At 40.6% G+C, this 72,089-nt stretch overlaps 1 protein-coding gene across 1 annotated transcript; it reads right to left on the bottom strand.

The window, feature by feature from the left end:
- Positions 1–20,676: 20,676 nt before the first annotated feature.
- Positions 20,677–64,897, bottom strand: LOC111146916 (importin 5). Its single transcript, XM_022502675.1, has 26 exons — positions 64,740–64,897; positions 58,657–58,737; positions 55,813–56,005; positions 53,027–53,129; positions 51,822–51,918; positions 51,497–51,601; positions 49,188–49,310; positions 48,977–49,097; positions 47,122–47,209; positions 44,586–44,692; positions 40,839–40,963; positions 40,658–40,747; positions 40,366–40,539; positions 37,818–38,036; positions 36,639–36,722; positions 35,107–35,239; positions 34,899–35,020; positions 32,101–32,197; positions 31,158–31,330; positions 29,834–29,945; positions 29,692–29,747; positions 28,587–28,709; positions 27,239–27,458; positions 26,215–26,443; positions 24,300–24,441; positions 20,677–23,224 (listed from the first exon to the last, which is right to left on the bottom strand). The coding sequence occupies exons 1-26, from the start codon at positions 64,827–64,829 to the stop codon at positions 23,138–23,140; spliced, it is 3,294 nt and encodes a 1,097-aa protein (XP_022358383.1). The 5' UTR covers positions 64,830–64,897; the 3' UTR covers positions 20,677–23,137.
- Between the last annotated feature and the right edge of the window lie 7,192 nt (positions 64,898–72,089).

Below are 72,089 nucleotides of genomic sequence, written 5' to 3'. Positions count from 1 at the left end.
AAACATATGTTTCCTGGCTCTGTTTGGAGGACTGAGAAGCAATGGCACCTCCATAATAATGAGAACACCTAGCACCCTGATCCTGGTTTCTAAATACCATCCTCCAACAAAAGGAACCAGGGATCCTTGGAGAAATGTTTAGTTCCAGGGCTGGGCAGGGAAAACACAAGATGATCTTGGAAGGGGCACCTGGGTGGCTCAGTGGGTTAAAGCCTCTGCCTTCAGCCCAGGTCATGATCCCAGGGTCCTGGGATCGAGCCCCACATCAGGCTCTCTGCTCGGGAGGGGAGCCTGCTTCCCTTCCTCTCTCTCTGCCTGCCTCTCTGCCTACTTGTGATCTCTGTCCATCAAATAAATAAATAAAATCTTAAAAAAAAAAAAAAGATGATGATCTTGGAAGATCTTGCAGTGCCAGGAGTAAGGGAGTGCTCACAAAAGAATGGGGGCTTGTTGGAAGATCACAGGACCCAATCTGAAAGAGAACCTAACAGCCAAAGCTGCAACAATTCAATATGGGAGGAAAGGAAGGAAGGAAGGAAGGGAGGAGAAAGAAAGAAAGAAAGAAAGAAAGAAAGAAAGAAAGAAAGAGGAAGGGAGGGAGGGAGGGAAGAAGGAAGGAAGGAAAAAAGAGGAGGGAGGGAGGGAGGGAGGAAGGAAGGAAGGAAGGAAAGAAGGAAGAACGAGGGAGGGAGAAGGAAGGAAGAAAGGAAGAAAGAAAGAAAGGAAAGAAAGAGGGAGGGAGGGAGGAAAGAAGGGAGGGAGGAAGGAAGAATGAAAGGAAGGAAGGAAAGAAGAAAAGAAGGAAGGAGGAAGAGGGGAGAAAAGCAAAGAAACAAAGTAAAAAATTGGATTTTAGCCCATAGAATAAAATAATATCCACTCTTCCATATTGATAGAAATAATCAAACAAATACATGGAGAGAATGGACAGCACTTCCTAACAGAAGAATTCCAACTGGTAAATGCAGAAGAAAAGGAGGAAGTAGAAAATCACCACTTGGCTAACACATGGTTGTTGCAGACAAGATCCACTGAACACAGATGAATGCTGAAATTGGTGGGAGAAAGTTTGAGGGGGAACAGGGTATTGGTTTAGTCTGAAAGTCTCTCCCTGGGAAAAAGATAGTAACTAGGGGCGCCTGGGTGGCTCAGTGGGTTAAAGCCTCTGCCTTCGGCTCAGGTCATGATCCCAGGGTCCTGGGATCGAGCCCCGCATCAGGCTCTCTGCTCAGCGGGGAGCCTGCTTCCCCCTCTCTCTCTGCCTGCCTCTCTGCCTACTTGTGATCTCTGTCAAATAAATAAATAAAATCTTAAAAATTAAAAAAAAGATAGTAACTTTACCATAGAGAAAGCTGGTGGACACCACCCGAACGAACCAAATGATCAAGGGTAACATCACCCATAAGAAGATGTTCTGACATCACACATCTTTGTGTCTACTACACTGAAGACACAAGAGCAGTAACATTCTAGTCACAAGAAAACATTAGACAAACCAAAACTGAGAGATATTCCACAAAATAGTTGGTCAGAACTCTTCAAATGTGTCAAGGTCATGAAAGACAAGGGAAGAACGAGGAAGTGTCACAGTCCAAAGGGGACTAGGAAGAAACAACCACTATTCATCTCGGGTTGTGATCTCAGGGTGGTGAGTTCGAGCCCCGGCGTCAGGCTTTGCGCTCAGTGGGGAGTCGGTCCAGATTCTCTCCCTCTGCTCCTTCCCCCACTCGTGCTTGTTTTCTCTCAAGTGAATAAATAAATCGTAAAAAAATAAATAAATAAAAGAAACAACCCCTCAATGTGCCATGTGGAGTCCTGCATAGGATGCTGGGACGGAAAAAGGTTGTTCATGGAAAAACTAGTGACATTTGTTCTCATTGAGTTAACAGTATTGTTCCAGTGTAAACTCACTGGGTTTGATTATTGCACTACAATTATGTAAAGATTATGTGAGGCTCTAGGGACGGAAAGTTGGGTGAGGGGTTTATGCGAACTCTGAACTATTTTTCCAACTTTTCTGCAAGTCTAAAATTCGTTCGGGGAGGATGGTTAAACAGGGAATGGGGACTCAGGAGGGTACTTCTGTGACCAGCTCTGCGTCGTAGGTAAGTGATGAGTCTCTAAATTCTCCATGTGAAATCCATGTTGTATATTAACTAACTAGAATTTAAATTTGATTTTGGGACAGTCTGGACTTTTTACTAAATAGCATCACTGATCATTATGAAACAATACTTAATTATCCATTTAACCAAAATGGCATTTAAAGCCATCACAGGCAAATACAGAAAGTTAACTAGTTAAGCGACTGAGGCTGGGGCAGCTGGGTGGCTCAGTGGGTTAAGCATCTGCCTTCAGCTCAGGTCATGATCCCAGGGTCTTGGGATCGAGCCCCGCATCGGGCTCTCTGCTCAGCAGGAAGCCTGCTTCCTCCTCCCTCTCTGCCTACTTGTGTCTGTCAAAAAAATAAATAAAAATTTAAAAAAATCTTAAAAAAATGTGCTCCTGTCATAAAAGAGACATAGTAAATAGACTTACTTGGCATGCTAAATCACACAGAAGCATCGTCAAATATGGGATGCTAAACCATCTGAGATCATATATTTTACAAATATCCATTATTAAAATAAGTGTTCTAGAAAGTATATGAAATAAATTGGTTCAAAATTAAAAGTTAAAAAATATATTTAAGAACTAGACGAGATAGAGGAACCATTTGGAGTTTTAAACAGTAAGAATGGAAAACTGTACGTTCAGGGATCCTTTCTATAGTCGGCCACTAGAGAAGTTTCTCTGAACCTTTAGAACATTATAAAAAACACAACAACCCAGAAGTCACAATGGAGAAATTGCAAAGGGTCAGGTCCGCGGGACCCCTCTGAGGAGGGGACAGAATATCTTTCAGAAGTTCCCACCTGAGTGCGGGAAAGCTGAGCACTTAGCCATTGGCTCTTGTCCCCCACGGAGACCAAGGGGAAATTCAGTCCCTCTGATCCCGGCTGTCCTGTGCCCCAGCGGGATTCTTCTCCACCCTTCACCTCCCCTGCAGTGAGAAAGACCCGGGGCAGGACGTGGACTCAACTACAAGGCGATTCTGACTTGAGAGAAAGACACCAGCACATTTCAAAACACATCGGAGGTGTTGAGGGCTGTGATGCCGGTTCCTCAGGCTTCAGTGGAAAGAGATGGAAATCTCCGCATGCAGAGTCACCACGGGAGGCAGAAATGACCCACCTGGCAAGGAGTTGCTCTCTGCCACCAACCCCGTGAGCCTGGAAGAGGCCCTTGAGTCTCAGATGAGACCCTCTGACTGCAGCCTCCTGAGACCCCGAACAGAGCACCTAGCCACACTGTGCCCAGACTCCTGCCTTCAAGAAACTGTGGGATAACAAATGGGTATGGTCTTCAAACTCTAAATTTGTGGTCATTTGTTATATGGCAGCAGAAGTGAAGACAACCTCATAGGAATGTGACTGGTCCTTCAAAACTTAAAACCAGCCACTGAAGTTAAACACACACTGGCCCGTTGATTCAGCAATTTCAAGACAAAAATGAGTGTGGCCACTAGAAGCCATGGATAAAGATGGGCGATGCATCACACTGGTCAGAGTGACGAGTGTCAAAAAGATTAGACAACCGTGTTGGCGAACATGGGGGGAAAAGGGAGCCTCATGTACTGTTGGGGGGAATGCGAATGGGTTCAGGTGCCATGGAAAACAGTATGGATGTTCCTCTAAAAATTAAAGATAGATCTACCATGCGAGCCAGCAATCCTACTTCTGGGTATATGTTTGAAGGAAAGGAAAGGGCCTTGAAGAGACATCTGCACCCGGCCCCTGGCCTGCATTGTTCACAGCAACATTACTCACAATCACCAGAAATGGAAACAACCCAAGGGTCCATCTATGGATAAATGAATGAAGCGAATGTGGTATGCATATATACCCATAGTGGAATATTACTTGGCCATAAAAAAGGAGGAAATCCTGGTATTTATGGGAACACAAATAGCATTTACTTAGCATTATGTTAAGTAAAACAAGGCAGACAGAGAAAGACATATACTGTACAATCTCACTTATGTGTGGAATTTTAAAAAATCCAAACTCATAGAAACGGAGTGGAATGGTGGTTGCCAGAGGCCAGGGAGTGGGGAAATGGGGAGATGTTGGTCAAGGAGGACAAATTTCCAGTTATAAAATGGTTTAAGTTCTGGGGATCTCATGTACACATGGTGACTGTAGTGAACAATTCTCTGTAGGATACCTGAAAGTCGCCAAGAAAGTAAATCTTAAATGTTCTCACCACACATACACAAACACCGTAAAGACGCGAGGTGTTGGATATGGAGGTGTTAAGTAAACCTACTGTGGTAATCAGTTTGCAATCGATCTTATATCAAACCATCACGTTGTACATATGAAACTTATGCCATGTCGTGTGTCAATTCTATCTCAATAAAACTGAGAAGAAGAAAGAAACCTAAAAGAAAAAAAAAAAAAGAATGCACAATGCAGCTTTCTTCTTTTTTCTCTTATAAAAGTTGTAGCAAGGGATGCCTGGGTGGTTCAGTTAGGTAAGCATCTGCCTTCAGCTCAGGTCATGATCCCAGGGTCCTGGGATTGAGACCCTTATCGGGCTCCCTGCTCAGATGGGAGCCTGCTTCTCTTTCTCCCTCTGCCTGACACTCCCCTGCTTGTGCTCTCTCTCTGTTAGATAAATAAATAAAATCTTAAAAATAAAATCTTAAGGGCGCCTGGGTGGCTCAGTGGGTTAGGCGGCTGCCTTCGGCTCAGGTCATGATCCCCGACTTCCGGGATCGAGTCCCGCTTCGGGCTCCCAGCTCCTTGAGGAGTCTGCTTCTCTCTCTGACCATCTCCTCTCTCATGCTCTCTCTCACTCATTCTCTCTCAAATAAATAAATAAAATCTTTTTTAAAAAATCTTAAATATATATATACAATGTGCTCAAACAGGTAGCTTCTCTTAAATCCCTCCTGTATTCACAAATTTTTTTTAAAAAGTCCATTATTTTCCAGGCTACACTGAATAAAGCCCTTCCCCATGACTGATGTAAAGTTTCCTAAGAGAAAAATGATGACCTTTGTGTTGATAGAAACGTATGGTTTTTATGACAGGAGAAGCAAATATTTTGCAGAAGGAAGCATGTAGTGTGTGGGATACTCTTTTAGCCCCCCGAAATTCTTAGTTCAATAGAAGTGTATTCTTGAGAACTAAAAGCCTTAAGACGTGAATGGCTTAGTTCAATCTCTTAAAGGCTGAGAAATTCTTTCTATCCTAGCACTTCATCAGCCTTGGCTGGGACATTAATAGTGATGTAAAATCTTTACATCACTATTAATGTAATGTGTAAAATTGTAATGTAGAGTGTAAAATTCTTTACAAGGTACCCATTCCTCTGTGGATCCCTTCTCTTTACTGGTAACTTTTTCCTTCTCTAGACACCAAATGGACTCAGAGCTTTCACTGACTGCTCTAGGCCCTGCCATCAGGAACCAGGCAGAACATACTCAGTCCCTATTGTAGATGATGGGGATCCCCTCCCAGGATCTTGAACTTACTACAAAGCTTTCCTCTGTGTGGCACAACCAGATTTTATGATTCTGGTGGAAGTGGGGCTCTATTTTCCCTAGAACTCGGTTCTTTACGAGCTGACTACATTCTTAGAACACCACCGTGTCCCAAAATGGCTCTTAAGAATCAGCTGCGGTAAGGGTGGGTAGGTGGTTGGGTGTATTCATGTCAAAATCCCAGAGAAAATACAAAGCCTTAATTCCAATTATGAGACAAAATGTTACCTCTTATTAAGGAAATATCGAGCTTCAACAGGCACAAGAATATGGCTTGTTTTTGTAGGGATGATGATGGAGAAGGAGAGGAGGTTGACCATTTGGGTACACAGAGCCTTCCTAATTTTTCTGGAATCATGGTCTTTCATACAGACCCATTATCTATGAGGTGGTCTTCCTGCTTCCCTAGCTCGGCATGGAGCCCTTTAGGGAAAACTTGGGTGTGTGGAGAAGGCCTTCTTCCAAGCAGGACCCATCTGTGTGGATAGATAATGAATATTGCTGAGGACCTAGTGAGTGCCGGGTTTCCAGCCCCACGCCAGTAAAATAACACTAAACCCTATGCACATAAGTTGTGGGCACGTTTCTTTCTTTCTTGGACTTTTCCAGAATGAAAATTACTTCACTGTTGTTTACGATAATAAAGAAAATACATACTAAAGAGAAAATTTAAAAAATACAAAGAAGGATTAAAAAAAATTGGTTACTTTTCTTGGCATCCTGAAAAAAATGGAGGTAAGACCAACCACCTCACAAGGAGAGACCACCTGTGAAAATGCCCACCACATAGTAGGTCCCAAAAGCGAGGGTGGAGGGGCGCCTGTGTATCTCCAACACCTAATTCCAGCTCAGGTCAGGAGCTTGGGGTTGTGAGATCGAGTCCCACATCAGGTTCCGCACTCAGTGGGGAGTCTGCTTGAGATTCTCTCTCTCCCTCTCCTAGTGCCCCTCTCCCCTGCTCGCTGTCTCTTTCTCTCTCAACCTCAAATAAATAAATAAATCTTAAAAAACAAAAACAAAACCAGGCAGGGGTGGTGGAGTTATATTACAACAAATGGAGCTTAAGCTTCAGGTTTCTGCAGTAGCATGAGCTCTGTTCGAGACCCCTAGCAATTTGTTCCCTCTGTCATCAATTTTTGTGAAAATGGTAACTGTGATTTACTTGTGTATTCTTTTTTCAAGGGTCACAAAATTCTGGAAGGGCTCCTGCTGGAAAACACTGTGGTCCTTTCCTTCCCTTGCTATGTAGTGGGAACTCGTTTTCCATCCACCAGGAAAGGCCCGTGGAGGCATCCGAGGCCGCCATGACTTGGCACCATTGCTCAGCCCCCGAGACAGAGCTCATTTTACCTTTCCCTTGAGGAGGAGAGACTTATGCTGTCTTCGTTAATGACGGCCACTCATTCGTTCTTCAGAGCAGTCAAAATGGCCGGCCCCTTCCTGGGGCGCAGAACATGGCGCGGGCAGCCTGCTGAGCCGTGCGTTTCATAAATTTAAGAAGAGCGTGTTGTGGGGTGCCTGGGTGGCTCAGTGGGTTAAGCCTCTGCCTTTGGCTCAGGTCATGATCTCAGGGTCCTGGGATCGAGCCCCGCATCAGGCTCCCTGCTCTGGGAGCCTGCTTCCCCCTCTCTCTCTGCCTGCCTCTCTGCCTACTTGTGATCTCTCTCCGTCAAATAAATAAATAAAATCTTAAGAAAAAAAAAAAAGAAAGAAAAAGAAGAGCGTGTTGCCTGCCTTCTCCTTTGCCCGCAGACAACAAGTGAAAACAGCCTCAGCTGCCAGCAAGTCAAATAAACAAAATAAGGATTATTTCTGCCTTTTTACCACCTGTGTGACTAACCTCTGAAACCAACAGCTCTTATTATTAAATCTTATTGTGGAGGAAGCTGAGAAAAAATGACTGCGTTTCAGCGCAGAACAACAATCTGAGCTGGTCTTGTTAGCTTCAGAAGATTGTTTGGGTCATTAAGGACCCAGGAGAGGAGAGAGTCTGACTGCACAGCTAATTATCTCCAGCCGCCGGCTGCCTCTGTGGCTCCAATCAGGCAGTAATGAGGCTGAGGTCTTGGGTTCGGGCCCCAAGTGCATGAGTTCACTTTGCTCCTAACGCAATTACAAAATTCATCTTGATTTCGGCCCTCTTAAAATGCTTGTCGCTCATCCAAGAGGGCCTGAGCGAGACAGCAGGCTCATCACACAATTGGAAGGATGCTGTAAAGGCACAGGACTCATTGATCTTGGGGTTTCTGTGCCTTCTTATGGATGAAGAAGAGACTTGGGGGACTCTTAAGGAGCTGAACGGAGAATAAAATAACACGTAGTAAGTATTGTAGGTTGAATGTAGGTCTTCTTTCAGCTTTAGTTAGAAGAACAGTGTATGTCCATTAAAAATCAGGGATTAGAGTTGTATCAGTACTTGGATCTATCTCAGTAGGAATTTCTGGAAACAAAGCAAGATGTAGAAGGAACGTTTAGTATGGCATGATCCCATTTTATAAGGTAGCTAAAAACCCTTGTATACATCTATGTATATATGCATGAATGTACTATCGTTTGTAGAGAAACATGGTGTTCACCTTAGTTAGTCTGGGGAGGACATTTTTTTTTTTTAAGAAGATTTTATCTATTTATTGACAGAGAGAGACAGCGAGAGAGGGAACACAAACGGGAGGAGTGGGAGAGGGAAAAGCAGGCCTCCTGCTGAGCAGGGAGCCTGATGTGGGGCTCGATCCCAGGACCTGAGAGCATGACCTGACCTGAAGGCAGACACTTAATGACTGAGCCACGGGCGCCCCTTGGGGAGGACACTGACAGGAAGATGTAGGGAGGAGGGGAAGAAGAGAAGCCAAGCCAAAAGAGAAACACAGGCTACACCAAAAAATCCAACTAACCAACCAAACAGAAAAAGAAAAAGAATAGGTAGATGTATTAGTCTGGGTTCTTTAGGGGAACAGTATATATACTTATAAACATATGTACATGTATAATAGGATGTAAATATACATACACGTGTATACATGTGTATATTCATACATTAAAATATAAGTGTGTATGTGTGTGTGTGTGTGTGTATATATATATATATATATATATACACAGAGAGAGAGAGAGAGAGAGAGGTGCGGGGAGAGATTATGGGAATTGACTCACAGGATTATGGAGGCCAAGTCCACAGTCTGTCATCTGCATGCTGGAGAATCAAAGAGCTGGTGGTGGGGGGCGCCGACGGGGTGCAGTCACTTAAGCATCTAACTCTTGGTTTTGGCTCAGCTCATGATCTCAGGGTCACGAGATTGAGCCCTGTGTCAGGCTTCCTGCTCGGTGCAGAAACTTTCTCCCTCTCTTTCTTCCCCTTCCCATTTTGTGCATGCTCTCTCTCTCAAATAAATAAATAAATCTTCAGAAGAAGGAGGTGGAGGAGGAGGAGGAGGAGGAGGAAAAGGAGAAGAAGAAAAAGAAGAGCTGGTGGTGTAATTCAGTCCAAGTCCAAAGGTCTGAGAACCAGGAGCGCCAATGTTGGGCTGCAGGAGAGGACAGACATCCTAGCTCAGGCAGAGAGCAAATTTGCCCTTCTTTTGCTTTTTTGTTCTATTCAGGCCCTCAACGAAGGGAATGAATGATGCCCACCTACATTCCTGAGGGTGGATCTTTTTTTTTTTTTTAAAGATTTTATTTATTTATTTGACAGAGAGAGATTGAGATCACAAGTAAGCAGAGAGAGAGGCGGAAGCAGGCTCCCTGCCGAGCAGAGAACCCGATGCAGGGCTTGATCCCAGGACCCTGTGATCATGACCTGAGCCGAAGGCAGAGGCTTAACCCACTGAGCCACCCAGGTGCCCCAGGGTGGATCTTTTTGACTCTGTCTAATAAGTCAAATGCTTCTCTCTCCTGGAGACACCCTCCTAGGCACACACATAAATCATGTTCTACCTGCTGTCTGGGAGTCCCTAGCCCAGTCAAACTGACACATAAAACTAACCATCCCGGTATAGCAGGATGACATTTCTGCATTTCATGCACTTTGGTGTAATGATATGTATTGTGTGTGAGAACTTTAAAAATTGGATTCAAGCGAAATTCACGTAACATGAAATTAGACATTCTCAAGTGAAAAGTTCAGCTGCGTTTAGTACATTCACAAATTTGTGCAGACACACTTCTGTCTAGTTCCCAAACATTTCCATCACTCCAAAATAAAACTCCTTATCCGTTAAGCAGTTTCTTCCCATTCCTCTGTCCCACCAGCCGCTGGCAGCCACCATGCTGCATTCTGTCTCTAAGGACTTACCCATTCTGGACGTTGCATCGAGATGGAATCATACAATATGCAGACTTTTGTGTCTGGCTTTGATCGTGCGGCATGTGTTTGAAATTCATCCACACTGTAGCATGTATCAATACTTTCTTCCTTTCCAGGGCTAAATAATATTCCTTTACTTAGGGGTATGAATTATTGGGGTATGAATACACACAATTGATTAATGCATTCACTCACTGATGAATGTTTGGGATGTTTCCACCTTTTGGCAGTGAAAAGTTTTGCTTTGAACAGGTACATACATGCACTTGTTTGAGAACTTGCTTTCAATTTTTGGGGGTACTTAGGAGTGGAATTGCTGGGTCATATGGTAATTTTTTTCTTTTTTTTTTTAGTTTTAGTTCAGTTTTGTTTTATTTAAAATAAATTCAATTGATTAACATATAATGTATTATTGGTTTCAGAGGTAGAGGTCAGTGATTCATCAGTCTCATATAATACCCAGTGCTCATTATATTATGAGCACTCCTTAATGTCCAGCACCCGGTATCCCATCTCCCCAGCCCCCAGCCTTCCAGCAACCCTCAGTTTGTTTCCTAAGATTGAGCCTCTTATGGTTTGTCTCCCTTTCTGATTTCATCTTGTTTTACTTTTTCCTCTCCTCCGATCATATGGCAATTCTATGTTTAATTTTTAAGGAACGATCCAACTGTTTTCCACAGTGGTTGAACCATTTCGCGTTCCCACCAGGAATATAGGGTGGCCCAACAGGATTTTTTTTTAATTAAAAAAAAATAAAGAAAAAAAAAAGGAAAGGCGCTAAAGAGGTCATAAATTCTCAGAGCTCATTAAGGGCAGTGTTCACAGGAGGCACAATGATGTCAGTGGGATGAAAATTACCTTTGGCCTTGGGCCAATTCCTGAGTTACATAGAGCCTTGGTTTCCTCACTGGTGAAACACAGAGACCACGACATTACATAGTGCTTGAGTATTAAGTGAAGAAAACATGAGAAGGCTACTCACTGGCATAGGGTAGATAAGAGTTGACTGAACCTCAACATCCTTTATGAACAGGAGCATTCAATGTAGTTGAAAAGGTAGTGGAAACCAAGATGGACATACGAATGATAATCCCCCCTGAAAGGGAAAGTTTCCAAAGACAACGCATCTCTGGAAAGTATGATTTCAACAAGAAGAGGGGGCCCATGGTGGAGGCAGTATGCCACACGGTGTTAAAAAGCACAGCCTTTGAAACCAGACCGTCTTGGGTCTTCAAACTAGCTTTGCTTCGAAGTAGTCAGAGTTCCTTCCACCACAAATGACAAGAACCCAACTCAAACAGCCCAAGCAAAGGAAAGGAGACTTGCTGACTATGGCAGAGCTTCCCAAAGAGGTTGTTGTGCATGGGTTATAGGTGGGCAGTGGTACTCCTCCCCTTGGCCCTGGGGAGGGGGTGGGGTCTGCTGGGGCTGGCACCTTGACATAGAACGTGTAAAACTGGTCACTCTGCTTTCCCATTACAAATATGCTATCTCATGTGACCAGTGGCTCTCATAGGCTCCTATCCTTACCATCCCAGGGGTAGAGAAGGAAGAAGGCTCATTCTACCAGGACACAGGTAGAAAAATCCCAGGGATAGTCAGATTAGCGTGGTTTGCATCATGTGTTCCTGTTTCCCACCAACTCCCAAGACCAGGACACTGGGTATATCAACCAGCCTAGCTTGGGTCAGCTGTTCCATCCCTTGTAACCATAAAGATGAGATCATTTAAGAAAATGGAAGCCCCCATATTTGGGGGGGAAGGGGAAAGAATGCCTCCTCAAAAGGAGACGGACACACAAATTTTAATGAGATCTAATTTATTAAAAATTTTTATGGTTTGAGCTTTTGGTGTCATATCTAAGAACTCTTTTCCTAGCTCTAGGATCCAAAAATTTTTTCCTAGTTTTTTTTTTTTTTTTTTTCTGCAAGTGTTAGAGCTTTCCATTTCGCATTTAAATTCATGATCCGTTTTTGAATTAATTTTTGTATTCAGTGTGAACTTCATTTTTTTGTCTCTGGATGTCCAATTTTCCAACATTGTTTGTTAAAAACACTGTTCTTCCTCCATTGAATTGATTTGTACCTTTCCTAAAAATTAATTGGATGCATTGCTTTGATCTATTTTGGGGTTCTCTTTTCTCTTCTATCAATCTACGTGCCTCTTCTTCTTTCAGTACTGTGCAGTCTTGGTTACAAAGACTATGTACTAAGTCTTAACATCAGGAAGGGTATTTCCTCCCACTTAATTCTTCTTTTTCAGAGTGGTGTTAGCTATTCTAGTAATTCCGTATAATTCTAGTCATTCCATATAATCTTTGTCATTCCATATAAATTTTAGAATTGGATTGTCTATATCTGCAAAAAAAATCTTGCTGAGATTTTTATAGGAACTATGTTGAATCTACAAATATTTTGGGGTGAATTGATATCTTTCCTATAGCGAATCTTTCAATTCATTAGTACCTAATACCTCTCCATTTATTTAGATATTCTTTTACTTATTTTGACCACGTGTTGTGATTTTTAGCACACAGATCCTATCCTGTTTTGCGCTGCAAAGGACCCTGTTAATAGGGTGAAAGATAAGTTCTTGGCTGGGAAAAGTATTTGCAAATCACAGGTCTCACAAAGATCTTACACCTGTGCTATATAAAACTTGACAGTAAAAGAAACCACACAAATTACAAATTACAATCCAATTGTAACTTAGGCAAAACATATAAGTGGATGTTTCACCAAACAGGAGTGTGAATGGCAAATAAGCACGAGAAGAAAGATGTTCGACGTCATTAGCCACGTCATAGTTTAGTACACACAAGCTTGGATCGTGCACGGACATTAATAAATTGAGCATTCATGCTGACGGCTTAGTGTGGGAGAATTAGATGTGTTCATGTTGGCCACTGATGACAAAGGATAGAATCAAACAAATCCAGTGTCAGGTCAAAATGGTGTGTTTTTACCACATAGAAAGGCTGTATTGTTTTCTCCAGAGGCATATGCCAAATTTATAACAATGTAAGAACTATCCACCACACGGTACATATATTCCTTTTCAAAAATGTGTTAAGTACATAAGAGCTAGTTTAACCTGTTTTTTAGGGTAGCAGATGCTAGTTTTCATATTTTCTGATATTTATCCCTAATGACCCCCTTAATCCTACTATGCTGTTATTTTGATCATAAAACTCTTGTGGTTTCTCCAATTTCTTCTGACTTATTTGTTTAACCATATTGTACCAGGCCACAATTCTTCTTTTTAAAAAATATTTTATTTATTATTTATTTGACAGACAGAGATCACAAGTAGGCAGAGAGGCAGGCAGAGAGAGAGGAAGAGAAGCAGTCTCCCCGCCGAGCAGAGAGCCTGATGTGGGCCTCGATCCCAGGACCCTGGGATCATGACCTGAGCCGAAGACAGAGGCCAGGCCACAATTCTAATGGGAATGGACAGAACCCTTGATCTAAACATTACTTTAATGGGTGCCTGGGTGGCTCAGTCAGTTAAGCGTCTTCCTTCAGCTCAGGTCCTGGTCCCAGGGTCCTGGGACCGAGTCCACATCGGGCTCCCTGGTCAGCAGGGGGTCTGCTTCTTTCTCTTCTCCCGTCCTTCCTCCATTGCTCGTGCTGTCTCCCTCTCTCTCTGTGTCTCCCAAATAAATAAAATCTTTTAAACCTCCCCCATAAAACCCACATTCCTTTAGAGAATAATACTAGTACATCTTCCAAATCCTACCATTTAATAATCAGTGTATGTGCGATTCAAATAGCAATGAATTATTTGCCATATATTTATTGAAGGTCAAATAATTAGTTGGTGTTTATCATGCACTGACTATATGGAAAGGGTTTTTAAGAAATCCTCCAATGTGGAAAATTTTCAAAATAATTTTGCATAAGTAGCAGCTCAGGCCTCAAGCTTTACCAAGTTTATGTTGTTAATCAGATCATTTGTCTCAACAGTGAAGAAGGATCAGAAATGATACACTCCAAATGCACTGACAATGAGCTCAGGAGAGGACTATTCCACTAGAGAATTACCTGCTATCCTTTTGGCCCCAAGGGCTCGAATTATTCACATTAGCCTGTATTTCTTGCCTATTTATGCTCTGAAAGTTGGCCATGGAAGGATGAAAGTAGAATTCTGATGCCACAGGAAATGGCAGCCATCTGGTATACCTGATGTCTGAAGAGAAGAAAAGGCCTCACGTTGAGGTATTTCTAATAGAATTGGTATATTCTTTTTTTATTTTTTTCAGAGATTTTATTCATTTATTTTATTTTAGAAAAAAAGAGAGAGAGGGAGGGAGCATGAGGGAGTACAAGGATGGGGGAGGGGCGGAGGGAACGCGAGAAGCAGGCTTCCCACTGAGCAAGGATCCCAACACGGTACTTGATCCCAGGACGCTGAGATCATGACCTAAGGCAAAGGCAGACACTTCACCGATTGAGCCACCCAGGCACCCATGGAATTGGTAGTTTCTTTAGAAACAGCTTCAAATACGTTAGTATTTCTCCCCCAAGATGATGCAACTCAGAGTCCTTGTTGTTTTAACTTTTGAAGTCATGATGTTCCTCTGCTGCCCCCACAAGGTTCTCAGATTTTTCTCTAGAAAGACAAATTTTTAAATAACCAAATACACCACCCAAAATAGAATATAAAAATCACCCGTAAGCTGCTCATAAGGCAAACTGATAGTCTCAATTATTAAAAACCAGTGATATTATCTTTCACAGACTTACTTCGTGGGGTGGCTATTTACTTCCTACTCGCACCTTTCAGGATGACGAACCTTTAAGATATATAATTACAAGATATTTTTGCATACATTTTAAGGTTAAAGAGCAAAACCTTTTTTTGGATATCTGATATCTTAAGTTTTAGGACACCCACAGTACAAATGAGTCACAAATTCCAACTTGATTATTTTTTCACTGCGTCCACCATCAACCTATCAACTCCTTTTTTTTTCTGAGATAAAAGAATTTTCCAGAATTGTACTAGGCATGAAGGGCCTGGGGTTGGGCAGGGGGGCGGGTGGGGGCGTGGGCGGGCCCACTATGCACCTGTGACTTCCCAGCGCTGTGTGTGCCTGACCTCACTTAGGACCCTGCCAAGTAGGTCTTTATTTTCCCACTTCCCAGTTAGCAGACTTGGCATCCACAAGCCAAGTACATTTTCCAAATCCCCCCACTTAATAACAGTGTGTGTGCGATTCAAATACCTCCAAAGTCCCCGCTCTTTCCCACACGGCATGCTAGTCCTGCGAGAAAACCCGCATCCGTTCCCTCTTCCTCTTAGGCTCTGGTTTTCCATCCATCCACGCCTGCTTTCGAGCAGTTCATGGAGCACCTGCTCTTCGGGGTCTGCCAAGATAAGAGCTGAAATCCCTCCAGTCTGGAAGGCTGCAGGACAGCGTCAATGCACGTCATACTACCTGACTACACCCTTTGCAAAATGGGTCAGATGGTAACTTTGACGTTCTGCGATTTTACCGCAACTAAAAAAACAAAATTAGAAAAAAACGAGACACAGAATAAAATATCGGTTATGTAGAGATGTTGGAAGGCTGAAAGAGGAAGAAAGGGGATACTGAAGTGTCGGTACTTTCAGAAATGAGCCACGGTGCCTGGGGCGGGGGTAAGAGAGATGTTACTGCTCTGGGAAGCAGGTGGCTGCCCAGGGCCAGCCAGAACCAGAGCTCAGGGGGTGCTGGGAGCTGGGAAGGGGAGGATGTCCCTTCTCCTCTCCCTGCCCCATCTCCTACTGGGGTCTCCCATCCATAGGATCCAAACAGAGGCCAGCTGGCCAGGGAGTCCTGCAAAGGCACTGGGGCCAAGTCCCAGCCCCAATGTGGGAGAGCAGAGAGAGTGGACGAGTGGACCTTGGAGCCAAGAGACTGGACTGGAAGGACCAGCACAACTGGTGGATTTGCAGCCTGGGTGTTCTGTTAGGTAATAGGGTGGTAATGGGAAGTTTCCCAACAGTGAGGATACTGTGGTATTTACAGACATGTCCTTATTCTTAGGAAACGCATGCTCCAATATTAAGGAATGAGGGGTTAGGATTCTGTAACTTTCGCTAAAGATAAGATTGTTTGTGACACAAGGAGGGCAAGGCAGACTGTATTTAGGGAGACCATGGCGACAGGTGTAGGGTCCAGAGCAATGGCGCTCTGCAGGGTCAGAGACAGGCTCAACAGTCACCCCCACAAGGACAAGTGGGGATTTCTAGCTCGGGGCAGAGTGGGGCTCGGCGTGTGGGAAACTGGGAAGGGGTGACACTGGGGTGCTGGGGTTCTGGCTGAACCTACCTGGCAGGACCCTTGCTGGCTCGCCAGGGGGGTGGGGTGGGGCACAGGGAACCCGACTGGAGGTGGAGGGGGCTCCCCCGACAGCACGATTCTCGCCACGCTGGACAAGGCAGGGAGGACAGTGGGAGTCCGAAAGCCGAGGCCCATGTGAAGAGCTCAGAGGAGCCTGATCAGAGCTCGCTCAAGGAGGCAATTTCTGTCTCTCTCAAGGGTTCTGGAGGTAGCTATTTGGGGTGGTGAGTCTGGAGAAAGGGTATATAGGAGCTCCTTGTGCTATTTCTTACACTTACCTGTGAATTTGAAATTGTTTTGAAATAAAAAATTTTAAAACCCCAAACCTGTACAGTTCTTTAGTTTTTGGTTCATGCCTTTGAGCGTCTGTTGGCCGAGCCATACTCTTGCCGAGATTTGTTTGTCTAACCTGACAGAGTACTCAGTGCGTCACACTTCTCATCACTGCGAACAAAACCTGTCGATCCTGTAGGACTGCACTGCGAGCTTTGGTCAAGAAAAAGCATCTCATAGACTACACTTCAATCATGAGTACCATCTGCATGATTTTTGTTGTACCCTCACAGCAACTGTACCTCTATTTACATTATAATTTTAAAAATCAACTCACCGGGGCGCCTGGGTGGCTCAGTTGGTTAAGTGTCTGCTTTTGGCTCAGATTCTGATCCTGGGGTCCTGGGATCCAGCCCCCTATCAGCAGGGAGCCTGCTTCTCTCTCTCTCCCCCTCTGCCTCTTCCCCAGCTTGTGCTCTCAAATTGCACTCAATAAATAAAATCTTTAAAAAAAAAAATCAACTCACTTTTTTTTTTAAAGATTTTATTTATTTATTTATTTGACAGAGAGAGAGAGAGAGAGAGAGAGAGAGCACAAGCAGGCAGAGAGGCAGGCAGAGGCAGAGAGAGAAGCAGGCTCCCCACTGAGCAAGGAGCCCGATGCGGGGCTCGATCCCAGGACTCTGAGATCATGACCTGAGCCGAAGGCAGCGGCTTAACCCACTGAGCCACCCAGGCGCCCCTCAACTCACTTTTTAAAGCACTTTAAAATTTTAAATCGTTACCCCAAACGAAAAATTGGTATCATTTGCTATAAATAGCAGGCAACCACAAAAATAAACACATTAAACACACAACTCTGATATTAAATTTTTAAAAAATGAAATGCTAGTAAAGATCATTATTTTATGAAAATGCACACTTGAAAATATGCTCCCTAATGGGAATGAGACTTTCTATGCCAATTTAGTAATAAAACGCTATTTAGCCTGATGCCGCTTAGTTTAAAATGAAATGAGGTTTTAAATCAATATGATCTAGTTTTAACAATTTGATGAGAACAAGTACTGAGCATATCCATTTAAAAGGCAAAAATGTTAACCTCCATCTTTGATAGAGCTGGTCATTGATAATTCTTGGCCCAAAAGATGTAAATTTTATTCCAAAAAGCCATTTGAATATTTATCACCCTGGAAGGATACATACGAACAGATCATTTTCCTTCTGTGGAAGATGTTTAAAAAATATTTTTCAGACGATTTAGTAGGTTGGAACTTAAAATTTATTGCAGGGACACAGACCTTGAGCGGGCCAATTTCAAAGATTTCTTTCACAGCAGAGGCATTTAGAGACAAAAAATTTAGGTTAAGTTAATCACTGTTGGCTTATTAAAAACAAACAAACCCGAATGTCTGGTTAGAGTTCAGGCTAGGTTAACTAGGCAGGTGGGTAGTTTCTCAGAACAGTGTTGTTTTTTTAGAAATACATTAAAAAAATTTTTTTTTAGTACTCTGTATAGCCAATGTGGAACTCTCTTAAACTCAACCCTGAGATGAAAAGTTGCACACTCTACTGAGACAGCCCGTCACCCCTTAGAACAGTTTTTAACCCAACTCCTGTCCATCAGAAAGACACAGAGGCTTTTCTTTTCTTTTTTTTTTTTTTTTTAAGATGTTATTTATTTATTTGACAGAGAGAGATCACAAGTAGACGGAGAGGCAGGCAGAGAGAGAGAGAGGGAAGCAGGCTTCCTGCCGAGCAGAGAGCCCGATGTGGGACTCGATCCCAGGACCCCGAGATCATGACCTGAGCCGAAGGCAGCGGCTTAACCCACTGAGCCACCCAGGCGCCCCGACACAGAGGCTTTTCATCAGGAATGCTAATTTCCTTCCAGAAGGACATTATGAATTACACAGAGCAAAAATGTTCTGTTGGGGCCAAGTCTATGAACTTTTCTTTCACAAGGAAAGCTGAGAGGGGCTAGCTGAGGCATGAGAGTGAAGAGACTTTTCCCTGAATAATGTTTTATAAATCTTGAATTTTGAACCAGGTACAGGTGGCCCTCTGTGTAAAACGTTACATAATTAAAAAAAAAAAAAAGACTTAGCAGAATTTGAGCCTCTTCTCAAAATACCCACGTACGAACTGAGGAAGAGAGCATTCCTTATCTATTGCCATCTGTTTCAGAAAGTATGTCAAGAATCTTTTCATAAATAATTAAAGTATTTCCAGTGAAGTGTTCAGGTGAGTCCCGGAGCGGAAAGCTCATATTATCAGGAGGTTTTCAATCTTGGTTGGTCTGGGAATGTTTGAACGGGGACTGAATGGAGCTGTCCCAGTAAGGCCGCTACCCTGAGGCCCCTGGCACTTGGGTTATACATCATTCCACCAAATTGCCACCAGCACTCCCCACCACACACAGATCAGAGGAAGCATTTGGAGCATCCAAGAGAAACTATTTGGAAATAATGCTGTCTATTCTAGCTAGCTCAGGTAAAGGCCAGGTTTGCAAAGAAAACAGGCCCAGGCAAGAAACCAGTGGTCTCGTACACCAACGTGGAATGGGGCTGAAGAGAAACAGCCCCTGACCAGCACATCTAAGCAGTTTTCCAAACAGCAGGAAGCCTGTGGGGCCAGGTGGGAGCTTGGGGAGGCAGGGCTCTGGAGGGCTGTGGACTGGAGTCAGATGGCATCGGTGGAACCAGACCCCACTGGCCAGCCCCCGGCCTTGCAGGCCTCCAGGAAGGACTCCTAGGAACTGGCCTCTGCACTAGGAAAGCAAGCTGCTTTGGGGTGATTGGGGTCCCTGAAGGCCGAAGCAGGGCTTCACAGTCTCTGGTGATAGACCCTGAGGCTTCCATCTCGGGAGGGGAGCAAAGGGTGATCTCCATTGCGAAACCAGAAAGCCCCCCTTAATATCTTCAAATGCAGTCTTCAAGGAACCTCAGAATCCTTCCTACTGTCACTCAGGAGTCATTGCTCTTCAAGGAAACGGTTGTAATTTCAACCCATTATAATGTCTCCACTTTAGTGTTGCTATTTTATATTCTTACTCTCTACTCATTTTTTAAAAGATTTGACACAGAGTACAAAACAGGGGGAGCAACAGAGGGCGAGGGAGAAGCAGGCTTCCTGCCGAGCAGGGAGATGGAGGCGGGATTCGATCCACCATCTATCAGCTCCCTGCTTGGCAGGAAGCCTGTTTCTCCCTCTCCCACTCCCCCTGCTTGCGTTCCCTCTATCAAATAAATAAAATCTTAAAAAAACAAAACAAAACCCAAAAAACCCAACCAACCAACCAAAAAACCACCAGCTACAATGTGAGCTTCTGGTCCTATGGCTTATTGATCATTTATTTATTATAAATGGTAACCTTTTCTCAAGACCCAACTCAAGAACACTAAAAATTGGCATGTTGCATTTTTCTCAAAATCTTTAATAATAAATTTGAAAAAAACCTTTTTATTAAGACTTTTAAAAAATTTACTCAAGAGAGCACCCATGCGAGCACGAGCAGGGGAGGGTCAGGAGGGGGGCAGGGTCTCCTCCTGACTGCTGCTACCCCCATCAGTGGCACCGATCTTTAAAAAAACGTTTTTGTGGTGTTTCGCACAAAAACCATACACATTGCACTGCTTTTGGATTCCTTTTTTTATAAAGTAAAAATTGAGCTATAATTTAAGTGTCATATTCAAATAAAAGTAGTATGTAAAACAAGGTCAAATACTGTCTAGTAAATGAGTGTCAGGCTGATAGAGCTGTGTAAAAAAGGGGGGGCAAGTCTAATCCCGGAAGGTCTTAAGAGTTACCCCTGCCCGTGCTTCAGAAGTTCAAGAGTGCGAAGTAAAAAGCCAAGCCTACTCCTCGCAGGTCATCCGCTCTCCAGCAGTGGTCCTCAGAACGTCTGGAGTGAAGGGAAATGAAAGATGGCAGGTTTGGGCCATCGCTCCTTTGAGGCAAAGAGGGATACAAGGTGTGAGGTGACTTCAATGGAACAAGACAAGAGCCAAAAGATTGTTTGGTACTTCAGAGAATGAAGCTATACTAAGTAAAACATTTAACTAGCCCCTTAAGTCTTTCGAACTGCTTAACAGGAAATCATTCAAGACTAGATCATAAAGCTGTAATGCTCCCACCACTGTAAATATGCACCCCCCTTATTTATTATGAGACCAGGTGCATCAAGAATGCTGCTTTATTTGCTTATGTATTTAGTGATGGTTCTGTTAGTCAAACTACAACTCCAGAGTCATGATCACGTTGCCTTCCCATTACAGAAGTGTCAAATTAGCTTTAAGACAATTTACTTTTCTTTAAATTTACAGCATTAAAAAAATACTCCAAATGAGTTCTGCTACAAATTTCTAACACTTGTGCACGTAACTTAATCCTTTGTTACAAAATACCCAGAAAATGTAAGAGCCACACACATTATTTCCTCCCAGAAATAGCTTGGATTCATAAATATATCATTACTGGTGGACATACAAGGCCACTAGGCAACTCAATTTGGTACAAAAGGAAAAAACATGAGCTTTCATCTTGTGTAGACAAAATGAGGTATTAAAAATGTTTCCCCGGAAAATTCCAAAGCACTGTTAATTCATGAACATATTACAGTGAGCTATGAGCCCTGGATTGCAGGATCACATAACATTAACAGCCTTGAATACCAACCTTCCCCAACAGATTCGATTCAATTTCAATGACACGTTTCTCTAACGTCTCTCCAGAAGGGCGGATTTGCACCCCTTTACTTCCTTCAGGGATCTTACGGACTCTTCACTCGTCCATCTTCTGACTGTCCCATTAATGCTTAACCAGAAGCTATGAAGAGTCGTACCTGAACGTGCTTAGCACGGAGCTCCACAGACACGAGATTCTCCGAAAACGTGCGGCCAACCTGCGACCACACGTCCATGTGAACTTAAAAGTGTGCCACATTTTTAACATGCTTTCTTTCAAGTGTAGTAATAATTTATATTCAAAACAAAAGTGAATCTGCGATTGGCATCAGTACATGAACTGGCTTTTCACACTATTCTACGTAAGAAAGCACAAAGGAGTTGTCTTGACACGTTCTACTCCCACAGGAACACAAGGTATGGAAGAGCTCCAAACACTGCCCCGGACACACCAGCGAGCAGTCGTGGAGGTGCCGGCTGAGAGCAATGCCTGCGCTGGTGAAGTCACTCAGGGTTGTCTGCCAGAGCCCGAAGCTGCTGGGCTAACGATGTTGTGCTGAAAACTGAAAATATATTTGAAGGGTAGCTGCTACCAAGTGAACCATCTAAGAGAATTCATTCTTTCTATTCCATTTCAGATTTTGTTTTAATAAAGTAATGCAAATAGCTTAAAGAAAAAATCTTTAATTTTAAATTCTGATCTATGCATAAAATTCATTTCTTTTTATCACGGTTAAATTTAATACAAACTATAAAAATGTTAACACTGAAGTTTCAACAGAAATCTGTTAAGATCCCTTAGAAAAATTACGTAAAGAAACAACAGCAAGTCATTTACTGGTATGAGATTAACACACAAAGAAAAAAAAATTCACACATTTAACTGAATTTACCAGTAAATAATTTTAGGCATAATATTTATCATAAAATTAAAAGTTTGAAAGTTGTGCGTGGCTCCGTTATCAATTACAATTTGCAGTGAAAATACTGAGCCAAATCTTTTTTCATCTACCAGGACAATCCTAATTTTAAAAAACTATTGGCTGAAATTTGCAAACCTTAAAAGGATACTGATTGTGAAGGAATAGGTATATAACTTAGTTTAAATTAAAGTAGAAGATGGTAAAAACTAGACACTTTAATTAATGTTCCAACTGCACAAGGAAAATACTAGGGGAAAAAAGAAAACATTCAAAGCCATTGTTACTACTCTAAAAAAAATATTAGCTTATTCTTGTATTAAAAACATTAAATGAATCAAAGCCAGACAGTACTGAATTTTTACACAAACTTCTTTTGTATTTCAATGTTGTTTATTGAGGAGCGAACGAGAGACTACCGCCAGACACGCCAACGACGCTTCACATTCAAGGGCTGGAAGCTGAAAAGCTTTCCAAATTGAGTCACTGCATAAGCCTTTTGGGAAAAAACTGAAAGTGACATCAAATAGGACATCTTCATGCTTGTTTTTGTCTTCAGCTTTTTTTTTTCTTTTTTCAATTTTTAGATCTACTAGTTTGTTGGGTAGAAGGCTTCTTTCTACCCCACAAAGAGACTCACACTCCGATTAATAAAATTAACACTAGGTGTATAGCAAATTGTTTTTAACAGACATCTACGCTGAGTGATCTTAATGCTGTTTTGTCTTAAATTTCCTTTGTCTAATGAGAGAACTTAATTTCACTTCCCTTTCACGTTCACACGGGTGGCTTATAGCAGTAGAAAAATACTCTTCAGTGCTACTGTAGGGCTTACGGGGAACCTCTTCTGTAGTATGAGAACCCTTTCAAACACCACTCTGAAACCCAGTGCTTCTCTTCCCGCTGGTGTGGCCTTGCAGAAGAACGGCCTACACAACACAACTCTACCGCTCTCTTTGCTCAAAAACAAAACAAAGAAACCTAAACAAAAGGGTAAACGTTTATTTGGAGTTAGTTTTCTGGTGGTGATATTAAGGCCCTTCAAGCAGAGTTCAGGAGCTCCTGTATGGCTGCCTGCTGCTCGGGACTGAGCTGTGCTATGCACTCGGTCCACAATCCTCCAGAAGTCTAGGAAAAAACAGTTTCAGAAATTTAGATTCAGTGAAATGGTCATTTAGAAGTATTGTACTAACCATCATTAGGTAGACTGTAATAATGCCAAATACTTTCTTTCAAGGTAGAGTAGTTTCACGAGTATCCTTATAAAAGCAAGAAATCTGTTCATATCTTTAAAGTTCATTTACACTAAGTTTTCTTCATTTAGTCTGATCTGATAAACCTATACTTGGTAGAGGACATAGTCAAGTAAACAACAGGTAAGAGTTCGGGGAGCATAAATCATTTAAAAGACTTTGGTAGGTGACATCTTACTTACTATTCAAATCTCATCTTTTTTTTTCCTTCAGACAATGCAAAAAAAACCCTACATGAGGGACGCCTGGGTGGCTCAGTTGGTTGAGCAGCTGCCTTCGGCTCAGGTCATGATCCCAGCGTCCTGGGATCGAGTCCCGCATCGGGCTCCTTGCTCAGCAGGGAGCCTGCTTCTCCCTCTGCCTCTGCCTGCCATTCTGTCTGCCTGCACTCGCTCTCTCTCCTCTCTCTCTGACAAATTAAAAAAAAACAAAAACAAAAACAAAACAAAACAAAAAAAACCCTACATGAGTATGTGCTAAGCACCAACTGTAAGATTCAAAATGTCTCAAGTTTAGGACAAATGTTTTAGTGCTAATAAAAAAAGTGAGAACACACAGACCATATATTAAGTAATTTGAGCCTTGGAGATAAGAGAATATAAAAATGAAATTGGCGGGGCGCCTGGGTGGCTCAGTGGGTTAAAGCCTCTGCCTTCGGCTCGGGTCATGGTCTCAGAGTCCTGGGGTCGAGGCCCACATTGGGCTCTCTGGTCAGCGGGGAGCCTGCTTCACCCCTCTCTCTCTGCCTGCCTCTCTGCCTACTTGTTATCTCTGTCTGTCAAATAAATAAAATCCTAAAAAAAATGTTAAAAAAAAAAAAAAAAAGAAATTGGGTACCTATTTCTTTCTAATATAGAAAAAAGGAAAAAAAAAAAGCCCCCAAACCAAAACCAAACACCTCTCAAAAACTATTTTATTGCCCCTTCCACAATTTCAGCACAACAGCTTACCTGTACTTGACGAACTACATTAGCCAGACGTTTGGCACAAGGATCTTCATGTTTAATTGCCTCATGCATTTCTCCTTCTGCAATTATACTGAATATTTTGGGCAGATTGGTATTGTTTGGGCCAAGAACGATGGGGTGATTACTGACCAAAGAGAAGAAAGCCATTAAAAATGAAAATTATAAGGAAAAATCACTCAAGCACTCATACTTTCCTACATCCTTCCTCCAACATAGAATTTTGTTACACAATTTTGTTCTAAGATGATTATACATTCACTAAAGTCATATTCAGTGGGAGGAAAACCAGCTGATTTATTAGCTCTTCAATGTCTTGCCATGTAAATCAGGAAAAATACTTGGCTCATTTCTTAGATTTGTTTTAAGGGGCAAGGAATAGAATGTTCAAAGTGCTTTATAAATAATTTGTGACTTAGTTAAGGGAAAAAAAGATCTATTACTAAGAATAACAGTTTCTTAGCACTATTTTTATTTATATATGGCAAAATTGTTTCCAAATAAATTTGAAGTTTAAAAGGATTTAGAGGCATTTCAAGAGTATGTTGGGAAATAAACTTTATACGAGTTTAATGGAAAGAAACAGGATAGTGAATTTAACTAGAATTCTAGCCTTTCATTAAGAGACTTTCAGAATAGTCATTTCCAAGGGAGATGACCCAAGAGCATAACGGAGAACTGGTGGCTTCAGAGGCAGGAGCAGATAAGGAGTGTACAGTCTCCAGGATGGCTATCACATCCCCGAATGACAGTTCTCCGTGGGAACACTCAAACACAGCACTTGTGTGAACAAGAACTTAAAAAGGCCTGAGGGAATATGCCCACTGGCCTATTTCTACAACTTCTAGGAAAGGAGTGGTTGTAGTCCTTAAGAGTTATTCATGAATAAAAGCAGTAATTAACAGCGACAGAGCCTATATCTGATTAATACTTGGAAGACAGGGGCGCCTGGGTGGCTCAGCGGGCTAAAGCCTCTGCCTTCGGCTTGGTCATGATCCCAGGGTTCTGGGATCAAGCCCCACATCGGGTTCTCGGCTCAGCAGGGAGCCTGCTTCCCCCCTTTCTCTGCCTGCTGCTCTACCTACTTGTGATCTCTCTCTCCGTCGAATAAATAAATAAAATCTTAAAAAAAAAAAAAAAAGAAAATTTGGAAGACCGACACCAAAGAACACACCTGGAATGTGATAGCTTCCATGGCCTCCAGGTTGTTGCAATTCTTAGATAGACTCATGAACACAAAATAGCATCAATAATGCCAGAGCCTGGGGCCAGATCTTGATTACTGGTTCGGAATACTTTCCTTACACCACTGATTCTTGAATTCCCTCCCCCGCCAAATACCAGAATTTTAGAGGGTCAAATAATGGCACTATCAACATTCTTCAATCTCATTCTACCAGTATGTGATATATGTCAATTACACCTTAGTAAAGCTGAAATTAAACAAAAATCTAAAGCAGGGTGCCCAGGTGGCATCTGCCTCTGGCTCAGGTCACAATCCCAGGGTCTTGGGATTGAGTTCTGCATTGGGCTCCTTGCTCAGCAGGGAGCCCACTTCTCCCCCTGCTTGTGCTCTCTCTGTCAAATAAATAAGTATCTTCAAAAATAAAAATCTAAAGCCAAATAAACAAAAAAAACCAGATAAATGGGGAGGGTGACAATATTAAAAGGGAACCTTCTTATAACATTATATTCTACAATGCCTCAACTGCTGAATTTAATTCCATAAAGAGTAAGTCAAAATTAGATCTAACTGTAAGGCAGCATTAACTGTGATATGGCTTAACGTGATTTATAAAGACAACATTATTAGAAACCTATACATCTGAGGGCTATACACAGGAAACACTGTTTTATAAAAAGAGGAAGAAAATAAGGTCTAATTTGTCCTTTTTCTTACCTTTCAATCAAATCACACAAATAATTAAAAGTCTGAACAGCTTCTTCTTTATCTTCATGTAGTGGAAGCCAGGACAACCAGTGCGGCAGCACTTCTTCAACACTCACACAGTCAGGCTTGAACTTCATAATTTTCCCTACTGCTGAGATGCAGTTCTCTGTAGCATTGACATTTTCTTTGGTCTTAGAATCAGCAGACTGAATAACTCTTACCAGCAGTGGAAGTGCTTCTAAAATAGGCAATTGCAAGAAGGTCAGTTAAAACCTCACAGTTCATGCCATTATTTTTTTATCTATGGCCCCGTTACCGATTGCAGTGAAGAATTAGTAAGGTGTAAGGCATGTTGTGTCATTCTGGCGGCAAAACCAGACCCAGTGAGGAAAGGCGCTGCCCCCAACCAGGAGCACCAGCACTCGCTCTACTGAAGGAGACCCTACGAGGTCAAGGTCAGGAGCCTCCAGATTTACAATCCCTACCACTTACTTCAGCTTTTAAAAGCCTCCAGCTATATTCCTGTGCTATCCCTACAGGGATCCCAGTATGTCTGGAAAGTCCTGTGCTCGGGACGCCTGGGTGGCTCAGTGAGTTAAGAGTCTGACTTTGGCGGAGATCGTGATCTCAGGGTCTTGGGATCAAGCCCCCTCATTGGGCTCTGTACTAAGTGCAGAGTCTGCTTCTCCTTCTCCCTCTGCCCTCCGCCCCAACCCCGGCTCATGTGTGCTCTCAGTCTCTCAAACTGACAGAATCTTAAAAAAAAATTAAAAATAAGAAAGTCCTCTCCTACAGCTGGGGTGTAAACCCCAAACCCGAAATGAACTGTGCTCTGGAGGACGCGGTGGAGAGGCTCAGATTCCACTCAGACTTCATTTCCGTTTCTAGAACGAAGAGGTCAATTCGTATGCACCAAAGGTGACAAGTTTGAGAAAGGGAAGGAGAATACAGCAAAAATAGTGATATAATATTTGGGGGCGTGGAAGAGAACGAGGAAGTGATTAAGAGAGTGCCTGGAACCAAACAAATGTACCTGTACAAAAAGGACGGTAGTTATCTCCACCATACTGTGCCATGACTCCCAAGCCATATGCAGCTGCTTGCCTGACTTCCGGGCTGTTGTCACATACATATTGGAGCATTGGCCTTAAGAAATATTCTGCATATTTAAATGAGGCTGGACTACAGTGTTCTATGACATCATCAAAGATGCACAATCCCCATTGTCTATCTGGCCATGGTCTATGTGGACACTATAAAAGAGAGAATCTTTTAAGCTTTGAATACCGGAGTACATAAAGAATGTAAAAAAAACAAAAACAAAAACAAACCAAGACACTATGGACTATCAGCTTACATGGATATTCCTGATACAGGCAATGAAATACAACACAGTAATAATCACTTCTTGTGAATAACAATCTTCAACTTACAACAGAGATTTAATGAACTCCAAGTTTAAAAGACTCTGCGAGATTTTTCTATAGAATCTCACAATCTCACATTAGCACATACCAGGTAGAACCAGCAGCAGCAGCAACTTATGTACATTTGCTTCATAAAAAAGATAATGATAATGCTGTCTTTGAGAAACAACAAGAGAGGGACGCCTGGGTGGCTCAGTGGGTTAAGCATCTGCCTTCGGCTCAGGTCATGATCCCAGCGTCCTGGGATTGAGTCCCACATTGGGCTCTCTGCTCAGTGGGGAGCCGGCTTCCCCCTCTCCCTGCTGTTCCCCCTGCTTGTGCTCACTCACTCTCTCACTCTTGCTCTCTGACAAATGATAAATAAAATCTTTAAAACAAAAACAAAAAAACAACAAGAAAAGCTGTGAACAGGTTTTAACTTTATATATCCACTCAACAGGCTAAGTCACGTGTGCCTAAACTTTTTAAAAAACGTGCTGCATTTTTTATATACAAAGCAAAAGTAAAAGCCAAAGCAAGACAAACTTCTACTGACTGCTTTTCATGCGTATTTTAAAAACTGAATACATAAGGCCATCATCCACAATGTATGATTGCTGGTTGTACGTAACAAGGATTTTAACTGAATCCTCTAGGGTCCACCAAAATAAGTAATAATTTTGTTAATTTAGCAGGGCACACATAACCTCAAATAATGAAAAGTCATTTGTAGGTCCCTGGAATGCACTGTAATTTAACTGAACTATAGAGAACCTAATTAGCAAACCTTAGGCAGGTATTAAATGAGAAAATATCAAGGGCAATGCAATAAACTTGACAAAATTAAAGATGTACTGTGGAAGCTCTCTATGATTTCTAAGATCCATTTTAACCTAAAAGTGTGTTTTCAAAAGCTGCACTGAAAACATCCCAGGCAACTATCTAAAATAACTATCAGAGAGAGGCAACACTTACAATTAGGTTGACAATTAACGGAAGCAGCTGTTCAAACCACGGTAACACCTTTTCCTTGTAGCTACTGAATATTGAGTGTAAAATGTCTGACACTTTGGTCAGAATATAAACATCATTATCATCCTAAAAACAAAAACAAAAAACAAAAACACACACAACATCCATATGCATTAAAAAGTTATCTCCACTATGACAGTTACATTTATTTTTAAAAATTTAAGATGTGTAGAAAACTCAATTTGTCATCACTTTCTTAAGGGCACAGCAAGAGTCTGGCGCCTGCGCTTACACTCATGACTGGGGGTGGCGTCTCCTACCCGCCCAGAAAGAGAAGGTGTGGGCAAGTACTGCGCTCATTGTGAAATAGGTTTCGAAGTTCTGAGATAGAGTGTTTTTACTTCAGTACTCTGTTTTCTGCAAGAACGTTTCTAACCTGGGAGTAGACTGGCAGAGACGTGGGTTCAGTTACTCACAAGCTGCGGCTGTCAGCATGTGAGCCCCCTGCACAGCAAGGGGCTGACCGGTCTACCAGGATGGCTACAGGCCACGCTCTGGGCCCTGAACACACAGCGCAAATAGATTTCACAGCATCAAGTGATTGGATGAGGAGAGAACTGAGCAACAAGCTAAAGACAACTGACTTACGTCAACCACTCTGTATTATCTGTGATAAAATCTGTATTCTGTGGTCCGGGAGAAAAACAACTGATGTCACAAAAAGATCGAGCCTTCAGCCCCAGACCGTCAATAGGGTGTGGCTTAGTCATTCAACACCTGATCTGAGCTCACTCTAATCTTTAAAGTGCTAAAAGCACCAAATAAAAAGTTGTTCAGGAGTACGTAAAAGAGATACCCGGGGAACTTCCGAGCGCTGCTGTGTGTGAGGTACTGCCGCAAGAACTCCCCGCAGCGTCCCAACCACAATCAGCTAACTTCAATTACTTCTTCTCTAAATTAGTAAGTGCAACACATGTCAGATTCTTCTGCTAAAAATTACTGATAATTACCATCAGAATGACAAGTCAGATGAATCAGAAACTTAAGCATTTAAAATCGTCCAGATGCAAACGATCATATAAATTAGGTTCCGAAGGGAGTGATTTACCTCATCTTGCAGTGACTCTTCCACCTGCTCATCGTAGTCTTCATCTTGTCTTTTAACTAAAACACACCCAAATAAACGTCTTTGTAAATGTTGCCAAAATGGTCAAGGATCACATTCAGAAATAAAAGCGTGGAAAACTTACCTTGCCGCAGTTCTTGATTTTTAAAATGCTCTTCGAGTTTAGCTTTCAATATTCCTCCCAATTCTTCAAAATGTTCATTATTAAGGCATCCATCTCCCATGACTTCAATGCACTACAATGGAATTGGGTCAAGAAAGCAGGCCATGGGATTCAAGGGTTTTAGAATCACTAGTTAAATTCCACTAAGAATCACACATGGAAAGGGGTGCCTGGGTGGCTCAGTTGTTAGGCATCTGCCTTCGGCTCAGGTCATGATCCCAGGGTGCTGGGAATGAACCCCACATTGGGCCCCCTGCTCGGCGGGAAGCCTGCTTCTTCCTCTCCCACTCCTCCCGCTTGTGTTCCCTCTCTCACTGTCTGTCAAATAAATAAAATCTTTAAAAAAAAAGAAAGAAAGAAAGAAAAAGATCACATGGGAGCATGAGAAAAATTCACTAAGCCAGTACCCTGGGAGACTAATGACTGACTGAGTAGATAACGCCTGGGGTGGGGGGGTTACAATGGCAGTACTTCAAAGAAAAGAACTTCAACAGTGTTTTTACACGAAGCAGATCCTGAGCAGGTCTTAAACGCCAGGCATTACTGCTAGGTGCTGACGTCTCAAAGACGGAATAGAGCACCCAGCCTCTAGGGAGCTCGATCAGCACTCACAGACTCTGCACAGACCCAGCTCGAGAAAAAGGGCAGGCGTGTGCTGGGAGGGCAGGCACTACAGCTTGGGCGGGGAGGACATATGCAAAGGCCCAGCAGCATGCATTCTTTGGAAAAAGAGAAGTAAATTCAAACTGCAGGAGGGTAAATGGGGACAAATAAAGATGACGAACAACTTTCAAAACGAAGTGTGAAGCAGGCCATGGAGCTGACCAAGAAATACAAGAAGGGAAGTGACAAGTAACGCGCAAATTCACGTTTGAGAAAAGCAGAATGAACTGAGAGGGAGAGAAAGGACAGAGACTTCTGGAACAGACCAAGTAAGGCTATCTCGGCACAAAGATACAGGCAGTGTGAACAGCAGAAGGATAAAGCAGAGAACAGGACCAAGTAGGTATGGGCTGGAAGTGAGCCAAGATTCTGCAGCTGGATTATTAGGTAAATGAGGGTGGAAACGAACCAAGACTAGACTATAAGAGCGGCTACTCTGAAGAAAAACAAAAAACAAAAAACAAAAAAACACAAAACAAAAAGCGTTAAACTAAAAAAGAGGATTAAACATTTTCAGTAAATAAAATAATGTTATAGCACAAAAAGATTCAATTTTATTTATTTAGCTAGACTAATAAATGAACACACACCTTATATGTGTTTTTAAAAGAAAAATACTTACCTTTGCAAAAGAATGCATTATTTCTGAGAGGACATCTGAATCTGGTTCTGTGCCAATGGCCTTGATTAGAGCATCACACATAAAATGCCACATCTGTGTGAGATACTCAGGACCACGAACTCTCGCACATTCCAGGAGAAGAGGCATGGATTCTGCTGCTGCCACTCGAACACGTTTTGTTGTTAAGAAAACATAATCACTATTCTTAGATACACTTAGTGTAATCGCTATCCTCAAAAGATGGTTCTATCCCTTTGCTTATGTAAACATTAAAGTGCTCACTAAGCACCAGGTAACCTGTTTATCCCAGACTGCTACCCAGGAGCTTGTAGTAAGCAGAACATGTGTACAAACCAGACATCTCCCTACCCGTATGACTTATCTCCCATCTTTTTCGTCATCTACAATACAGTAGCAATGAGTCTCAAATGTGGAAGGATTTGGGATCCTTAGAGCCTATCTCGAGATGTTCCTATCCCAAAACTTTAGGCAATACAGCTTTCTAATAAATGCAACCAAAGCTATGATTCTCCCAGGAAAACTAATGAGGATCTCCTCCTACCCAATGTACAACCACACAAAATTCTCAGTGAGTCTCTAACCTATTAAGAAAGGTCTTAAGTTTCTTAACATCACCCAAAGATATTTGAGAAAAGTAGCAATTATATATATAACCACAAACATTTGCTTACAAAATATCAATCCTTAAAACCTGTCAGAGGTTCATAGAAAAAGCTGTCAACTAGAAGTTAGAGCTAACATTTTCTTTTTCATGTTTTTGGCCCAAGCAAAAACCATGCAAAACCATGCAAAAACCGAAGTTTATCTACAGTTAGTGCAAAGAGTAACAGTGATGAGGGTGCAGTTAACACAGTCTAATACTTGAACAAGCTACAACTGAACTAATACTAGAAATGTTTTGCGTTCAAAAATTGTAGGATATCATCGTGGAAATAAAACTTCAGTAGAGGGACCATCAGTTTGACAACCTGTTCAGTATATTCCACAAAGCCTTCCTTCAACTCTTTAGCGTAGCAAACCTGAAAACAAAATATCGGAAAAGAAATCAAGATCCATGTTAGTTTTTAGGTGTTAATAAATAGCAGAATCATAAGGACCACAGAATGCTGTATCCAGACTAGAAATGTATTCAGAGCTGCATGCAGCGGGTGCCTGGGTGGCTCAGTTCGTTAAGCGTCCCACGCCCCATTTCAGCTCAGGTCAAGATCTCAGGGTCCTGAAATCAGGCCCTGTGTCAGGCTCTGTGTTCAGCGTGGAGTCCCACCGAGAGGCCCTCTTCCCCTCCCCCTGCTCACTCTCTCTCTCAAATAAATAAATGAACAATATCTTAAGAAAAAAAAAGCGGCATGCAGGACTGTGAAGGGTATTTGGAAAACAGAAATATAAATGTAAAAAAGAACTGAAAAATGGGAAAGGGCCATGGCGTGACTGCAGTATACACTGTCCTTCAAAAGTTCAAACACCACTCGTTTTAATTCTTGTGCATGGGAGAATTTTGCGGAAGTTTCAGCACTGTGAGAAACTTCAAACAAAATGTATCAATTAAGGAAAAATAATTTAAAAAGATAAGGGGCACCTGGGAGGCTCAGCTGGTTAAGCCCCAGCTTTCAGCTCAGGTCAAGATCTCAGGGTCCTGGGTCTGAGCCCCACACTGGGCTCCCTGCTAGGTAGGGAGTCTGCTTCTCCCTCTTCTGCTGCTCCTCCCCGTCTGTGCGGGGGTGAGTGCTCTCTCTCTCTCGAATAAATTAAAAATATCTTGGGGAAAAAAAAAAAGATATAGGGGTGACTGGGTGGCTCAGTCGGCTCAGAGTCTGATTCTTGATTTCAGGGTCCTGAGATAGAACCCTGTGTCGGACTACGAGCTAAGTGTTGAGCTCGTTTAAGGTTCTCTCTCCCTCTCCCTTTGCCCCTCCTCCACGCTCATCCTCTCACTCTAAAATGTAATTGTGGCATATCATTTACTTTGTATATCTGCCAACTGGCTTACGTTACTTTGTATTTTTTAAAATAATTATTTCAGGGCGCCTGGGCGGCTCATTCAGTTGAGCTTCCAGCTCCTGGTTTCAGCTCAGGTCACCCCCACTTCGGAATCTGCGCTCAGTGGGGAGTCTGCTTGAGTAGTTTCTCTCTCAAATAATCAATCTTAAAAAAGAAATAATTTAGGGAACTGAAACAGAAAAACAGTGCTCTCTGCTTACTTATTTATTCAGAGACAGAGCATCTGTTATCGGGGATTGTGGGGTGGAGGAGTGGGGTGGGTGAGAGAGGGAGAGAGAGAATCCCACGCAGGCTCCACGCCCAGAGCAGAGTCTGGTGCAGCTCCCTCTCACCACCCTCAGACCTTGTCCTGAGCTGAAACCAAGAGCTGGATGCCCAAATGACTAAGCCACCCAGGCGCCCCAAACACTGCTGTTTTAAAAATAGTTTCTTTACTTTCTTCCATTACATTAAAAGATTTGATAATTTTGTTTAGAGATGTGACATTTATAATTGCTCTCTGCTTGAGAGATACCACAAAAATCCAAGATGTTCATAAATTATGGACATAAATGTTTATAAAATATATTAAGTACTGATAAGCTAAGTTTAGGAAATACAAGTTTAATGAATCAGAAAACACAATAGTCCTTTATTAATACAAGATAAAATGTAAACAATTAACTTATTTAGGCTTATTTAATTGCTTAATTTATTATCCAAAACCATAATTTTAAAATTCTTTTAAAAAATATATTGTTGGGGCACCTGGGTGGCTCAGTGGGTTGAAGCCTCTGCCTTCAACTTGGGTCATGATCCCAGGGTCCTGGAATCGAGCCCCGCATCAGGCTCTCTGCTCAGCGGGGAGCCTGCTTCCTCCTCTCTCTCTGCCTGCCTCTCTGCCTACTTGTGATCTCTGTCAAATAAATAAATAAAATCTTAAAAAAAAATTTATTGTCCCTATATTTTATAAATTTATAAAAATTTATTGTCCTATAACACAAGTTCATGAAGGGGAAAAAAACAACTCAAAGAGAACTTACACACAAGACCCCATAAATACCATAAGAGATAATCACTGCAAACTTTTTGATGTCCCTAGCATGTTTATGTATTTTTCTTTTTAACAAGTGAAACCATACAATTTTCAGTATCACGAGCACATTTCTGTTCATTCATTCAAAAAAATGTTCTTTGGCTATCTTATCTACTATACACTAAGCACAAAACAGACAAAAGTCCTTGCCCCCACGTAGCTTTATCACTGTGTAATGTTCTAGGGTACGTTATTATTATCTTGCTAGTAACAAGCATTCGAGCTGCTTGTGTTTTGCTGCTGTTGTTAGAAGCAGCACCAATAATGAAGTTTACCTACATGATTCCTTTTTTTAAAGATTTATTTTAGAAAGAGAGAGAGGATGAGCAAGAGGAGGGGCAGAGGGAGAGAATACTCTGCCTGCTGAGCACAGAGCCCTATGTGGGGCTTGACCCCAGGGCCTTGAGATCATGACCTGAGCCCAAAGCAGGAGTAGGTGGCTTAGCTGACTGAGCCCCCCCAGGCACCGCACCTACAAGATTTCTTTATCCAAAAGTAAATGGGTCACAAGGTTTCTACATTTTAAAGAATATGTTCCTGCTCTTTAAAATAATTTCTTTAGCACCAATGAAAAGAACTCTGAAATGTGTACGCAGGTGTTATGGGAGATTGTCAACTGAAGTTTGCTAAACAGTGGACGCACTCACCAGCATCTGACAAGCAGTAGACTTTTCTTCCAATCCTGCAGTTTTAATACCAAAACTTTGCTGATCCCCAAGGTTCACAAACTCCCAACCATCATCATCACTCATATTCTCCATGTCTTGTGCTATTAACAGGAAGAAAACAAATTTACATTAAAAATAATCACAGAGAAGAATTTTACAACTCCTATGTCTTCATGAAGACACCTACTGTCTAAAAGGGCTACTTCAGGCTTAATTGAAGCGGTCTTCATTAAAGGCCCCATAACCACTGGAAGGTACTGCTGAAATTCTTTTCCAAGAATTTTGCACATTCTGGCCCATGCTGAGATCATGTAAGAGATCTGGGGGGAAAAAATTAAAACTGATTTTAAAACAATGGGTAAAAAGACGTCACAAAGAAAGCCATTTCCCTATTTCATAGAAACAATGTTTTATTTTACACTCAGCCCTCTTTAAGAGGTAAGTCCATTTTCTAAGGTCATATACTTAAAACATTCAGAAACAACAAAATCATTGTGAACCTTTACCCTCGGATAAAGACAGCATGTGAGGCAAGAAAGACCAGGACCGTGTCTTATTTTTTGTTACTTTCAAGAAGCAATATTTAGTTTCTCTCTAATAGCATCTGGACTACATAAATAAAACCCACTTAACTATACCAGGTTAAGGTACATGGTATGGCACTGAGTTTTTGAAGGCAGGAACCTATTTTATCTGACTGTATCTCTACTGCCTAGCATTCCATTTGTTAAACATTTATTTACACCCAAGAAACAAAGCATCCCTTTCTCACAGCTGTTTTAATTTTCTAAGTGGCTGGGCACATTGAAGACACCTCTTCTGCTGCTGTACTTACATAGTCTTAATTACCCGCAAATTACCTACAGAGATTCCAGTTTTTAATTCATCATCCTGGTAACCCAGGGTGATTTTTTTACTCCCCAATACATCTACCCCATGTGTGTTCACACAAATACTCCCCACTCCTATTCTAAAACAAAACAAGACAAATTTTAAGTTTATGGGAAACAATTATAGTGTGGCTGTATAGAGTCAAAATGTAATTCAGCAATTATTTATGTAGTCCCTGTTAGGTACTGTGAATACTACCAGGATTACGACACACACTTGTGATTTACAACACGTTGTCATAAGAACCCACTATCATGACTTATACCAGACATGAAATATGAGCAGGGATTAGGCTGAGTGGGGGTGGGGGGTGAGTCCTAAGTGAAACGAATGTTTGTTTACAGGCAGAAAGAAAAAAGGAGAGCAGGTGCTAAGTTTGTTAGGTTTCTGTATTTCTTTTTTGACTGGGGAAGGAAGTCAGGTGGCACTGAGAGGACTGGGAGACAACCAAACGAAGATGTCTTGTAAGTTGTTGGATAAATGAACCCTGAATTCAGAGAAAGACCTGGAAGTCACAGCATACAGAGGAAAACTGAAGCCACGGTGTAGAGGACACTGCTCAGGAGACAAGGGGCCTGGGACAGAACCCGAAGAGCACCAAAAATCAACTGAGAGTCAGAAGAGAGGGGAGCAGCTACAGCAGACTGAGCAAAAGGTGGCAGGAGAAGTAAAGGAAAGCCAGTGAAGAATGTCTCTGAAACCAGGGGTTATCTCAAGGAGCGCATTACTCCTTTTTTTTTTCTTTACTCATTATTTTTTGAGTTCATTAACCCTGCACTAGCCACAACTCCTAAATGGATCGAGGCCAATGTGTGCAAGCTGCATTACCTGAGGGTCATCATCTTCCATGTCACTGAAGTCCGTCTGGGTCTTCAGTAAGAGCTGCATCACATCGGATGCATCTTGCATGAACTAGAAGGAAACAGGAAAATCAACACCAGTGTTACTTGTGGCTCCCAGATCAGAAAGGTGCTTATTGCTACCCAGTTTTGTTTCTTGTGTAACAACAAAACTTTCCAAAAGAAAATCTATTACATTTCGCACATGGGTCACAACCCTTCAGACTAAAGTTTACACGGAAAAATTCTCATCTATATATTGCAGATTTAGTGCTCTCTCTAGAATAATATATTCTCCAGGGAAGGTCAGTGTGAACTGCAGTACAGAGGTATCTCCAATGACATCAAGTTTTGGTCAACAGTTTATGTATTTCCAGCAGTAAAAAGATAATCAAAATCCAGAAAGAAAATTTTGGATTGCTCCCTAGAACCATATGATTTTCATCTAACTCTGTGTAGTTCTGGCAATCTCCATTGTGTAAACAGGCAGTGTTTCAAAGACAGTTTTGAAAACCAGACAGAGTATGGAACATAAATTATTGGTTAGGTTCTCAGTATCCCACAGAAAACAGTTTATAAGGTAAGTTAAAGCTGATGCTGGTTTTGAAAGACCCACCAGAGAGGTTTGAATGTTGATAGTTCTGAGAATTGGAACCTGAGGGGTCAGACTTCCTTTGGATCAGCTCTGACAACTCTGAGATGCCGGCCGGGAGCGGGGCGGGGCGGGGGGGGGGGGGCGCGGAATACACTGGGGCATGGTCCTTGGTAATTATTTTCTGAAGAGCTATATGCATATAGGATTTCTCTCTTAGGACACCTGATGCTTTTGGATTAGTAAGAAAGCAAGTGGGATGTTTCCAAGTACATGCTGAAATTGGTGAAACTACACATATGGATCTTGAACTCCACATGCCTCCTAGGAAACAGACTGTACATGGGCTAAGAAAAGGAGGAGGTTTCAAGAGCGTAACTGAATTAAGATTAAACCTTAATATTAACACTGATAAAATGAATTTATATACAAAGTAGCAGTGATAGGAGAGTAAGACGATGGAAAAAATCAAGCAATCAGAAAACTGTTTATCAGAAGGAAAAGCCCTCTAGAACCCCTCAATGCCTCCACAGCCAAATTACATACAGTAAATTCACCCTTTGAAAAGTCACTTACTTTTTCCTTCCCGACGGCCAGACCAATGAGGCTGATGCACTCAATAGTTTTTCCTCTGAGAAGTCTGAGTTCCTTCTGAACTGCGTTCTCGACAATATGCTTTAGTGATGGCATAAATAAATCATAGTAGGGGACAAATTTTTCCTCTGCGGTATCTGCAACTGATGCGATAGATGTCACAACTTGTTCCAACACTAACTTGGTGCCTTTCTGAATCAACTAGAAGGAAAACACACAAAACAAGTCATGGAAATGAGAAACTGGTGGAAACACCCGCTGCGAGCTCTCAAACGCTTCTCTGCCAGCACGCTGAGACCACCCGCCGGCAGCCAGAGTGAAGACTGTAGGTTCCAGAGCAAACGGAAGGATCCCCGTGGAACTACGGAGAGTAGCAGCTAGCAACATTCAACAAAGCGCTCGCTTCTCATGTCTGCTCATGTCTCAGAGCAGCTCATGCTCGGCCACAAATCTGATTCCTCTTCCAATTTTTGTATCCCCAGCTTAATGCCTATCTTTCTCTGTCCTTTTTCCCCATTTACTCCCACTACTTACTGTGTACTTGGTGCTGTCCTACCAGATGTGGAGAGAATTCCCTTTTTCTTATAATCTGACTCTCCCTAGAAGGTCCCCCTTAACAGCACCACGGGTGCCAGAGCTCCCTCACAAACAGTTTCGCCGTGTGGTGAGACTGGTGAGCGCGCCCTCCTTCTGCACTGAAGACCTGCGGTGTTCTCAGACCTGGCCGGTAACAAGCAGTGGGTACTTGCAGCTGGGCTCATGCTGTGACCAGTAATACTATTTTATAATCCCTGTGGATTCATATGAATACCTGACCCAGTGAGGACTCCAGATTTTTTCATTCCCCTTAGCAACTTTAGCCACTCTCCGCAGAGGTCTTCAACTCAGGGTACCACTTCCACTGCCCCATAAGAGGGTAACCTACTCCCTTCTTCTGCACCTGCTCCACATTTCAGGTCCTGACCCTACCTCTGATCTCAGAGCAATAACGTTCTTTCTTGGCTACCCTCTCTTCGTACAACTTTTGCCCACATACCTTATCCTCTTCCCATCCCATTTTAGCAATTCCTTCTTTCAATCTTTAAAAATCTGACATGTTGCCCATCTGGGGGAAGGGGATGCAATAGAAACTCTCTTTACTCTTCAACCCTCTACCCAAACCTACTTGTAAAGTCACGTTTGGTCCATCTATGCCTGACTAACCAACTCATCTGCTTTCAATTTGGGTCTGCTTCTTTGTCTTCAGATTAACCCATGTTCCTTTACCATGTTCTCAGTCTGTTGTCCTCTGACTCTGAATACCCATCCTGTCTCGAACCCCTTTTCTTTGCCTTCTGAGACACTGAATCTTGTCTTCCACCTTGTTCTCCTTGAGAACAGGGTTAGGCAAATTGCCACTGGTTCACAATGAATTAATGTACAAGAATTAAGATTCCAGGGGCATCTGGATGGCTCAGTTGATTGAGCAACTGACTCCTGATTCCGGCTCAGATCGCGATCTCAGAGTACTGGGATCAAGTCCAGCATTGGGCTCTGTGCTCAGCAGGGAGTCTGCTTGGGATTTTTCTCTCCTGCCCCTCCCCAATCTCAAATAAATAAATAAATCTTAAAAAACAAAAACAAAACAAAACAAAAAAACCCAAAGAACCGAGTTTCTAATGTTAGGCTACTTTTACAGCAACTTGACAGTAACCTTATGACTATTAAATATAATACCTAAAAAAAAGGCTTTTATTTGTCCTTTTTATTCCTGTCAGTTTTACAGCAATTTATTTTCATGGTATTTGACAACAAACCGAGCCTAAACCTTTGCCTTTCTCTCCTGCATCCTCTTTCTCACACAGCACTGTATTAAACATCGTTCAATCGTTTTTAGGTTGCACCGCTTATTTAAGCTGTAACTATAAACCTTCTATTTGGACAGCCGGGTCTTGTTTGAAATCCAACATATTTAAAGCAAAAAGGAAATTTTTTCTCATCTTTCTATTTCTGTCATCCAGGTGAGAAGAATGGTCAACATTTTTCACTACTTCTTCATCTTTTTAAATTCAAACCAGCAGAAACTGTTACTGCTTCCTGAGAAATGACGTTTAGAGTCATCTTCCCCCAATTTCCTCCCAAGCTCTCTGAGCAATAATCTTCTGACAGTCTTGAGGAAAATCTTCTCCCTTTTTGTTTATGCCTCACAATGCCACCGTGCTAATTTCCAACAATCACATTATCATGATTTCTTGCAGCAGTTAAGAACAATGGTTCTTCCAAATTTACATAAATCAGAATTCAAAATAACAGCCTTGTTTTCAAGGCAATTCAAATACTGATTTTACCTAACCTTTAGGCTCTATCTTCTTCCCCAATTCCAATATTGGCCTATTCTCTTGTCAAGACTGAATTATTCCACTTCAAATAGCTGAACTTCACTTTCTATTCTATATGGCCATGCTGAAAAGTTTCTCTTTCTCTAGGTCTTACCCATCAAATTCACTTATGTTAATCTCTAGATAAGGAGCTGAAAGATCTAGAAACTTACCTCTTGAAGTTTAAGTACCATGATGGAGTGCAGATGTTTCACTAGATTGTCTAAATATGGGATAAGTAGTGACTTGGGACAGTCCTCAGTGAAGTTAATAAGCGCGGCAGCGGCATGGGCCTGTACTCGCTGGTTGCCTTGGTCTTCCATGGTCTGCAGCAGAGCTGCGATCACCTGCGAAATGCAAGTAGGTAAGCACCCATTTTGAAATGCCACATTTCAAAGCATACACAGAAAATGCCAACCCTCTTCTTAAAGTCTTGATTTGAGTGTTTGGGGCATTGTTACTTACCTTCTCATGAAACTTCTTCTGGAAACCAGGTGCAAAATCTGTAGCCATCTGTCCCACAGCATTACAGGCTGCGTACCTTACTCTTGGATGCTGGAATGGGTAACTTTGTGTAAGTAAAGGCAATGGGCTCCCATGAGAAACTACAGTAATAAGTATGAGTCAGATATTTACTGGTACTTACAGGATCCTGGAGAAAAAGCAAAACAAAATTTACTATCTCGTTTAAAATTCCTTCCATTTGCTGGTGGCATCCTTCACCAATGGCAGATAAGGCCATTAATCCTGCATGCCGGTATTTCCAGTCAGCTACAAAAAATAATCACACATGAAAGAAAAGCAATTAACCAGTACAAACATGTCACTCTGGTAGTCAGAAGTCTAACACCAAGTTCTCCTTATTTGGAAAAGACTATCAAAATATTTTTATACATTAATTAGAAAAATGAACAGAGAAAAGTGCCTGACTGGGACTATTTCACTGGGGTGACAGTTCCGTCACACGAGCACTTCTATGCCAGAAGTAGTTAAAAGGCAATGTGGAAGCAAAGAGCTTGTTAGTATTTTCAGCAACTGCTGAAAATGAGGCTTTACCCCTAAGATTTACCGTAAGCAACAAGTACCTGGATTGTGTGTCACATACGCTGTTTACTGAATAAAGAGTCACTTTATCTCCATCCCTGGTCACATTTCCTTTTTTTTTTTTCTTCAAAGTTTATCATTTTATTTATTTAAGCAATCTCCACACCCAACATGGGGCTTGAACTTAGGACCCCAAGATCAAAAGTCCCGTGCTCTACTGAACCGAGCGAGCCAGGTGCCTCAGTCACATTTCTTTAAAAAGAAAAAAAAGCCATGGAGGGAAGATGCTGCTTTTAAAGAATGTTTATTTAACAATATGATACATGAACATACATGAACTTCATTTGTATTCTATTGCTAATAGCTATGTGATTTTAGAATAACAGAAATTAGCTAGATAATATTTATTTTACTAAACCTTCCTATTACATTGTAATATATAATTTCCCTGACTCTCAATTCTAAATACTTGTATTTATATTATTGTTCCCTTTGAGGTGTTTCACACAACTTGTGGCAAAAAACAAGAGATACATAAATACAGAAAGCTAGTATCTGTAAAGCAATGGTTTTCAAAGTGGGGCCCAAGAACCCTGGGATTCTCTGAATCAAAACTATTCTCCTGTTAATGCTCTCTCACTCTCATTCTGAGGGTCCAGTGGAGTACTCCAAGGATTACAAAATATATAAGATCCCATGAGACCGAAGGAAGAAGCAGAAATAGGAACTATTTCTAAATATCTTAAGATACTTAGAAAATATTCACAAAAATGCATAAAACATTCTTCTCACTAACATGTTTTTGTTTTGGAAGAGTCATTCCTCATGAAAAATGTTATTTGTTAATGTGCAATGGGTTTAATACTGTTATCTTTAAGTGCGCATTTTAAATGTTTGTTTTCATTTCTAATGGTATAAACATTGATATACCACATAAACAAAAGCACTCTGGGATCTTCAGTAATTTTTAAGAGCGTAAAGGGGTCCTGAAGACAGAAGGTTTGAAAACTGCTGGCTTAAGGGTTAACTAAAGTTGTAGTAAAGTCTGATATTTTATCAGACTTAACTGTTCACTTTGGGGAGCCCAAAACTCACATAAAGATGAACTCTGTTGTAACTGTTATGTACCCTCCCCCTTTTCTTTGATTCTGGATTTTTTAGCTCACAACTTCATACATTTGAAAGATGGTTTGAGTTGGTCAAGAAAAAAGTTGGTCAACTTTTCTACTAGAAAAAAATTTCTGAGAAATTCCTAATTTTGCTGTTACATATTAAAACCTATTATTTATAACATCATTAAATATTTATTTTTAGTGAGTTTCAATTACTCAACAGATCAGTAAGCCAAAATTTTTCAATTGAGGAGTAATCATCCTAGGAAACCGGTAAATAAGATGCTGATCTTTGCACAATGAATTTACTAATTTAAAGAAGAGAGGCAATAATTACTGAAGGTATCCATATTTGGTTCAGAGAAGAGAGAGATATGCCTACACATCTCCAACAGGCAGAGTCCCTGAAAATACGTTCAGCAGAATGTGATGCTATGGTATAGGTATTTGGAAATGGCTTTTCTCCTTTAAATTTTCCTTTTTATTATTTAAAGCAAAGCCAGTAGAACAATCTTTAAAAATAAGTGGGGCACATGTGAAGTTACTAGGACATACATACTGTTTGCTGTTGCTGAAGCCCTCTTTGCACACATGAAATACATCTCTGCATCATTTTTCCTCGTTTACAGATGAGGAAATTAAGGGGTAGAAGATTTGCTCAAAGCCATACAGTTAACAGTAACAAATCTTATTAAGAGTTCACTGCCATATATATAAAGCCTCTGGCATCCAGCTAGTAAGCTGTAGCAGAAATTTAAAAGCCAAATTCTTGAACTACAAGTCACAGTCACATCCACACTGATTTGAAGAATAGTGTGAACCAATGGTGAGACAGTGGCAGCTGGGGTGACCCTGTGCATCTGGGCTACTTTCTTCATTTTAAAAATGGAAAAGCTAGATACTTCCTAACAGCTCTTATAACTTAAGCAATCTTCGATGCTGTCTCCATCCCTTTGAAGGGGCAAAGAAACTGTCAATAAATTTAGGAGGGAAAAAAGGGGGAAGATAATTATCCAAGATCCAGATACACAATCACATCATTAAAAAGGAGTAACGGTTTTGGGCCATGCCTTTTCAGGAGAAGAGTCTTATACAGGATAAGAAAGAATTAGGTAAACTGCATAAGGCCTCCAGTTCTCAATGATTCACTTTGATTCGAAGGTAGTCTTTTGTTACAACTCCGTTTTACTACTTTAAGATGCTGAATCAATGATTGGACCCTCAAGTGTTTATCCTGTATGTAATGCACCCTATAGATATACACATACAAGTAAGCCAGGATTTCTGTAGAAAAGTGAATGCATTAGCATTATTTGTAATCAACAAAAACTATTAACATTTACTGGAGTATTGTAGAAGGCTATGTGTTGTTAAAAAAATGAGGGGGAGCTGTTTATGTGGTGATACAATATACCCTGGGGTAAAGCTTAAACTGAGTATGGTGTCCATAAGGTATGTTCAAACTTTTTAAAAACTGCATGTATGCACAAAGGAAGTCAGACAAAGTGTCAGAGACCAATTAACAGTGGCCATCTCTAAATCTAAGCCGCATTTCTGTATTGAATTTTTTTAAAAAGTTAAGCACCTTAACTCCGTAACTAAAAAGACAAAAAAAAGGGGGGGGCACCTGGCTGGCTTGGTGGAGCACACTGGGTGCAGAGATTACCTAAAAATAACATCTTAAAAAAAAAAAAAGACAAAAGTAGAACACCTATACAACAATTTTTGATACTGCTATAAATTACAGGTACAGACGCTGACAAATGACCAAATATTTGCTATGAAAACAATAGCAGAAATACAGAAGTGGCTTCTCTTCCGATTATATGTTTTTAAAAACAAAAGGGAGTGGATAAAGGAAGATGATATGAATCAAATATGTTAATATTTCATAAACAATAAATAACGATGTCTTATTTAAAAATTAAAACCTAGATTATTTCTGCCTAGGGAGCAAATCTATAGTTTTTCCTTGGAATTACAATTTCCTCCTATGCACTGAAGCCAATTCTAGGGAGGGAACTGAATGAACATTTGCAGTAGTGAGAAAAAGCATTCTTCCAGAGAAGACTGAGTGGTTCCAAAGAGGACTAAGTAGGATTTTATCAGGACCATACAAAAGTTGGGCTAAGCGCAAGATAAAAAAGGCAAAGAAAGAAAGTCTCAGTGCTTGTCCAACTTTAGGATTTAGAAAGCCACACTGCACCCCTCGAGCATTTGAGGGAGACCCGGCTTACGATTCTGGAGCATCTGCATGATGTGTTCCTTGATCATCGGGAGCACCAGCTTCCCACCGAGTCCGCACGCCATTCGGTCCAGGGCGCTTTCCCCAGCAACTGCATTGCTGCACAGACCAGAGAAGGGATTCACTTCGCTCAACAGACACAAGAACTGTGCACTGTATACACGTACATCTAAACACATTATCACATTCAACTAAGGCTGAGAAAGACCAACTCAAGCCGTCTTCCAAATATATGAAGTTGTGAGCTAAAAATCCAGAACTAAAGAAAAGGGGGAGGGCACATAATATCTTCGTGATTCTTTCATCGTGGCGTAACAAGTCCTGTGTCTCAATTCTAACTTTCAAGACTATGCTCTCTCTCCCCCTCTTCTGCACACACCCCTCACTGGCTAACACTCAAGCTTTGATGCTTTCGAGACTCAGAGGTATGAGCAGAGTGTTTAGAAGAGCCTTGTTATCTCCTCCCTTCAAACTCCTCAACGGACAGAACCCGGGAAACTGAAAGCCGTGCTGAGACTCCGGAGACTGTCTTCCTTGCTGTGAGCGCATTTGCTTTCAAAGGGGTGCAAACTGCACTGCCACAAATTATGCACAGGGGAAACTCAATTCCAGTGTTTTCACTGAAAACTGAAGAAACCTGGCCGTAAGAGCTTTCTGCACTGTTTTGAAGGAGTGAGTCTGTCACGTGCATCGTCTCAAACTGTCAGGAGGAGCAGACAATAAAGAGGGAGCTGTAAATATCTTGAGGATTACTCAAATTCATCTTGGAAATATATTTAAGACCTGTTTACTCACAGATAAGAAAATCTTATTCATCTAGACCAGAAAAAAATCGCTTCATTAAGTCACATAAATTAAGTGCCTTGTACAGGGAAAATGAAAGGCCAGGGAGCAGCACATTACAGTAACTGAACCAGAGAAAGGAAACCCAATCTGAGCCTGGTCTTCCCTTCAGTCCCATGAAATAATTTCCAGTGAAGGATTACTTTCATATATTTCAAAATGGCATTTAAACCAGAGTAGGCACTTCTAATCATGGCACTAGCTGCAAAACACACTGTATATTCTGTAAGGCAAACGTCTTTAATTTTACCTAATACCTGTTACTGTAGCTTATACCAACTACCAGCCTTTCAGGGGAATATTTTCGATTTTTTTTTTTTTAAAGATTATTCATTTATTTATTTGAGAGAGAGAGAGATCACAAGTAGGCAGAGAGGCAGGCAGAGCGAGAGGGGGAAGCAGGTTCCTGGCTGAGCAGAGAGCCCGATGCGGGGCTCGATCCCAGCACCCTGAGATCATGACCTGAGCCCAAGGCAGAGACTTAACCCACTGAGCCACCCAGGCGCCCCTCGGTTCTCTTTAAGAGAGAGAGGTAGTATGACGCACTGGAAAGAGTAAGAGAAATGGTATGAAACCCCAGTCTACAGACTGGCTAAACAAAACCCGGAGAGATCACTCAACCTTGCCCCTCCATTTCTGAATCTACCTGAGATTGTACCTTTAGGGCCAATGAAAGAATCCATGAAGGTAACCGAGCTCTGAAGTGCTGCCGTCTCATTTGCATTTAAGAGGAGACCATCAACACCACTGGGCAGTGAATTAGATTCTGGCGGTCTCTGCCATAGGAATCTCTATCCATGACGGCCTCTTAAATCTGAGTAAGTTAAAAAGTAGCTCCGGTGTCACTGTACCTTGGGGTACAACTCTTGCCACCACTGTCGCCTCTCTAGCCCAAGGTTAACTTGTGTGAAATTGGGAAATCAGGGCATTTTGCCAGGAACTGTGTGGAAACAACTACGTGAAGTGAGGTCTACGCATATAAAAGCATTTTTCACAATAAAGCTTCTTTACACATAGCTTAAGATACTCTTACACTATAAAAAATCTTGAAAATTTAGAGTAAGAGGGGCACCTGGGTGGCTCAGTTGGTTAAGTGACTGCCTTCAGCTCAGGTCATGATCCTGGAGTCCCAGGATCGAGTCCCACATCAGGCTCCAGCTCCACGGGGAATCTGTTTCACCCTCTGACCTTCTCCCCTCTCATGCTCTCTCTCTCGCTCGCTCTCAAATAAATAAACAAAATCTTTAAAAAAAAAAAATTTAGAGTAAGATGGGGTGGAAAAGATATCTACTTTATTAAAAATATTTACAGAATGTGACACAAAGCCGAAGTGTCAGGTGCCTGGGTGGCTCAATCGGTTAAGGGTCATGATCCTTCGGCTCAGGTCGTGACTCTGGAATCCCAGAAGAGAGTCCTACATTGGGCTCCCCATTCAGTGGGGAGTCTGCTTCTTCCTCTGACTCTCCCCCATCTCATGCTTTCTCTCAAATAAAATCTCAACCAAAAAAACAAAACAAAAACAAAAACAAACAAACCCAAGAGTCCCAGTTTCCAAACTTAAGTTTAACTTTACAGAATGCAGCAGAAAGAGACGGGCCTTAGAACCTGAAACTCTTGCTGCAACCTGTACCCACTCCATTCTGCCAAGGGTGCCTCCAACAAAGTGTCCGTCATGCGCAATTTACCTGTCAAAGTCATCATCTTCCAGCTCATCTGCATTTGCCCAATCCTCATCCTCTTCGAGGTCAACCATCATCGCTAACATCTGAGGAACTAAAGCAAATCATCACTTCATACCCAAATACTGTGGCTTTTTTATTTTATTAATATCACTGCTTACGAAAAAGAATTTTAAATAAAAACCAAAGGATTTACTTTGTCTCTAAGACAGAAAAATTATTTGCCTGTGCCCTCAACATCTGGTTTGTTTATTTTTAACCTTTTTGCCAAATTTGCTTTAGATCTTATTCTGTTTAAGAAGTCACATTAAAAATAAAAGTCAAACTTCCCAGATACTATTATATTCTTTCCTTTAGTCACCAGAGGGTAGCACTACCTGAAATCTATGCCTCTCATTCCCAAGTGTTTTTACACTTGAACTACAGATTTCTCTGTATACAAAATATAGGACTAGCTCAAGCTTTTAATTTTTACACAATAAATAATACCATATTACATGTATCCTTGGGCAATCTGCTTTCTTCTCAATACACATGGATTTCAACTTAATTCCTTCACGGTGTTCTATTACATAAACACACTATTCTACTGATTGGCATTTCAGTTGTTTCTAATTTTCTCCCTATTACAAAATTTGCTTTGACGAGATTACTATTCACACATCCTTGACAAGTTTGAGTTCAGGGCATGAAATTGTTACAGGTATCTTCAATATTAATAAGAAAGACTAGCTGTTCAGTATAGTGGTTGCATAAATGTGCACTGCTCCAGAAGTCTGAAAGAAGACCTGTCTTATTTCATTACCACGTGTGAGATGCTCTGGAGCTATAAGAGTCCTCTGCTCCACACCTTTCATCAACAGTTGATTAACTGTTGAACTTTGTGGCAACTTGGGACTCCACAACTGCACTGGTGTTTACTGACGCTGAGCAGCCCTCATTAGCTCGTTCCAATTCCTCCCTTATGAATTTCTGGTTCCTACCTGTTGCGTTGCCTGTTTGCTACAGACCTGAACTTGCTGAAGTGTGTGCAACTTATCCTTTGTTTTCACTTACGGTATATTTGGTCAAAAACTGTTTTAGTATTCGCAAATTTAGCAATGTTTGCATCTATGGTTTGTGAGTCACTCTTAAAAAACAAAACAACTTTTTCTACTCTCAAGCTTTACTTTTAAAAAGTATTTATCATTTAGGTATTTAATCAACCCCAAACTGGTTTTTATAAGGTATCTGAGGTTGGGATAGATTTTTGCCACAGAATGACCTTTGGTCAACTGTCTATCTTTTAAAGTCTGCTGTATTTCCAGGTGAATGGATCCACTCATAGATCCATCTGCTTCCTATGATCCATTTGTCTCCCTTTATCACCAACAATTTCTAAATATTCACAGGTGAGAAGGCAAGATCTCTACTTTGCTCCTCTAAATTGTCTTGGCTACTTCAGGACCTATATTATTTTACATGAACTTTAGGATCAACCTTATGACCAACTTCATTGGATTTTGAACAAAACTGTAATAGGTTATACATTAGTTTGAGGAGAACTGATATTTAGTTCTCCTATCATTCTTTCAACATGTTACCCGATTTCTCCCATAAAAGTCTTCCACATCTTTTGATTTATTTCCAGCTATCACAAGTCATGCCTACAACACTGGGATTTCAGAATATCTGCGGCACAGCCACCGTGCCGGGTCCATGCACATAGATACGTACGAAAAGACATTTCTCCACATTCATCTGATAGTAAAAGAACATTCATTATATTCTCAGCAAATCTGTGAGTTTACACAAGTCTCAGCAAGTTCATCCAACAATTTTTCTACTTTTAACACAAATTATTTAAAGACCTTTGACTTACTGGTCTGTGCAACAATGTTGGTATGTTTTCTTAACATAGCAGCTGCAGTCTCAGATAGGGTCACGATTACCTCAAGGGCAAGCTGGCGTTGCATATTATTGAGGCTGGTGTCTCCACACAACTACAGAGAAGATGTATTTGTATGTGTTTAATAGTTTAGATTACTCACTAAGAAGAATAGACAGATCATTTACCGAAATACCAAATTTACCTTTAGACTTAGCTGTAAAGTAGCTTCTAAATGAGGACGCAAATACTTTGGAACGGTATCTGCGATCTCAACAAGGGATTTGAGGACTGAATCGTCATTCTGGTAGCACGAGTCATTCACCGCCTGGAAAAAATGAAAAGAGAAAAGGTCTATGTCCAAGAGTCACTTTACAGATGTGATGCCTCACTGTCAAAACATTGGTTAAGACGCAGACAACAGAATAATATTACTAAAGAGCATTTTCACTAAATAACAACTTAGTAATCTATAGAAGCAAATTCACAGCCACATGTATCCCTTCCTTTTGACTAAAATTAACTAGAAACATACAAATATTTAAATCTAAGTCAGAATTATAGTAACTAGCACAATAAACTTAAGGCTGTCAAGGAATTCTTTTCATGACCAGAAGGAATCCCTTTCCTCTGTCCCTCCAATATCCATATCCTCGTCTTTTTCAGACATGCAGTAAATACTAGACCTTATGTATGATACATTTAAAGTGTCCAGGGACACCTGAGTGGCTCAGTTGGTTAAGCGTCTCCCTTCGGTTCGGGTCATGATCCCAGAGTCCTGGGATCGAGTACCACATCCCGGTCCTTACTCAGCAGGGAGCTTGCTTGTCCCTCTCCCTCTGCCTGCTGTTCCCCCTGCCTGTACTCTATCTCTGACAAATTAATAAAATTGAAAAAAAAAAAGTGTCCAATATTACTCAGTTTATTTCTCTTTGATATCAAGTTAGCTCACTGTGGTATTTAAGAGTATATTTGTATGTACCATTGCCTATTTCAGAGTGACAACTCCTAGAAGTTTTGGCTAACATTTTAACTTACTCTAAATTCGGGAGAAGAAAAATCTGAGATTAGACTTAAGCAGTGAGTAACTCCCAAATTTTTTAGGTAGTAAACCACTACAATGACAGAATGGAAAAGTTCACGTTTGTCATTGACCCAAACTGTCTTTTCAGTTTGACAGCACAGGGAGAAAAGTTTCTACTGGACCCAGCAAAATTACTCTGAAATATGCAGAATACACACTTCATCAGTTTTAACTCCTCCAAATCCTCTCTAACCCAGTGGTTCTCAAGGGGCACACTATTTCTCCCAGTTTTCTTGGTTGTCACAATGACTGAGGAAGGGCAAAGTCCAGGGTTTCTAGATAGCCCACATCTGTGACACAAATGCTCCCGAGGCACTCACAAGACAATAAAAGTCAGATACTTCTAAAAATGAAAAACTCGTTTATAATGATCTGAACCTAAAACCTAACTCACAAATTATTTTTTGACTGCTTTTAATGTACCATGATTTCTCCCACCCAGAAGTGCAAATACTGTATAAATCAAGAATGGATACATACTTTGTTCTGTCCAGATTTTTACCGTTTCTGGAAATCAAATCATCAATACTAACAGCATTCACGGTGTTTGCCTTGTCAAGGATATCTGTCAGTCTACATGTTTAGCCACCATGTTTGTATATGTCAATTAAAAATCACCGAGTCTATGTCTTTTGTTGTAGCCATGCCCTACCATTTATAGATTGAAAAGCATGCCATTTTACAGTTTATTCCTTTCTTTTTATTTCTTCTTTGTGTTAACTTAGGGCAATATATTTGTATTTTTAAAACTTGTATGTGTACATAAGCATGTTACCTATGCATTTCAAAATAGAATATGCAGTTATTACAAACTATGGGCCTAACAAGCTGCTCTAACTTATACAATCTTCTTTTACTTTCTGATTAAGGCAGAAAAGTATCCCTAAAGTAGTAACACCTTTGGGATCCAATACTGACAATTAACCATGATCTGTTCACTTTATAGTACAAACCATTTCAAGTCCTGGGCTTAAGAGTACGGACTACTGTCCAGTTTGGGTTTGGATCACGTTTCTGTCACTTACCAACACTGTGATTTTGGGCAAGTTTCTTAACCTCTCCTCTTTAGCTTCTCCTTGTGTCAAATGGGCATTATGTTTCATGGGTTATTTGGTTGATCCTATGGTAATAACTTATGTGGTTATATATTCAATAGCCATAAATTGCTTTTATCATTTACGTTCTAGAAAAATTTGAAATCCTAAATATTTTAAAAGACCAAGAGTCTATGGAAAGGCAAGAGATCAAAGTTCAGTGGGGACAGAGGCTTGCATGTTTTGTTCACTGCTGAATCCCTAGCATCCAGTGCCAGCACACAGTAGGCAACAAATATAGTGAATAAATGAATACAACAGAGAACTCTGATGGGACCTTAAACTACAGAAAACCAGTAGGATACAACTATCACTTGTTTTATACTGTTTCCTTACCTGTAAGAATCCAGGTAACAAGTCTGCAAAATGTTTGAACAGGGCAACGTTATGCTCATTGGCGAGTATAAATGCAGCTGTCGCTCTAGCAGATAATGTCCTGATCTAAAGTGAAGACAGTAAAATATGTCAAACGTGTGAAATTTTTGATGGATGCAAGTTCAAGATTTCTTACTCAAGATGAAATTTTTCTTCATCAGTAAAACTAGTATTTATATTTTGAAGTATTAAAACTAAAGATAATCACCAAATACAAACATTTCCTCCCCAAGTTAAATGTTCTATTAAATTAGGTGTTAGTATTAATGGAATTGAAATTATTTACCGATGCATGTTCCTGATCTTGCATACACTGAACTAACATCCGTTTGATAACATCTAAATAGTGCTGCTGTTGGTTCCCAAAAATTCCAGGAAAATTCCTAAAAAAGATCCAAATGACATTATATTTTAGTGAAGCATCAGCTAGAGCATCTAATGCTCTAATCTAATCTTAAACATCAGCCTGACCCAAGGGTGCATTAACTTAGAAGGCTGAACATCATCTGCCCATCCTCCAAGCAATCCTCTTTTGGGGTTGGGCGAACGGCAACAGAGTGGAGAGGATTAGATTGACAGCAGGGGCGATCCAGGCGCTCACATGCTACTCAGCAGCCAATCCCAGCCCCATGCTTTATCCTTATCACTCTGCCTCCGTAGGAAGGTGACCTGGAGTACAGGACGGGACAAAAGCAAGTACAAGGTTTCAGATGGTAGCTGCAGTAACCATGCTGCCTGACAATCTGCTCCTAGACTCGGTCAGTAATCCAGGTAGTCCAAGTTCTGCTCTACTGCAACTGTGGTTAGCAATTACACTGAATACTTTCAATTAACTCTGTACCCTGGATGACCCCAATATAGGTGAGATACATCTGAAAACTGAGGTAGAAAATGGTGGAGTATCTACCCTTATCCTTCTCTGAAGTTCAAGGCAGATCTCATTTTTAAAAATATACAATCTTGGAAAGTTATAAATCCAATTATATTTTTACCATAGAACTGTATAACATGGACATATTTTTCTTAGTGCAGATAATCGTAATTCTCAACTTCGACCATTTGTTTATAAGTATACAGAAGTTTATTAAAATACTGTATAAAGTTTGGTTATAGAAGATCCAGAAAACAATGGGGATTCACCAGCCTTTTCTTTCTTCTTCAAGATTTCATCATTCAAGTGGCTTTTTAAAAGATATATTTATCCTAGTATACTGTGTCAATCTCCAAATAAAGAAGAAAATAGCTTTCATGGAATCATAAAAGACAAAGGATTTTTAAGAAAAATGCAGAGAACCCTTGTGTACAAAAAAGGATTATAAAATGAAATTAAAAGCTTTTTTTTTTTAAATCAATTTTACTTCCAACACAAATACAAAGTTCACCTAGAGGCATTATTTAAGTCTAAAAAGTCAGACTAAAACAATCAATTAAAATGTGTTTTGCACATTCATGACATTCAATTTTTCAGGACATTAAGATAAATGTATGTACCAGAAAATGTGAAGGGCAGCTTCCCGCAGTCCCATATTTTGAGAGCTCACTGAATCAAAAAGGAACTTCAAACCTTCAGGCCACTGATTGTTGCCATCCTCATCTAAAAGTAAAGAAATCCAGGCACAAAGTGTGTAAGTCAAAACTTCCAAACATGAAGGGTTATTCTTTTCATTTTATAAGCCTCAAAGTATGTAGCAGTAGAAAATATCACATGCTCTACATTAAAAAAAAAAAAAAAAATCCCAATACAATTAGGTTCTTTAACTATAAACAGGGCATTCTAATCTTGTAAAAAAAGCAACCGTGTTTTTGGGTTACATAAGAAGAGATATCAACAGTGGTTATTTCCCAGGAGTAGCATTTGGAGAAAAGACAGCACCATGACTATTTGATTGGTTAACTTTTATTTACACTATTGCTATTAAAGAGTTTATTTTTTAAAAGAATTTATTTTTACAAGAGAGAGAGACAGGGTAAATGTGTGAGTGGGGGATGGGGTTGGGGAAGGTAGAAGGGAGAAGCAGATTCTCTCAGCAGGGAGCCCGATGTGGGACTCCATCCCAGAACCCTGGGATCATGACCTCAGCCGAAGGCAGATGCTTAACCAACTAAGTCACCCAGGTGCCCTTGTGGTTTTTTTTTTAAGTTTTTATTTATTTATATATACTATTGCTATTAAAGAGTTTAAAAAGAAGGCAAAGTTAATATTTGGTATCAAGGTCTTGAAGCCAAAACACTGTAAATATTACCTTCAAACTGGAGAAGATCCAAGAGTGGAAATCCCAGGACCCAGAGCAGTACTCATGCTAACAAGGTGCTTATTTTTAAACCAGATTTTAAAATAAAGAATTTTTGTGGCACTTTGTAATAAAAATGAGTGACCACAAAAATCTGTACTAGTTAAAAGACTCACAAATTATACTGTGACAAAGAATTTTAAAAGTTGTAGAAATTACAGATGAGTTATGTATGCACTTTTCCTTTTTAAAAAATTTCCCTTTCCATATTTTCTGAAATTTTTTGAAAAGACAAATGTGCTACTCAGCTGACATAAAAAAACAAAAACAAAAACAGAACACCCTTAATCAGTCCCTTTAACATAAAGATCGTGCTTGGGGACTGGGGGAATGAAATCACTATTAAAAAAAAAAAAAAATCTATGGAGAGCATACTTCGAAACATTCTGGAAACCTTTCCATTATTAAGTGATTTTGAATTAGAAATGATATGTACACCTAACACAATTCTTATCTGCACACTTAAACTTGAAAACAGATTTTCTAGGTTACTTTAAAAATTCAAATTTAAAGGTTTCAGGGGGTTTTGAACTTATTTAAAATAATTTAACACATTTCCTATTTTTAAGAATTGGCTGATATCAGTCAGCTGACTTGAACAACTGACTTGGCATTATTGGTAGTGGAGATTAAGAAATTAGTGTTATACCCTAATACCCAGCAACTGCACTACTAGGTATTTATCCAAAGGATACAAAAAAAAAAGTGGATTCAAAGTGGGCATGTGCACCCCAATGTTTGTAACAGCACTATCAACAATTGCCAAATTATGGGAAGAGCCCAAATGTCATCGAATTTAAGAAACCAAACAGATGAACACAGGACAAAGAAAAGAAAAATAAAATCATAGAGGGAGGCAAATCATAGAGACTCTTAACCATAGACAATAAACCAAGGGTTGCTGGAGGGGAGGTGGGCTGGGTATAGGCTAGATGGGTGATGGGTATTAAGGAGGGCACGTGTTGTGATGAGCACTGGGTGTTGAATTTAAGTGATGAATCACTGAATTCTACTCCTGAAATCAATACTATACTGTATGTTAGCTAAGTATTAAATTAAAAAAAATTAGTCATGATTTACTAATAAGCACAACCAACAATATTCTCCCATTTAGCCCTTATCTTCGTGAGGCATCCTTTTCAACCTTTAAAAAGACTGCCTAAATGAATTGAGTTTAACATCCTATCTATGAATGGGGTGCTAGGCTGGTGCAGTTGGTTAAGCATCTCTTGGTTTCAGCTCAGGTCATGATCTCAAGGTCATGAAATCAAGCCCTGTTTTGGGCTCTGTGCTCAGCACAGAGTCTGCTTAAGATTCTCCCCTCTCCTTTTGCCCTTCCTCCCCCAACTCTGTGTCTCTAAAATAAATAAATCTTTTTAAAAAAATCCTATCTCTGAATCGGTCAGAAAAAAAAAAGCATATTCAATTACATTAATATATTTAGTGTGACCAAAAAGGGTTTTGATTATTGGTAAAATGCATTTTTAGAGATTTTCCTTTTATTTCACTGTTTAAAAACATTTTGGGGGTATTTCATAAAGTACACAGTATAGTGGTATAATAGCCTATGTGCATAATTTACTAAAATACAAATATAATAGCAAAAACTCCTAGAGTCAACACATTTTTGCTTCTGTTGGCAAGTTTAATCTACAAAGTAGGTTGTAAGTTACACTGTGCTTTCAAAACTTTACAGATTAAGGAGGAAATAAAACTGACAATTTTTAAGCAAACTACAAAATTATTTCTCCACACAGATGTTCTAAAGACCAACAGATAGGTACTATGACTATACTTCACAAACATCTGTAATTTTTGGCTCTCAATGCAGAATCCATAATCACTCTCATTTCGAAGAGAATAAATGGTACTCAGGTACTTAAGAATCTTCCTTTAAGAAGATTCAACTGGAAAAAAAAAAAAAAAAAGAAGAAGCTATATTCATTTTCTTCTAGAACATAATAATGAATGTATCTGCATACACACCTATTAAATTCCTGGCCAGCTCAGCAGCAATATCACAAATTTTTTTCCTCATGCTGGACTGGGTTTCCATTTGAATAATCATCAGTAGTTCACTCTTGATGGCAGTCTGAACATCAGAAGGAAGAGTTGGATAGACTTCATCAAATGCAGAGGACAAAAGACGTCTTAGGAGAACAGCAGCCATTTGTCTAGCCTATAAATGGATAATGTGGTTAATAACTTGGGTGTCTTAGGAGAAAAAAAATTTTCCAACAAACTACATTCACTCCACCACTGATGTATTTTACTATTCTATTTTTAAAATTCATTTCAAAAGCACTTAGATTAAAAAAATATAGGTAAAATACACAAAACTCTAGTCACATTAGCCTACTGTATTGAAAATGCTACCCACAATCTGTTTTTTGTTCATAGCTAAGGAAAAATCCCTGAACACAGATTACAAATAGGAAAATTCTTAGCAATGATCAACCTGTCTTTAACTTCTACTTTTAATACATTCTTTTAAGAAAAAGAAATTAATATACCCTTAGGATGCTCCTTTCCTACTTCTCCATCTGGCTCTCATTCTAGTGTACCTAATCTGACTCCTAACCTGGCCTGTCTCACTGTATCACAGCCCTTTCATTAGCCTCTTAGATAACATGCTATCAAATCCACTTATCTTTATGCTTCATTCGAGCAAACAAACATTACAAGTTTCTAATGCCTAAAAGCGCTAATCAATCTCAATGTGTATATTCTTATCCCATTTAAAAATCTGTAAAATAGGGGTGCTGGGTGGCTCAGTGGGTTAAAGCCTCTGCCTTCGGCTCAGGTCATGATCCCAGAGTCCTGGGATCCAGCCCCGCATCGGGCTCTCTGCTCGGCAGGAAGCCTGCTTCCCTTCCTCTCTCTGCCTGCCTCTCTACTTGTAATCTCTGTCAAATCAATCAATCAATCAATCAATCAATCTTTAAAAAAAAATCTGTAAAATATATTTAAGATTGGCATTTTCTGTATAATATTCCTTTACATTATTCTAAGATAAATACCGTTTTAAAATTTTATCATATTAAATCAACAAGCCATTGAAAGTATAAAACCCAATTTTTCATCTTTGTTTCATTTCTGGATGGCAACTACTCATTATCACTATAATCAGTTTGGGACGATGACCAACACAAAGGAGTTAAGCTACACAAATAAAATGTGCCAATTTTTTTCTCAAGTCACTTTCCACTGAATCTTTTTATCTTATTACTTTTGGCAAAGAGCAAACTTTTAAAGAAATCTCTAATGCTCTAGAAAGGATTCAAAGTGTTGTTAAAATCCTTGTAAAAGTAGTTCAAGTTTATGCAGTTCTCACACTTACATTGACAACTATGAAGCCACAATCAAGATTCTGAGGCTAGTTCACAATCATCTAATTCCTAAATCAAATCAAGATTTAAAAAGGGTTCAATATATGTTTTTAAAAATAAAATTCGATAGTTTTTAGTAGTATTTATTCTTGGCTTTAAAATTTGTTTCATAGCGGGCGCCTGGGTGGCTCAGTTGGTTACGTGTCTGCCTTCAGCTGATGTCAGATCTCAGGGTCCTGGGACCCAGCCCCACATTGGGCTCAGTGGGGAGTCTGCTTCACCCTCTCTCCCTCCCCCTCTTCCCTATCCACACCCTCTCTCTGAGCCCGTGCTCTCTCAAATAAAATCCTAAAAAAAAAAAAAATCTGTTTCACAACTAACTTGATTCAATCTTTAACAATTAAAATAGCCAACTGTTTTTAAAGATGTTACTTTACGTTTGTTCTTCATATTTGAATTAAAGAATCTATTATAAAGGTGAAGTGCCTTCTGTCAGCTATTTTTAGAAACTAGAGCACTTTATACTGTTTTCTAAGCATCACCAAAGAACATCAAACTGCCAATTTAAACTAAGTGACCATAAGAAGGCAGGTGTAATACTACGGGGAAGTTTAGTATGACTTCCATTTCCCTCATGCTTTAATATTAGTAAATAAGCCCCACTATACAAATTAACTTTAAAAAAAAAAATCATCTCTGTGCCCAATGTGGGGCTCTAACTCATGATCCCTAAGATCAAGAGTTATATGCTCCATGAACTGAGCCAGCCAGGCTTTCCTCACTTTACAAATTCTCAATTCCATGTTTCATAGGTGGGATTGGTTTTCTAGACTTGGGGTATTTTGATACCTTTTCCAAAATAAAGAAAATATTCATTTAACATTTAATATATATAAGAGTATTACTTCTGGAAAGGAAAAAAAAGTCCACTGCTAAATACATAGAAAAGCAGTAAGAAACAGTAAATCTGAATTTGGTAGAGTAACAAGGTCATCTGCTAAAAACCATGATTTAAAAAGGATTCAACAAAGTGTCTCTGTTCCTAAACATCTTTAGCACATATTCTTTACTACCTAGAGATGACTATAAGCATATAAATTTTGAAGACAGACAATACATATTTTCTTAAAAACATCTGGCAACACATTAAAACACCAAATGAATTAATATCCTCCTTTAGAATGAATTGTTTCATGGAAGAAAATTTTTTTTCCTACAGCTACAGAAATCACTTAAATTTAATATATTTTTATGTAATTATTTGAAAACCATTAACTTAAAGTATCCTGGACACATCATTTGACACAGAAAAAAGAAATTTCATTCTTAATATAGGGTACTCAAAGAAAACTCTTAACTGGAAAATAGCTTCTAGCAAATACTAAGTTCAAAGTTCTGGTAACACCTATGCAGTCAACAACAGTTCTCATTACCCACAGACCACCATCTAATACCCAACTCGTTTTGTTAGAATGTCATACTCTCAAATACTAAAGTATACCTCCTCAGCAGCGGTTGTATTTCTGATGGCTTGTAAGAGGAATGTGATCTTTGACTGGCCTGGGATATTCTCATAGGTTTCCTACAGGAAAAAAAAAGTTTAAGGTTAGAACATGTTAAAAAATGTCATAAGCACATGAGTGAAAAGAAGTGCAATGAAGAATGGGCAAGGTCCATGCACAAGAAACCATGTCATCTAGGTCTGGTGGTAAAATTCCCCCATGAGACACAAAATACAATTCAGCGGAAAGAAAGGATGTCTAGAGAGTGATTTTCAAGCTCCCTTCCACCTTCAGCTCTTAAATTTTTCTAATGTACGTGCACACCTTCCAAACTTTTGCTTCTATCATGAACAAAATTTAAGGCAAAAGAGGGCCAAAAAATTCTTAAATGTCACCTGAGCTACCATGTTGTTAATTAAGGGCTCACCTAATATCCCTTTATATCATGGAATACTACTTACCTTGTCATCATTTTCTAGATCAGATGATATAGAATGGTTCAAGTTACCACTACTTAACAACCATCAGATACATCTCAGATGAAAGAAGTCCAAGAAAGGGAAAGAAAGCATTCAAATTCTCTACACTAATTTTTCTTTCAAGCAAAGATAATACTAAAACTTATATACATAAATAAATGAACATGGCCAGGAGACTTTATTATAATTTCTTTAATATCGCTTTAATAATTATCTAGAAGCCTAGGTTTTGTGAATTAGGGCACTTCGTTCCTTCTCCATGAATAATGTAAAATGAGAGCACATTGGTTAACAATAAAAAGTTGACACCAATCAAAAGATGATCGTCAAACTGGATCAAAATATAAGATATGCATTTTCTATAAAAGTTGAAGAGAAGTACAGATTTATGTGCATGTATAAGAATTCTAACAATAGCAGTCTTTTAGGGTGGAAAACACATCATTCTCTGAAATATACTTGGAATCGTTTTCCCCAAGAAGACGCTTACCTTGCCTGCTCTCTGAGAACCACCACCCCATAACCCACCTGGTTTCTCTGGACAGAAGTGACAAGGACAAGGGAGGGAACAAAGGGGCTCCCTGAATCCACATCTACCTTATTATAACTTTTATTAAGTACTCTTTGGCATCTCTGAGATAGTGACAGATAAGGAAATAAAGGCTCAGAAGTGAAATGACCTGCCAAAGGTCACATACAATAAGCAGTAGAAAGAACTCTGGTTTTCGGAGGCCAGCTGTACTAATGCTTGCTCTTTCTGGGTTTCACTCCTGGGGGTCCATCTGACTCCACCAACCAGCCAGTTCTATTTATGCAGTGTGCTAACACAGTTTTCAAACTTCTCAAATATATCTCAATCCGAAGAATACATGCAGGGGAAAGATTTCAGTACCTTCTGATAACCTCAAGTTCTTTTCAAGTACATAGGCACATAAGAACGCAACATCGCTAAAAACTGTTTCAACCATTTACAGCTAAGGAGATGGTCTGAATTTATGTATACACAAATGAGGTAATTTATGTAGAGATATTCATAAGATGATTGCAAAAATGGCTATGTACCTTGAGGTTTCTCACCTAATCTTTACAAATGCAACTGAAAGACCGGTTATAGCCTTTCCATTTAAACAGTCTCTCAAAGTACAATAAAAATGCCTTTTTAGTCTTTGTATCTAGCCTAGCCCCCATGCACTACAGATGCTATAAATGTTTAACACTTTAATTTCCAGTGGTCTAAATCAAGTTTCAGGAAAAAAATGCTTTACTAGGATATCACTCTCAGAAAACCTTGCCCAGCTGGGGGACTATTGATCTGACAGTTGTACTATGCTAATTTTAATAGACACTTATAAAAAATAAGTCAAATACTAAACTCTATTCCATAAAGAATTAGAAGTCAAAGGAGAAAGAGTTTAGTATGAGTGACATCTGACTCACTGAGTCAGGGTTCTCCCTGAGAGAGGGTTCTCCCCATTTGTTCTGTTCCACTGTGGCAATCCAAATATAGTATTACATTTACACCATAACACCAGTCAAGGATAATAGTTTGGCAAAAAGAACACAGCCTTAAAATCAAGTTATTAGCCAAAATAGGCTGAGTTTCACCAAAACAAGGATGGTATCTCTTTCTCCTTGTATTCCTAGCACCTATCACATTGGAGTGTAGCAAATACAAAGAACATATATATAAAGACTATATAAAAATACAACTATTCTTTCTAAGAATATTCCTAGGCCAGGCAGGTTCAGTTAATGTTGCCAATGTCATGGCAAACAAAATTTCAATTCCATCTGACTTCACCATGCGTAATCAGACAATGTAAAGCAGATCTCACCTCCCCCTTTCCTGCCCACAAAGAAGAAATGTTAGTAAGTACTTATCTCACTCATTCCATAAACATTTATCGTGAGCCTGCATACTAAGAGGGGACAAGTTTCACCCAGTACAACAACTTTTACCTAGTAAACACCCTGGTTCCTCAAAAATCAAGTACATTTTTCAATATGTTGTCTTCCTTCAATTAAAATCTCATTAATGAAGTTCTATATTAGAATTAATCAAAAACAAAGTCAATGGAGAAAATAAGAATGTAAAATCCATGCATATGATTAATAAAAAATATTTAAGCTTATGTCACATAAAAATGTCTCATCATGAATGCCATGGCCATTCAACTTTGTATTATCTGTCAACTACTTATTTGTTTATTCATGTTATTGTGTTTTGAGACTTAGGGACATTGAAATTTTCTTCAAGCATCAGAAACATTTTTTGTAAAGTTAAAGAAAAAAAAATCCTTGAAGATTTAACAGAAAATATAAAGCCCACCAAATTGTTTATACAATGGAAGTTTTAAAAACTTTTAAAAGTTTTGAAGAGAGGGGCACCTGGGTGGCTCAGTGGGTTAAAGCCTCTGCCTTTGGCTCAGGTCGTGATCCCAGGGTCCTGGGATCAAGCCCCGCATCGGGCTCTCCGCTCAGCAGAGAGCCTGTTCCCCTTCCTCTCTCTCGGCCTGCCTCTCTGCCTACTTGTGATCTCTGTCTGTCAAATAAATTAAAAAATAAAATTAAAAAAACAAAAAAAAGTTTTGAAGACCTTTAATGTTTTTAATATATTACAATAAAAGTCTTCTACTGTACTTGATTTCACATTTGAATATAAAACAAGTCACCTTACTCAACAGTTTGGTATTTGTGTCAACTAAGTATTTTTATTTTGACTGAGTAAATTACAAAGATATCTACTGACTGTTTGCCAATTCTTTAGTTAAAAACATTTCCTGTATTTGCTATATCAGACTGTAATACTCAATTTAGTTTGATTACTTATAAACAGCTCATTTCATAAGGCAAAAATATTATATGCAGCTAATTTATTTTTCAAATGTTTTCCTTTCTTAAGAAGCTCTACTTACAGTCCAGCTTTGTGTTATGTGAGACCAGGAAACTACCCCTTTAACATTTACCTTTTTTTGGGTGTCAAATAAATAATATTTTACTTTATAATACCTAATTTACATATTGATATGTTTCCAGGATACACAAAGTAAAATAGAGTCTAAAGAAAGTAAAAATAGAGACTAACAGTATAGTTGACCCTTGAACAACATGGGTTTGAACTGCATGGGTCCACTTATACATGGACTTTTTTAAATGAATACAGTATAGTACTGAAATGTATCTTCTCTTATGATTTTCCTCATAATTGTCTTTTCTCTAGCTTAGCTTCTTGTAAAAATGTAGTACATAGTTGTATAACATTCAAAATATGTGTTAATTGGCTGTTTATGTTACTGGTAAGGCTTCTAGTCAACAGCAGGCTATTGGTTAAGTTTCTGGGGAGTCGGGGGTATGTGAGCCAGTGTCCCTAACCTCTGAGTTGTTCAAGGGTCAACTGTACGTTTCAACTGTTCTTTATGAGAAAATGTGCTGAACGCTGCTAATATCCCCAAAGTGATGGAAGTGATAAAAGATTTAAAACAGGCACCAATTGGAATTCAAGCTGAACCAGACATTGGTATTAAGTTCAACAGAAGAGAGATTCCCCACTAGGCTTGACAATAGAGACTTAAGCAACTGGAGGGAAGAGGGAGAATTAAACTCGCTTACTAATTACAATGCTGTTCTGCTTTGTAACACATGGCAATTTCCATTATGGGTTAGGATTAAGAACTTCTTTTGGTGAAAAATTACCTCCAGAGTTAGCAGAATGCATTAAAATGGTTTTACAGGATCATCACATCCCTCTGATAGGAGTGCAAATTGATGCAACTAATCAATGCACATTACTTCCAAGGACAAACGCTACTTTTAAGTATTCCACAAGTAAACCAGCAAAGCCTGAGAAGATAGGTATGCATGTATTCCTATTTTTAAGACGACACTGGAAATCTAAAGTCCATTCATAGGAGGGTTGGCTGAATAATTCACCCATATGATGGAAAACTATGTAGCTGCTTTAACAGAATCTTATATGTGGCAATGTGAAATATGTTGAGTGAAAAATCCAAGTTGCACAACAGTATGTGTATGATAGGCCCATTCATATAAAAATGAATGCATACAATTGCACTAGTAAGGATATTTTCAAGGACTACTCACAAGTCACTTAAAAGTAGTTATCTCTGGGGAATGGGATAAAAAACAATTCGCACTGTTTAAATTTTTACCCTGAACACACATCACATGTATAATACATGAATCAAAAATCATTAGACTAACGTTAATAACTGTTTAAAGTGTTTTTCATACAGAACTGACCTTCCTGTGTATTTACTTCACATATTATAAAAACCACTAAGCTTAGCCAGCATATCCTAATCAAAGTAAATATTAACACTGTGATTCTAAAGACATCCATAAAATTCATGAGGACAAGAGGACTTGTCCCCCAATTTCATTAGCTACATATAAAATTAATTTCTGCTCTGTAAAAATATCTAGCTGAACATCCTTCACTAAATCTTATAAAAATCTTTAATCTCCTGGAGGTAGAGAATTCTACATAAAATAAAATTTGAAGACAGGTTCTTATGATGCACTTAAAAGAATCTAGATAAGTTTCTGCCCTTCCCTTTTAGTGTCTCACGTATACATCGAGTTCTGGGCATTGACAGCCTCAGTTCAGTCTTACACTGAACTAAGTGTGTCTTGCTGCTACTTGGTAAAGGAACTTGAAGATAACATCTGAAAATACTGTCTCTTGAAATACTGTCTCTTGTATCCACAGCTCCCCAATTTGGAGGCCAGAAGCCAGAGGTAGTTTTAAAGAAAAAGAGAGAGAGAGAGAGAGATTCAGGTTAGATTAAATGAAATTAAAGACTTAAACATATGGTGGCACTGGCCCACTTAAACAACAGAAGTCCCAGGACATCGCAGTTATGTTATGAGACCACAAATCTCTAGAGATCAAAGAAAATTTGTCTAAAGGAAGAATAAAGGTGGAAGGTGCTTAGAAAGAAACCCTAAAGGAAACTTCACAAAATTGGGGGGTGGGGGTGGGGAGGAGGGTAATCCAGCTTCCGATGTTGAGAACTAGACAAGAGAAAGAGGACTACATGGAAGTAAGTGGAAAGGCAAGAGAAGACACACATTTCAAAAGGAGGGGATGGGGGAGGGAAAGACGGTACCGAAGAATGAGAAGACGGGAGAGAAATAGGGGTGATGGGTCAGGGAGCAGCCGGGGTTTGGGGCACCAGGAGGGCTAGGTTAGGGGGAGACCGAGGACCGAAGGACGGTGGAGCCTCCCACCGGGAGAAAGCGGGAAAGGGGCAAGGGGAAGCCTGGGGGCCCGCCCCACACCCCACGTCCCTCCCCGCGGCCCGGCTTCCCCATCTGGGCGGGGGCAGCGTGTCAGGAGTAGCCGCACGTGTGTGCGAGGGGTGGCGGGGTGCTAACTGGCGCCCGGCGCCGCGGCGACAAGGGCCGCAAGGGCCCGGGGGCACGGCCGGGAGCCGCGGGCTGCCTCACACGTGGGCTGCGCGGCCGCCGCCCGGCCCGGCCTGCGCCACCACGGCTGAGCGGCCGAGGCCCGGCGGGGCGGCGGCGGGGAAAGGGCGGCGCGCCGGGCTCGGCGCGGAGTCGGGGACCGCGAGCTCGGTTACCTCTGCCTGTTTCCGGACCACATTGTCGGGGCTGAGCAGGTTTCCCAGGAGCAGGTAGAACTGTTGCTGCTCCGCCGCGGCCGCCGCCATTGCGCTAGGCGTGTGAGAGAGAAGGAGGGAGGGGAGACAGGAGCCGTGAGGCGAGCTGGCGGGCCGGCGGGAGGGGTGGGGGCGGGCCCAGCGCGGGGACCTGCACCAGCGGCGGCGCGGGGCTGGAGGGGGCCGGGCGGGAAAGGGCCGGGCAAAGGGGAAAGGGGAGGATGGGGCGGGGCCTCGCGACCCCTCACCCCGCCGCGGCCCCCAGCGCCGGCCTCTCATTGGCTCTGGGAGCGGGAGGCGGGGCCGAGGCCGCCTCCTCCGGGGCCGCGCCGATTGGCCACGCACCCTGCAGTGCCGTCGCTGGCGACTCGCGGCGGGCAGCCGGGTTTGTTGCGGACGAGGTGGGGCGGGGACTTTGCCGGCCAGCTGAGGCCTAGGGTGACGTCGGGAGGGTGGTGGGAGGGGCGGGCTGGCTGGCTGGCAGCGCCGCGCGGAGGGGCGTGAGGTCCGGCTGGGGAGGTGGGGCTAGCTCCAGAGCGCGGGAGATTTCGGGGCCGCGGGCTGCCCGGCCTCTTCCTCTGCCGCCCGCTAGCCCCTCCCGGCGGCCCGAGGAGTGCCCCCCAGCTCCAGCCCCCTAGGTCCCTTGGACCCGAAACCCCCACTCCCCAGGGAGTGGGCCCCTTAGAAACCCACTTCCCACTTATATTCCACCCCCGGGATCCCAGACTCCTCCATCTGTCAGACCCTCCGACCTCCCCCAGGACTGTGACTCAGGCCGCCCCTCTCTCCCGCCGCGCTCACCAGTGACTCACACCTTCGGCTTGTCCGGGAGAGGAGTTACTCAGCCCTCAGGCTCTCCCGCCAGGCCTCTCCTCCCCTCCCCAGCCCAGGGTCGCCCTGAGTTGTCCACGTAGCACACATGCCTCCACCCCCTCCCCACCCAGGATCCGAGACTGTTCCCTCTAATCCCTTGTTTCGGGGTTCCGCTCTTTCAATGATTGGGAGAAGTGGAGAGAGAGAGAACCCCTTCCTAAAGCAACACTGGCTCGCAGGGTTGATCTAAATGTTTATTGGTTCCTACCGGTGCCGAGGGGCCCCGAGACCTGATTTCAATGGCATAGACAATACACCCAATCTTCCTTTACAGCTGGAGCTGCCCAAATCGGAGAAAGCAGTGTTCAAATCAAAGGGTACTTCTCTTGAGCCCCTACCGAGTCCAGTGTTTTGAGCTAAGGGTGGTAGTGGAGAAAATAATAATTTATCTTTGCCTCAAAAGGACACTGTTAGGGACGAGGTTCCACACTGGGTGAGATGGAGAGTACTAAACTTCTGGCAGACCATAGGGAATTTAATTTCCTATAGACTGTCCTGAAGTTCTCCTCTCTGGAAGTCTACTTTAAAAATTTGCTTTTAAGTGAATGATTTTAAGCCTTAGCTGTATATTAGAATCCAGGCCAGTGGGTCCAGAATCTCTGGGCGGAGGCCCAGGATCACTATTCAATTGTGATTGCCAGTCAAGATCTCTTAAAGGATTCTAGCCCATTGCTGGAGAAAACTCCCTCAGAAAGTTTTAGCTGTGTCAGTGATGAATTCTCTACAAGAGGTCTGCAGACCTATCTTTGTAGAATTGATGTTTCTTAGATGTCACCATTTGTTCTTATGACACATTATTTCTTTAAAGATAGACCATTGTGTAAATTAATTTGGGGGTAGTTTTATTGTTGTTGTTGTTTTTTGCTTGATATTTATTTATTTAGGTCAGCGGTGGTCATGTCTGGATTGTGAGGAGGTTTTTTCCTCACCCAAGATTATTAAGATTTTGGAAATTACTTGCCAAAACCTTTTTGTGACTAGGTTACCAGTGAAGGAAGATGAGGCTTGCTTAGGGTATGGCCTGACCTCCAGTTACTTTTTAACATCAGTGGTATGTGTTTTTATTGGCAATGACCCTGTAGATTACATATATTTGTTTAATAATTATTAAATAATAGAAATTCCAACGTAAGTCTACAGATATGTCAAGATAGGAAGCTTGTTTATTGGTAAGGCAAATTATAATCTTATTATTTCAGTTTACAAATAAAACAAATTAACAATTGCTACAATATGAAATGTCAGCCTAGCCTTATTTTAATATTGTAAGTATCCAATCAAAAGGGAAGGAGATTTTTTAGGGTAATGAATAAAGAGATCCCCAAGTGGGAGAAATTCCTGTAAACTGGAGGTGGAAATCAGCCATCCTGATAACTGAGACTAGTTCTGGTGTCCAGGAAGCCTCCAAAGTAGGAAATGCATTTTCAACATCAGGCTGGCCAGTTTGGAGAGTTCCTAATGCTCAGCCTTCTGGGAATTTATTGCACTTAGAAACCCATTTCCCATGGAGAGAGTCTTGTTTGTTTTATGAACATTATCTCCCCATAAGAGAATAGCTCAGATACTGTATAATCGCAGCCTGCAGGAATATAGGTTTATTTCCCAAGGAGATTGGATGGTGGAAGGTAAAGAACCTTGAACTTGAGTAGAGTGAATTTGGGTATTTGGTCTCTTACTACTTATGGGAACTTGAGTGAGCACTTAATGTCTCTAGGTCTCAATTTCTCATCTATAAAATGGAATAATAATGGCTGTTAAGATATGATATTAATTATAACAGTTCTGACATTAAATTATAATTGGAAATGAAATGGAGGAGTGGAAAACCTTAAGTTTTGCTCACTCTGATTAGCTGTCATTGCTTTGGGCCAGTTAGTTCTGAACAGCCAGCCCCTGACGACTTTCACTTCGGCTTATTAGACCTGACCTACCTCTATTAAATTCTGGAGGCATATTTGCTCAGCACATTTATAACCGCTTATGAAAAAGGGTAAGGTTGGGAAAATGGAAGACTTTGAAGTTTCTCTCAACTGTGACATGAAATCCAGGTAATTTAGTTTAGTGTTTTTTAAGGTTGATTTATTTTAGAGATTGGGGAGGGGAAGTAGGGCAGAGGGAGAGAATCTTCAAGCAGACTCCCTGCTAAGTGCAGAGCCCCACAGGGGGCTTGGGGCTCGATCTCAGAAACCTGAGGTCATGACCTGAGCCAAAATCAAGAGTCTGTGCTTAACTGATTGAGCCACCCACTGCTGTGGTAATTATGCATTTTTGATGTTCCTCAGAAGGTACTGCACAATCTGGTCATGACCTAGTTATAATGCAGGAGGCAAGACTCCTTAACAAGACAGCATTAGTATCTTGTATCAGTATCAGTATCTTCGTCAGGTACTGTTCTTGGTTTTATGGGTTTTTGTATTGATGGGAATGGCTGGAGAAGTTAGGCTTTTAAAAACCCTGTGAAAGCTTCTCTCAGCTGGAGTAGAATCTGGTTTTGTCTGTCATTTCTGGTTTATTGGATGCTGAGTGTAAATAAAATAAGACTCTCCCAAATGAGCAATCTGTAAATTTTTAAAAGTTGCCCCAGGACCAAAAGAACCTCACCTACTTGTCCTGGTAGTTGCAAGCACGTGTGCTCTCCCTATCATAACTTATTATGAGAGTCATTTTAAATAATATAATCGAGAATATTATAATCTATAACTGTATACAAATGTGAGATGATGGTATTCTTTACAGGTGTTTGTATTAATAGTTAACATGTTACAATGAAAAAAAGTTGGCTTTTTTTCTCATTTGTAAAAGGGGAATGACACTTCTTCATAGGGGTATTGTAAAAGTTAGGATAATATTTGTAAATGCTCATGGCATGGTGTCTGCATAGTACTCAGTAATTATCAGCTATTCTTAATTAGATGGATTTTAGGGTTAAATATGAAATAGACCTTAGACAAGTAATTACTGTTAAAGCTGCATGTGATATAGATGTATGCATTACACTTGTGTGTGTAGAAAGTGTATTTGTATATTTTTTATTAGTCTCCTCCCAATTATGCAGAATAAAATTGTACATTGATGGATTAAGGATAGTTAATAGGCATTGGGCTGATAAATAAGATTTCTAACTCTTTCTAATATTGATGCTCTTTGTTGCTTAGATAAGAGCCAGCAAAAGAGATGAGAACTGTTGAGAAAAGTTGTTTACTGAAAATAAAATGCTGAACTGTTTACATTTCTTCAGCTTCTTTTTATCAAGACTTTCAAGCCCCCAGTCTACTGCAGTCAGAGCATGCCAATCAGGGGCAAGTGAAACCTTCATATTCTTGAAGGGCACTGCACACAATAGTCAGCAAATTGTTGAATTGAACACAGGCAGGGGAAATTTGGATTCTTTTAGTTTCTTTTGCTCTCTCTCTGTTTCTCTCTCTCATAGCTTTATATATGAAATTCATTGAATGTCTGTAGGTGTTTGAATACATTTTAGGGAGGTGTAGAGTTTGGAGGCTAGGATCACAGGTTCTAAGAGCCAGCCAAAATGAGACTTCAGATAATGACTTTACAACGTGCATGCTGTAAACTTGCCCAAGTTAAACTTTCTCAACCCTAGTTCCCTCTTCCATAAATGGAGATAATGGAAGTACCTTCCACTATGTGTTAAAATACTTGGCATAGTGCCTAGTACAGAGTAGATGCTTAATAAATGTTAGCTGTCATTACTGATGCAGATTGAAACCTCCAAGATTTGTAAATTTAATTCTGATTGCACATCCACTTGTTAGGTTATTATGTTTTTATACTCATATAAGCAGTCATGTTATAGCAATGCATAATAAACTGTGGTTAAGAAAAAAAATTTTAAGTTTGATGTGATCATCATAGAGCATTTTAAGGCCATTTTCAGTTTAAAATTCTATAGTTCTTTGTCCAAAGTGATAGCCAATAACCATTGTGTTTATTGACCACTTGAGATGTAGCTAGTTTGAAATTAGGTGTGCTTTAAATATAAGGTATAGACTAAATTTAAGAGACTTAGTAGAAAATTAAGAATAACAATTTTGGTGCTCCTGGCTGGGTCAGTCGGTTTAGCGTCTGTCTCTTGATTTCAGCTCAGGTCACGATCTCAGGGTTGTGAGGTTGAACCTGAAGTCTGGCTCCATACTCAGAGGGGAGTCTGCTTAAGATTCTCTCTCTCCCTCACCCACTGCCATTCCTGCTCCTGCTCTCAGAGAGAGAGAACCCACCTGCACATGAATGGGTGGAGGTGCAGAGGGAGAGGGAGAAGCAGACTCCCCTCTGAGCAAGGAGCCCAAACTGGGGCTCAATCCCGGGACCCTGAGATCATGACCTGAGCCGAAGGCAGATGCTTCACCGACAGAGCTACCCAGGTGCCCTAAATAAATAAATCTTGAAAAAAAGAATAACAAAAAAAGATCACATGCAGAAATGATAACATATTGGGTTAAATAACATGTTAATTATACTTATTAATAAGTTATTATTATTAACTACATTAACAATTTTTCCTGTTTTTACTTGTTAAAATAGGACTCTTAGAAACTTTAAAATTACATATGTGACTTGCATTTTTGGTTCACATGATATTTCTATTCAACAGTACTTTGCTAGAGAGTAAAATTACCAACTAGCTCTACACAAGTGTCCTACATACTTTGTTAATTTAGATTTAGGAAATGACTTGTCAACAAAGTGAAAATCAGTTACCTTATAGGGCGTTCTGTTGCTTCCAGTTTTCTGACTTGATTCTCAGGGATTTGGAGACATGGCACAGTACTTCCTGAGCAGTGTTCCTTGCTTAGGAATTTCCTTTCCCTGCTGTTGGACATTAAAGAGCTTTGTGAACCTCTAGAAAGTAAGACTTGAGATTTGATCTTCTAGAATAAACCCTTGTATAAGTCAAGTCAAGAACTAGTTAAGAACTGGGGGGGAGAAGAACACCTTTTATTTTTTTTTATGTTGATTATTTTCACTTAAATGTGGCGAATGGTTTAAAAACCATCATTCACCGTATTTTAACACCTGAAATAAAAATATACATAGCAGAAGAATTTAGTTGTAAGCTGTTTTCTGTAGAACGCACATAAGTTGAAAGTAAAAGGGTGGAAAAAGACATGCCAGGCAAACAGAATTCAAAAGAGAGCCAAAGTGGCTATCCTATACCAGACAAAATAGATTTTAAGATAAAATTAGCTGAGACAAAGTAGGGTATATTATTATGAATAGAGTCAGTCAGTCAGGAAGACACAACAGTTATAAACACATGTACCTACCAACAAAGCCCTAAAATACATGAAGCAAAACTTGACAGAATTGAAGGAAGAAGTTCAACAAAATAGTTGGGAGACTACAATCCACTCTTAATAATGGATAGGACCCTCTAGGTAGAAGATGAACAAACAGAAGACATGAAAAACACTGTACACCATCTAGACCTAACAGACATCTGTAGGACACTCTATCCAACAGCAGTGGGATATGTATTCTTCTCAAGTCCATATGGAATATTCTCCAGAAGAGATCACATATTGGGCCATAAAACAAGTCTTGGTAGCTTTAATAAAACCCAAATCATACCAATGTTCTCAATCCTCAGTAAAATGAAATTAGAAACCAAGCACAAAAGGAAATCTGAGGAATTCACAAATAAGTGGGAATTAACCAGCATCCTTCTAAATAACAAATTGGCTGAAGGAGAAATAACAAGAGAAATTAGGAAATACTTTAAGACGAATGAAAACAAAACCCCAGGAGACCAAAACTTACACGGGATGCAGTGGACCGCAGTGCTTTTGAGAAAACTCATAGTTGCAAACATCTTCAGTAAAAAAAAAAAGAGACTTCCTCATATCAGGGATGCAACATGGGGGGTGAAGGGGGTAGGAGAAGAATAAATGAAACAAGATGGGATTGGGAGGGAGACAAACCAGAAGTGACTCTTAATCTCACAAAACAAACTGAGGGTTGCTGGGGGGAGGGGGGTTGGGAGAGGGGGTTGGGGTTATGGACACTGGGGAGGGTATGTGCTATGGTGAGTGCTGTGAAGTGTGTAAACCTGGCGATTCACAGACCTGTACCCCTGGGGAAAAATTTATGTTTATAAAAAATAAAAAAATTAAAAAAAAAAAAGAAAGAAAAGAGAGCTCAAATCAATAATGTCGCTTAGTCTCTATGAATCTGGAGGAAGGGCAAACTAAACCCAAGCAAGCAGAAGAGATAATAAAACCAAGAAAGGAAAAAAGTGAAATGAGAATTAAAAACCAAGAGGAAAAAAGTTGTTCCTTGGAAAAGATCAACCAAATTGACAAACCTCTAACTAGACCAAGAAAAAAAGACTCAAATTACCAAAATTAAAAATAAAAGGGGCTATTAATACCAAACTTTCAGGAATAAAAATAATTACAACGAAATGCTATGAACAATTGT

This window comes from Enhydra lutris, unplaced genomic scaffold, assembly GCF_002288905.1.
Source record: "Enhydra lutris kenyoni isolate GAN:26980312 unplaced genomic scaffold, ASM228890v2 scaffoldscaffold15, whole genome shotgun sequence".
Lineage (NCBI taxonomy): Eukaryota > Metazoa > Chordata > Mammalia > Carnivora > Mustelidae > Enhydra > Enhydra lutris.
Note: the sequence above shows the minus strand (reverse complement) of the source record. Positions and strands in the feature narration are given on the sequence as shown.

Excerpts from the sequence above, each read along its gene's own strand:
- LOC111146916 (XM_022502675.1), bottom strand. The coding sequence starts at position 64,829 with ATGGCGGCGGCCGCGGCGGAGCAGCAACAGTTCTACCTGCTCCTGGGA. Across the intron at positions 51,602-51,821 it reads AAGATCAGGAACATGCATCG|ATCAGGACATTATCTGCTAG; the intron begins GTAAATAATTTC and ends TCTTCACTTTAG. Across the intron at positions 29,748-29,833 it reads AAATCAAGAACTGCGGCAAG|TTAAAAGACAAGATGAAGAC; the intron begins GTAAGTTTTCCA and ends GGTGTGTTTTAG.